This window comes from Balaenoptera ricei, chromosome 7 (assembly GCF_028023285.1).
Source record: "Balaenoptera ricei isolate mBalRic1 chromosome 7, mBalRic1.hap2, whole genome shotgun sequence".
In the NCBI taxonomy this organism is placed as follows: domain Eukaryota; kingdom Metazoa; phylum Chordata; class Mammalia; order Artiodactyla; family Balaenopteridae; genus Balaenoptera; species Balaenoptera ricei.
The window spans coordinates 81567679-81639767 of record NC_082645.1 but is presented as its reverse complement, the minus strand read 5'-3'; the positions used below and the strand labels follow the sequence as shown (position 1 = coordinate 81639767).

At 37.1% G+C, this 72089-nt stretch overlaps 1 protein-coding gene across 1 annotated transcript; it reads right to left on the bottom strand.

Moving 5' to 3' along the window:
• Positions 1-30211: 30211 nt before the first annotated feature.
• On the bottom strand, positions 30212-49954 carry LOC132368796 (endogenous retrovirus group K member 13-1 Env polyprotein-like). Its single transcript, XM_059927530.1, has 3 exons — positions 49805-49954; positions 48022-49353; positions 30212-30334 (listed from the first exon to the last, which is right to left on the bottom strand). The coding sequence occupies exons 2-3, from the start codon at positions 49285-49287 to the stop codon at positions 30212-30214; spliced, it is 1389 nt and encodes a 462-aa protein (XP_059783513.1). The 5' UTR covers positions 49288-49353; positions 49805-49954.
• Positions 49955-72089: the final 22135 nt, after the last annotated feature.

Sequence of the window (72089 nt, the reverse complement as noted above, 5' to 3'; positions counted from 1 at the left end):
TTCCATTGTGTGTATATACCACCTTTTGTTTATACATTCATCCACTGATGGACAGTTGGGTTACCTCCACCTTTTGGCTATTGTGAATAATGCTGTTATAAACAAGAATGTACAAACATCTCTTTGTGATCTCTTGTAATTCTTTGGGATAAATACCCAGAAGTGGGATTGCTGGATCATATGATAATTCTATTTTTAATTTTGAGGGGCTGCCATGCTGTTTTCCATAGAGGCTGAACCATTTTACATTCCCACCAACAGAGTACAAGGGTTGCAATTTCTCTATATCCTTGTCAACATTTGTTATTTTCTGTCTTTCTGATAGTAGCTGTCTTAATGGATGTGAGGTTATAGTTAGGTTTTATGTCTACAGATTGAGATTGGGGCATGTGCCATTTATTGGTTGGTTTCAGAGTTTGTAAAAATATTTTCAGTTAGACTACTTTCCAAGGTAGTCTCATAAGCTTCCTTCCATGCTTCTCTTTCTAATGCATTTTTCTTATTGTCTAAACAGCTGTAATGTTATAAAATTGTTGAAAAGTCCCCACTTCTAATGTTTTCTTTCTCTCTTCTCCCCAACCATGAATCTACCAGGAAACTCAACTCAAACTTACCATAACAAAATTAAAATCATTATATCTGTCTATCTATCTATCACCCCCTCCCCACAAGCACACATAAACATACTACATAGATTAATAGTGGGCACAAGGATGGTTCCCTCAAAGCAAAAATAAGTTGGTATTATCATAGGGAGGGGCAGATGTTTAATGGGATACAAAATCAACTGAAGTCTACCGTACAACATCTCCTGTTTAGAGAGATTTTCTTTATTCTCCACTGTCTTAATCACTTACCCTTTTTAAATATTTGAAGATGAAAATGAATGACATTTTCCATAGGTAAAAAGATTTAAAAATTGATATTGCATTACAGGCTTTCTAGAAATCTACTCCTGAGAACAGGGATGTAGAATGGCTTGTGGAAGAATTGTCTACTCATTCTCCTTTGTTATCTGACAATGGAAAGGATACAAGATGACCTTTATACCAAATTCCACTTAATAGAGAATGATGCCATAGTAAAAGTATGATATAGAGTATAAAGGCTTGGAAGTTTTTCAGTGGACCAATCTAACTCTGAAGGGTGTTAAAAATGGATATCTTTTTTATTTCTTTCAACAAAATACTGAAAGTAATTTTCCACTTTCACATGCCTAGTTAAGGAGAGAGTAAAGCAAATTAAAGTCTCAAAGCTTCAGTTACCCTTCTCTATAGGAACTACTGAAGAAGGGCACAAGTGGAATTTTTAAGGGACATCTCTTTTCCCAGTGTTGAATTCTGTGAAATGAAGCAATTAAGTGATGTGGTTAATTCTATTTCCTTAAAAAATTGTCCCATTGGTTTGCTCCCATTTCCTAATATAAAAAATACCCCAGAAATAAGGCGCTACAGAGCCTGTTCTTTACTTAAGAGAAGTGCTGTTTGTCAACAAAAAACTCGACTTTTTCTTTGGGGAGTTTTCAAACATCAGAAACTTTGGTTATAGGGTACCGCTTCACACCAAAATTTTTTGATGGTTTAAAATTCTTGAGAACAGGTTTAGGAATTTTGACCTTACTAGTTATTTCAAAGTGGATACAGAAGAGAGATAAGCTATTATAAAATTGTATTTTCTACTCAAAGTATCTGAAAAGCAGTATTTAAAACTTTTCTGCAATTTGAAATAAGCGAGGTGGCTAATGTTTCAGATACATGAGGGACTGTCACATGTGTGGGCATATTTCCAGCACATTTCTGGAGGACAAGCTGTAGAGCATTAAAGAGTCCGGTGGATAACATGGAAGTGAAACAGAAGATGTAAAGATGGAATGGTGCACAAACTTCTATTTTTACCCTACATGAAAACTGCACATCTGTAAGCCAATTTTCTAGAGATTAATAGAATATAGCTCCTAACCTTGAGCTGTCCAAGGAGGGACAGGATAAGATTATTACTGAATGGTTGGAAAAAAACAAATTCATAAACACCAGATTAAATGTAATTGGAAACAAGGTGAAAAGTTCAATACTTTTTTCTTAAAGGGTTTTCTCAGGAAAGATCTGGGAAATTCTGAAAAAAAGTCTTTCCCAAAATTTTGTAAGGTTGAAGAGAGAAATGCAGACAGTGGTGAAAGCAGTTGGGCTTGGGGAGAGGGGAGAAAAAACAGGCCTGACAGCCCCGTGCACCCAAGATTTAGATAACAGGGAATTATTTTTTATGAGGTTTCCTTTGAAGGAACAAGTACATGAAGGACCAGTGAACATTCTTTCACAATTTGCTTTTGACTCTCTTAGAAAAGAAATGGAAAGGCAGATTAGGAGTTTTGATATAGCTTTTTTTTTTTTAATAAATGTCATAACTTTCCACAACTTTACATGTTTTTTGGCTTAATTGGTCTCTCATTTTATTTCCACGATTCAAAGAAAATAAAAATGACCAGCACAAAAACAGATTGATATTTTTCCATTTAGAGGTTATTCATTCGGGGCTTCCCTGGTGGCACAGTGGTTAAGAATCCACCTGCCAATGCAGGGGACACGGGTTCGAGCCCTGGTCTGGGAAGATCCCACATGCCGCGGAGCAACTAAACCCGTGCGCCACAACAACTGAGCCTGCGCTCTAGAGCCCGTGAGCCACAACTACTGAGCCTGCGACCCACAACTACTGAAGCCTGCGTGCCTAGAGCCCGTGCTCTGCAACAAGAGAAGCCACCGCAATGAGAAGCCTGTGCACTGCAACAAAGAGTAGCCTCCACTCGCAACTAGAGAAAGCCCCCGTGCAGCAACGAAGACCCAACGTAGCCAAAAATAAATAAATAAATTTATTTTTTTTAAAAAGAAGTTATTCATTCACAGAAAAAGAGAGAGAAAAAAGCCTCTTTAAAAAGTCTCCAATGAAGTATTCAGATGATGCTGTTCAAGAAAATGTCATATCTTACCGTTACCCACACATCATAATGATTTCCTCACAGGATGATCCTAGTATTTAACACTAACAATTACATCGCTTTCACTCAACCCGTAAATTTATTTTGTGGACTGCCTGAGGTAGTAAGAACTGTGTGGAAGGTCATTTTTGAGCTCTATCTAGGGCTGTCCGTTGAATTATTTTTACTTCATTTCCTAAAATTTCAGAATGTGGATGAAGTGGTCAAGTCATTCAAATTCACTGAGGAGTAAGTTGGCATTGATACGTTATTTATATAAGTCAAATGAAGTCTTGCAGCTCCTTACTGAAAAACTGTTCATCAGGGGTAGAACTTAAGAAGCTCTAGTAAATCCACTTTACCACAGTAATCTCTTCTGAAAACCAGCCTTATGCTAAAAGACTACATAGTTGTGTGGAATTTAAGAAGCCCCAGTTCCTTCACTGAACACAGAATCTCTCTTCTGAAACTGAGGAGAGTGCTTCATACTGGAAAGGAGCTCAGTTTTGATTCTAGGAACTTGTATTTGAATAAACAAGTTAAAATTATTTATAATCAGTCTGCTCAGTCTAGTGTTACACAAAGTGGCTTTAGCTTTTTTTTTTTTTCGTTTCTGATGTAGTTGTACATTTTGGCATACATTATATAAAATGCAAAACAATAAAACCATGTATCTTCTGATTTCTCTGCTCTTTTTTTTTTTTTAGTAGTTATAGCTTCCTAAGGTTAAATGACAATTAGGGATTAAAGGTGATAGAATTAATGTAGGCAAGTTTTATTTTCCACCTGGGTTTAGCAGAGATCAAAGAAGATGAATGTCCAGCCATTAGAAAGCAATTAAAAAGCATTGCATCACACGGGGAGTTTTTGCTCTTGTTTCTCCATGTGTAACTCCAAGAACTCTTCACCCTTTTCCTCCCTCTTGTTCCTATCTTATCTCAACCTCTTCTCAAAAGCTCAGTGTAAAGAGTTTTTTATTTAGTTCTTCATTTTGGCTTGGAAACTCTTTTTGGTGGACAGTTCTGTTGCCTCCTAAGGGAGAGGTGAGAGGAAGAACTGAGGAATGGTCAGGAGCAACTCATTTTTTGGTCTTCACTAGATGATTGACAGTGGTCTACTGTTTGTCTGGTTACCTTGTCTACTTGAACTAATCAGAGTTCCATTGGTGGTTATTTTGTTATCTGGAGTCTTAACCTCCCTGTTTCTTTAACCAGCTTTTAATACTAAAACAAACAACAAATTTTAAGTGTAAAAACTTAGAGAGGCTCTAATGATTTTTTTCCTAACTAATATCCTAGTATATACTATCTATCCAGCCCCCTAATATATAGTTGTTTTTGTTTTCAAGAGTTAATTGAGAATCATCAAAATTGATTGGCATCTAGTCTATTAATGGTTAAGATCAATCTTAGGGAATATAGGTATAATTGATCTCTGGTGCCTCTCCATCCAGTTTTGATTCTGAGTCGTCCTTTTATTTCTCTTAGCACTCCTTCTAGGTGCTCAGTACAGTCTTCAGCCTTTTCAAAGGCCATACCCCAGTTCCTACCCTTTCTCAGACACTGGTATTTTTCTTTTTTTAACATCTTTACAATGGTGTGTTAGTTTCTGCTTTGTAACAAAGTGAATCAGCTATACATATACATATATCCCCATATCTCCTCCCTCTTGCGCCTCCCTCCCTCCCACCCTCCCTATCCCACCCCTCTAGGTGGTCACAAAGCACCGAGCTGATCTCCCTGTGCTATGCGGCTGCTTCCCACTAGCTCTCTATTTTACGTTTGGTAGTGTATATAAGTCCATGCCACTCTCTCACTTCGTCCCAGCTTACGCTTCCCCCTCCTCGTGTCCTCAAGTCCATTCTCTACGTCTGCGCCTTTATTCCTGTCCTACCCCTAGGTTCCTCAAAACCAATTTTTTTTTTTTAGATTCCATATATATGTGTTAGCATACGATATTTGTTTTTCTCTTTCTGACTTACTTCACTCTGTATGACAGACTCTAGGTCCATCCACCTCACTACACATAACTCAATTTCATTTCTTTTTATGGCTGAATAATATTCCATTGTATATATGTGCCACATCTTCTTTATCCATTCATCTGTCTATGGACACTTAGGTTGCTTCCATGTCCTGGCTATTGCAAACAGAGCTGCAATGAACATTGTGGTGCATGACTCTTTTTGAATTATGGTTTTCTCGGGGTATATGCCCAGTAGTAGTGATTGCTGGGTCGTATGGTAGTTCTATTTTTAGTTTTGTGAGGAACCTCCATACTGTTCTCCATAGTGGCTGTATCAATTTACATTCCCACCAACAGTGCAAGAGTGTTCCCTCTTCTCCACACCCTCTCCAGCATTTATTGTTTGTAGATTTTTTGATGATGGCCATTCTGACTGGTGTGAGGTGATACCTCATTGTGACACTGGTATTTTTCTTCAACAGTATTTCTTCCTTCCTTCCTTCCTTTCTTTCTCTCTCTCTCTCTTCCTTCCTTCCTTCTTTCTTTCTTTCTTCCTTTTTTTTTTTTTCCTGTGCCAAGCCGCATGTGGGATCTTAGTACCCTGCCAGGGATTGAACCCGTGCCCTCTACAGTGAGAGGGTAGACTCTTAACCACTGGACCACCAGGGAAGTCCCTCAACAGTATTTCTGAAAGTTCTTTATATCTTTCCAGACTTTCTCCTTTGTCATCAAAGTTTTGTTCATAAAATACCTTTATCTTAGTATGTTAGAGTCCTATCAAGTTACTGGTAAATCTAATCAACAAATTTAAACCAAAATGCTAAAGGCTGATATAATAAAATAGTTTATCTTTATATTTTGATATAAAGGAGTTAGCATTTTGTGAATTTCAGGCCTCTGCCAGAGCTAAAGAGAAAAATATTTTTAGATGAGATTTCTTCTATTAGAGCTAATTAGCTCATCTCCATCTTCAAGAGAACAACAGAGAGGGGAAAATGCCCTGGGAACAGCCCAAAGTGTACCTGACAGACTTTACCCTCAGTGACTTCTACATATTTCACAGGTAATTCTCTCTCACCACTGCCTTCCCTCTCCCATCTCCTTGGAGGCTTCAAAACCTTCTGCATATCATGATTAGGACATTATGGGTGGCATTCCATGGGGAATATTCCTCTTCTATTTTGAATGTTTTTATGCTATGTCAATGACTATGGCCAAGTCCTTGGAAGGGCTGGAATGTAGTATTTCATATATGGAATTTTCTTTTGTAAATATACCAGATCAGGATGACATAGATTAACTGGTAGTCTTAATAAACAGTTTTCAGTTCTTCACTTACAATTTTAGATGAAAGTCTTCTTCTTAAAACTGTGAATAGGCCAGGAACTTAATCTGTTTAACTTGTCCATATAGCAGTCCCCATTATGACTAAGTTTCAGAAAGTGTTTAAAATATACTACTTGAGGGAGAGACTAAGAAATCATTATTTTTGTACCTGATTTTGTATTTTATACTTTAAAGAACTGTGATCTTTGTGTTGTGAGCACTGGTAACTTAAATATTGCTTCATTATTATTTTTGACCTTATTATAAAATCTAGGTTTACACTAGAGCAACAATTGAATAATCTTCACCTTTGGGAACACAGACATAAATAAAACAATTTCTGTTAACGTAAAATTCATGTTGTATTAATTTGCCACATGGTTTTTGATAATAAACAAAGGCTGACTAGTTCCTGATCTCAAAGTAGTAGTTACCATGCTCCTCAAAAAAAGTAAACTGAACACTGTTATTTGCATGTTTTATAACTTAAAATTTTTATTTTTCCATAACGCAGTGAATGAAATTCAGCCATCACTTACCCAAGTCTATTGCCTGGGGGCTTAGAACATTCTTGATATTTAGCAAGCAAGATAACTAAACTAAAACTCTGGCTTATGAATAATGAAACAGACAAATCTACTCCCTCTGGTGAAATGGAAATATATACTGTACACCTTTCCAAATATTTATTTGTCCATTTTACTCACTCACCCATAGGATTAAGTTTCCCCTCTCCTCCTCTCTTTTTAAATGGAAATGACTAGGCAGTGGTCCCAGTTGAAAAACATATTTTCAGAAGCACTAAGGTTTTTATTCCATTTGTAAGCATTATTGACTGTTTGCAATTATATATGTTTTTTAATTAAAAAGTGAAAAATATATGGTAATGATGGTGGCCAGGCATCTATAATGGGGGAATATTCCCAAATTAAAGCTTCCTTTCCGGGGCTTCCCTGGTGGCGCAGTGGTTGAGAATCTGCCTGCCAATGCAGGGGACACGGGTTCTAGCCCTGGTCTGGGAGGATCCCACATGCCGCGGAGCAACTAGGCCCGTGAGCCATAACTACTGAGCCTGCGCGTCTGGAGCCTGTGCTCCGCAACAAGAGAGGCCGCGACAGTGAGAGGCCTGCGCACCGCGATGAAGAGTGGCCCCCACTCGCCGCGACTAGAGAAAGCCCTTGCACAGAAACTAAGACCCAACACAGCTAAAAATAAAATAAATAAATAAATTTTAGATTAAAAAAAAAAAAAAGCTTCCTTTCCTATTCAGAAAGTGACCTAGAAACTAGGATATCTGGACTCACCAGCCTCAGGGAGGGTCACAAGATACAAGTTATCTCTGAAGTTTGAAGTTTGTCTTTATGTTCTATGAACAAGTCCCAGCCTGGAGGCTATGTCTGATTTATGGGCTTGGCTTGGTTCCACCTGTCACAGAGGTATCCTGGGGAAGCTAAGGCAGCAGCTAAGCCATGAGTCCCCCAAAGGCTCACTGTAACCAGCTGATTTGGAATCCCTTTTCTTGCTTGCGTTTCCTGTTGCATTCATTATTATTGAGAGTCATGATTCTGGCAGCCACTTTATCTGAAAAGGCAGCCTTTCAGATCTTTTTATTATTTCTTATCAGTTTGTACCTCTTCTGGCTGCGGTAGTTACACTTCATAGCATTTAAGTTCAGCTCATTTTGAAATACTGTGATTATGATTGTATGACTATATTATGAATACACTTCCTTTTGTATAGTCTTCTTAATATTTGAATATCTGAAGTAAAGGGATGAATTCAGAAACTGAATTTCTCTTTCAGGTTTATTTTTTCTACTTGACAAATTGGTAGCTACTCTAGAATGGCTTTAAGCTAGAGCACTTAATTCTTTTTCTGCCTTGGTCAAGGTGGGGTCCAAGGCCTTTAATAGGGTTAGCTGAAAGAGTGATGCTGCATAGTCCATCACTGGCGAGGGGAGAAAAGAGGTTTTTTTAAAGCTATTCCTGATCTTAATAGCATAGCATCATTATTTTATTTAGAAGAATTCCCAGAGCTTAGCCATATTCAAATATAATAGTATTGTTGGCTATATGCTAAGTGTGTTAAGTATATTATTTCATTTAGTATTACCTAAGTAGTAGTTTATAATTGTTACCATTTTTACAGATGGGGTTTTTGAAACACAGAAAGGTTTACTAACCTGCCTAAAGGTCACATAGCTTATAAGACGTAGAGCCAATAATTGACCTCAGAACTCCGACCCTATATCACATTCTCTTAACCACTGTGGCAATTACTGATAGCACCCAAAGACAAAAGAAAATGAATTAAACCGTTGTACCATTCTTTCCTCCATGATTTGTCCTAGCTTCATTATACAATAACTAGTTTAGAAACAGCAAGAAATATGCACCTCAGTGATTCTAAAATGCACCCCCCTGACACACACATATTTTAACACATCTCTTAAATTGGAGTGTATATAATAATCATTGAGATTTTACAATTACTAACCACCAGGTGGTTGTCATTACCTTAACCAATTTATTTTGCTTATATTATCCTTTTTTACTTTTGCTTATATTTTCCTATTTATGCAACAGAGTGATATATTAAAGAAAATCAATGTCAAAATAAGACTAAAAGAGATCTTTCTCTAAATGTAAAATAAAATTTTTAAATGATGGGAAAGCAACTTGACAATTGTCAGTGCAGTGTTTTCTTTCTTACTGGGACATAAAAAGGTGTTTAACAACATCTTAGATTCAGTAAAGTATAGTATGTGTTATGTCTATACAAGGGCCATGCAGCCTATTAGTATTAAGAAAAAAAAGCGCCAGTACTACATTTTTTATTGTGCCTGTTAAGTTGTAAATTTCTTGCCAGTTGTATCATTTCTATAACTCTATATCATTCAGTGTAGTGCCAGGCAAGTGATAGATACTGAATAAATCTATGTTGAGTTGAGTGAGACTGGTTTTCTTGTGTCCCCTCTAAGGGAAATTCGAAACAAGAATTCCCGAAATATTTTAAGCAGTGTCAGCATCATTGTAATTATTGTAGAACCTCCTATGATGATGAGCTTCTTGAAATATCATGCTAATTTTAATGTATTCATTATAAAGAGTGGTGGCCTCCTAGAAAGGGCACAGTTTAGGAAGTTGGGAGGTTTTAATTTTAATCCTGCCACAACCTTCCAATGACATCTTAGGTAAATCATTTAACCACATCCTGAGCCATATATAAGAATAATAATTAACAGTTATCACAGCTATGGTACACAGTCAAAGTCACTGTGATTCTAAGTGAAATTATAAATGCAAAATCATTCTAAAAGCTTTAGAAAATGCTCACAATATATAAAATGCATCTTTGTAAAATAAGATTGTCTTAATTTAGTGTGCTTGAAGTTTTCAAGAGAGTTCCAATCAGAACCAGGAGCCCCAGCTTGCTATGAACATCAACAGGACAGAGACTGTCCTACTCATTTTCTTCTAGACAATGTTCTTGGCATGGTAGGCATTCAGGATTTAATGAAGGACTAAGTGAACACAGAGGCAGAACAAATACCTACAGTAGATTTAACGGAATATCCATAGATTTTATTCTCATACAACAGCATAATCCTTTGAAAAGGAATGTGGAACAAAGTTAGAGGTCGACATTGTTAAGGATTACATGCTACTTCAAAAAGTCTTGCCCCTGTATCCTCAATCTAATATACTTGAAATCTCTGGACAGAAATGATAATATCTTTGTATAACAAGAAAATTTTCTTCTGGAAATTATGCAGATTTCCATACCAATAGTCACTATATAGCCAATAAGTTTTGGAAACTGGATTCTTATTAACATTTTTTTTTTTTTTACAAATACCAATAACTGCAGATAGAATTTTCATGTTTAAAAATTTTATCATAGCAGATTTGCTCATCAACCCAGAAAGATATGCTTTTCTCCTGAAATATGACTTGGACACTTGAAACACATGTTTTAAATCATGCATACAAGCCCATTTCTCTTAAGGGTGTGAGCACAATTAACAAAGGTAAAGTATATCTTTTTTTAAAAAAAAGGAAAACAGACTTGAGTTAGGCATATGACACAGTGCCACTTGGTGGCACTCTTTACTTGTTTAAGGAAGCTTTGATACTAAGAAAAAATGTGTTTATAATAAAGGAAAGTGACATCCAGGGAGAATTTCAAGTCTAATTTTAGACACAGCATTCAGGTGTTTTGGTATTCTGATAGCCTGGATTAGCCGGTTTCTGGAGCTTGCCAGTGTACTGGTAGGTCTAAGGAATGCCACTCAGGTTATGAAATGCATCAGGTTTGCATATAATGATGTTTTTCCTCTGTAAAATTTAGCATATTAGATTTACCTCTTTGATTTTCTTTTGTCTCCTTTCTGGAAGACATGGTTTTAAAAGCCTGACCAATATATAGATAGTGAATACACATAATGAATGATTTTCCAAAAGAAGATCCTTCTTTTAAGAAGAAATACTAACTTGGATCAGTTAAAATTCAGCAAGGTAATGGATGACAACCTTTTGGTTACTGGATAGCTAAGCCTTATTTATAAATAAGATTTAGAAAAAAGGTAGTCAAGCAACAGCTGTCATAAGCCAGTTTATTCATTAAAGAACATTTTTTAGGTATGCAAATTGGGGTAAATGTACACACATAATACTGAATGGTATGGGATTGTCATTAAGTCAGTCAGAATGCAAACTGGCCAACTGTCACACTTTCACATAATCAGCCACCATTCCAAAGGTTTAATTTGACATCAATCATTTTAATAGAACATTAAGAAGAAATTATATTAGAATATTGTCACTGGGATACATGGGAATAGAAATTTCTGACTCAGTCTGTCTTACTTTTGCTATGTATAAAAATACTCAATGCTAACCATTTTTCAACATTTGGGGTAGGGGGTGGAAATCATTAAAGACCCACCTCTATCTTCATTACAGGCACAGTGCCTGGGCAACAGTCCCAGCCTCCAGCATAAAGAACCTCCCAGAGCGTAGCGCATTAGTGAGTACAGTTCAGCTTTTTCAGCTGGGGCATCAATCACATTCAGAATAGTTTTATCAGGTCCCCACTCAAGCCCCTCAATTATGAAAATCTGTCCAATGCAGAACTAGCATGCCATTGCATTAGAAATACATTTAGACAAGCTCATTGACACTAAGATACTCTGTCTCTACTTTAATAGATGAAGTTCATTGAGAAGCAGCCACACATTTTAGGACATAGTTTCTCCAAGTGTAGCCTGAGAATGAATGTGCTTCCAAATTCCAGATAATTGCTAAAATGCACATTTCTAGGCCCTCCTGAAGGAATGGGGGTTAGCAGGGATATCACTATTTTAAACAAGCTTTCTGGGTGATTCTTACGCTTACTAAAGTTTGAGAACCACCATTTGGTGAGGGACGACTATTGTGACTATTTAAACATCCCAAACATAATTTCTTTTTTCAGTGTTTGCCACTGTTCATCTTAACAGTGGGAAGGTTTTTACTTTTGATCACTCTAGGGTTCTTTGGAAGCAGGGATTGGGATTTAGAAATTTAGAGTATATCAACTATCACAGAAGCAGATAAGCTTAGAACTTAAACTACAGAGGAGTATTCTGCTTGAATTTTTGTTTTTTCAGAAATATACCATTTCCACAAATATTACTTGTCTCCTATATAAATATTCAAGGATAATACTTAGGGATGGTATTTTTCCACAGGAACTAACATTTGTTGATCTACTCTGCAATAGATTCTTTATATTTTAATATCCTAATTAATCTAAAATTGTCTTCTTCAATCTCTTATTCATCTATTACAAAATAATGTCAACAGATCATCATTTAAGCCTGTGAAGGTAGTGATAGGGCTGTTTTGCTCACTGTTAATCAGGTTTCCTCAGAGACATTTGACTTACTATTGTTGAAATGCACTTTGGAGACTTCAGAGAATCTCTGCAAACATCTTTAACTGTGTCTTTTTCTGTTTTGAAAATCTTGTATCATATGGGGTATTTTTAGATACTTCCACAGGCTGTGCTCTTATATTCCATTCTTTGAGCTCACTATAATAAACTATGTCCTTGAGCCAAAAGTCCAGTCATGTACTTCACCTTTAGGTTTTTCCACCATAATATTTCTTCAACTAGTGTAGAAAGTTTACATAACTGAATAGGTATGCTTTGTATGCTAAATATGCTAAAATAGTCAAAAGGGACACATAATTGTGAATAACAGAATCCAATTTTAAGTCTTATTTTTTAATTCTATATTTTTAGGAGGATATTCTATTGCAATGTGAAACTTAACAAGAATAATTATCACTTGACCTTCTTAAGCACCATGAGGGTCCATGATAATGCTTCTGGTTCCCCAGAAAGGCAGCCAGGAAATCACGCAAATCAGACTTAAAAGCTCCTTTTTGATTCCTACAAGAAATTAATTCCATGAGGACCATTATGTGATGTAAGTGGATGAGAGAGCTTTTCTAGGTTCATCAACATTCTATTCTGTACCCACAACTTATTGATATGAAAACCATGCTTCTAATAATTGAGACTGTTTGCTTCTATCATTTTTCTTTAAGGCTTGCCTACTGATGGTAGTAGGGAAATAGCTTCCGTTATTTCAACTTTTGCTGGCTGATGGGTGTCAAAAGTGGTTTGAGAGTAATGTGAACAAGATCTCTCAAACATATAGCCACTTTTGAGGTTATAGTAAATAGTAAATATCATCTATTAATTGTTGAATTTTAGAACTGAAATGGGCTATAGAGATAGTGCTGCTCAAACCCCTTATTTTACAGGAAAGGAAATATGTTTAAAGAAACAAATTTTATTTTCACTGTAAAATCAAATTTACAGCTTTGCATAATAAAATGCTAATATGAACTGCACAGGAGCGAGTAAAACTTGATCATTCAGGCTTACACTTCATGGTTGAAAAGTCGTAAGCTGCTTTTCATTTTGTTTTATTGTCTTTTGACTTCTTTCTATCATCATTTATACTTAATCCACATTTTTCTAAATGAGATATATATAAAAACCCTAGCTTTCTCCAGTTGTTTCTGTATTAGGAATATTTTTTTCTGGACAACATGCATTTAGTCTGACGATCATAAAGGGAATTGCTTAATAATACTCATCATAATTCACAATAATATTTCTCACAGGTTTTCCTTCAGTATATTCTGCTCTTCCCTGTCTTGGACTGAGAGACTTGACTTTGAAGAGTTGATTGCTTATGAATTTTATCTGTTGATGGTACTCTGGCTGTGCTCTTGATGCCTCTGACAGTCTCTGAAAGAAGCGGGTGTGGAGAGGTGAAGGCAGAGGAATGAACTCATTAATAGAGAGCCTATGTTGATTCCTTGGTGGCACTGCATTGGGCTGAGCTCTACAAAGGGCTGAGCTGGGTGGACTGCAATGGATAAGGATAGACACGATGTGTGATGGTGAAATCACAGGTTAGAATTCCTTCTGTTTTAGCCTTCGATGTGTGGCATGCAGCATACATGCTGATTCTCATTTATCTATGTTGCCTTCTCACATCTAGTCACTCACCTTTAGGTTTTTCCACCATTGCCATTTTCTTCTTCACTGGCTCTTTTGCATTTGTTTCTCCTCAATAAACGATTTTACTTTGAGACAATATTAGAGATCATCCTGTTTAACTACATATCCACTACAAGAATCACTTCCACAGCATTGTTGACAGATGATCTTTCAACTTGCACTTGACTATTTCTAGTACAAAATAAATCACTACTTTTCCAGGAATTTTATTTTATTATTGGACAACTCTAATTGTTAGAAATTCTTTCACTCATGTTTTAGTGAAAATCATTTCCTCTGCAGTGTTTAACCTTTGGTCTTAATTGTTTTCATACATTATTCAAAATAGGTATAATCCTAGTTTTACATGGTAAATTCATCATCAAGCGTTAAGAGTCAGCTGTTATTCCACCCTCCCCCCTCCCGCCCCACACACCAATACACACATAAATATACACATTCCCCTTCTTCAGGCCAAACATCCTCAAATAATTCATGTGACATTGTGGTTTACAGACCATTTGTCAACCAGGTTACTTCTTGTGCCTTTATCACATTATATTAGCCTCTTTCTAAATATAATGCATGCAAATTGAACACAGTAATTTTCCTTGATCTGGAGATTATATTTCAACAAAATTCCAAGTCTGAGATTGCACTAGTTTGTTTGCTTGTTTTAGTAGCAGTGGCACATTCATTTTGGTCTTGGAGTCAACCACTCACCCTTCTTTTCCTTCATATGAACTCTTGAATCCACGTTTCCTCATCGTGTACCTTTGCAATTCATTTAGTGAATGTTACATTCATAATTGTTTAATTGCACTGTTTTCAGTCTTCTACTCTTTGAAAAAAAAATTAACTTAATTCTTTCAATCAGCATAGTAATTTGTCCCAGCTTTGTGCAATGTGAAAATTCGAAAAGCATTGCTTCATCCAGATGTAACAGGGACACTTAAAGGACAGCACCTGTGGCTCCACCTCAGAGAACTCACTCTGTAGGTTGATCAACCACGAATCCACATAGCTGTATTGCCATCAAACTCACATCTAATGTTACAAAGACTTGTCAAATTTCTTGTCTATGACAAGATTCTCTACTTCTTATACTGTTCTCATCATTTACAGCTGTTTTCTATCTCTGGTCCCTCATTTTATTCACAATTTGCTATAACATTCATATATAGTCTTTCTGGGCTTAGGCACTTTCTCATCTCTGTTTTCTATATATTGGAATTGTTTTCCTAAATACTATTCTTTAGCATTGAACCAGAGCAGCAACATGACATTCATGGGACCTAGGGGTTTTTGCTTTTGTGGGCTCCTCGCTCCACAGAAATATTTAAAATTATATTTTACAATTGTGTTGGCATAAATTTAGTTTTTTGACCTAGAAGTTATATCTTCTTTGCATCTGAAAAGAAATTAAAACATTGTGGGCCTTGGCATGGTGCCAACTGCACCTAATACATAAACCAGCCTTGCATTAAAGTCTAACATCAAGTTTGTGCTTTCAAATCTACCATGATAGTTCCTCCACTACTGTTCCTACTTTAGTCCATTTATCTAATGTTTCTCCTGATTGTACTTAAATCTGGCCTCTGTATTTCAGATGGCCTACATCTTGACTTCTCTGATCATTAATCAGTTCTACTTCTTTTACATGCCATACTGGTAATATTATATAACAGCTGTGTATTGAGTAGCTGTTCAACATATACTTATTGGACAATTTGTTTCTTTTTGTTAAATAGAGTAAAAATTTCACTTTGATATTTAGTTTAGAATAAATTATTAATTAATTAATTATTTATTATCATCATTGGCAGTTAATACTGATTTCACTATGATGCTATTCTCAACTGGTAAGTGCCTAAGTCTGCCTCATTAATTTAAAAATAGTTAATGTTTTTTTTTTCTGATTCATGCATGTAGTACAAATTCAATGGAAAAATTTGAAAAATATTGAAAGTTATATAGCAGAAAATGTGTCACCCAGAATTCTATCACAGATAGAAAAAAATGTAATTATTTTGCTCTATTTCTTTCTAGATATTTTATACATAAACTTATTTATACTTTTAGTAAAGTTAAATTCATACTGTTATACTCCTTTGCACCCTAATTTTTTCTCTTAGCAATGTACTGAAAACATTAGCCCAAGTCATTAATTATTCTGTCAAGCTATGATTGAATTACTGAACTTTCTTTTCTGAATAGTTTATTTAACCTATCATCTATTTTGACAACATTTAGTTTGTTTCCAATTTTCAGGAGTTTATAATTGGTCTATTGAGGTTTTTTTTTTTTTTTTAAATTTATTTATTTATTTATTTTTGGCTGTGTTAGGTCTTCGTTTCTGTGTGAGGGCTTTCTCCAGTTCTGGCAAACGGGGCCACTCTTCATTGCGGCGTGCGGGCCTCTCACTGCCGCGGCCTCTCCCATTGCGGAGCACAGGCTGCAGACGCGCAGGCTCAGTAGTTGTGGCTCACGGGCCCAGCTGCTCTGCGGCATGTGGGATCTTCCCAGACCAGGGCTCGAACCCATGTGCCCGGCATTGGCAGGCAGATTCTCAACCACTGCGCCACTAGGGAAGCCCCGAGTTTATTTTTTGTTATTCTTTAATTGCTGTTGAAAAATTCAGAATCTTGATAGGTGGTGGTAAATGGGAAGTTTGATAAATACAGTAAGTATCATCAAAATTTCTGGGTGTTTTATATTCCTAAATGTAGACTTTAAAAATTATATTGTTTTACCTTGAGTTAAAGAAATATGATGTGAAGGCAAATGAAAATTAGGAGCAATTGTTTCAAAAAGTAAAATTTTCATAAGTTTAAATCTTTAAAAAATATTACAGTAGTAATATTTTGTCAGTGAAAGTCTAATCTGCTTTTAATGAACAAAGTGGCTTACCAAAATGATCCCAGATTTTCTTTTGGTTTCAACATTGGAGAAGCTATTTATTGCTTCGGGTGCTTTATCTAATAAATATTGCTGAAGAAACTAAAAAAAAACCCCTGCAAAATTACAAGATATATCATGGTCTGGAAGCGCAGTGTGAGGAATCTCTTCTATTAGGTTTTGTCTATCATTTTAAGAAGAAAGATGGATTGATAAAAGCTATTAAAAAACTGGAATTAATGCATATTTTATGAACTCTACAACATTAAGGGAAAGATTAAACTTAAAGGTGGCCATTTCAGGCTGTACACAGCAGTTTATAATTTTATTTTCATCTCTTCGAATAATGTGGGTGTAATGCCAGCAGACCAATTATGTTCTAGAGATGAAATAACCATCTTCAGTAGCTTGGCAATCAAGGATCTATTGTCTAAAAATCTTCCTAGTGTTTATCACGTAAAATTGCCCAGGCATCTGCTTTCTTACCAGGCTGAATTCAGATGGTTCCCAATGTCCATAGGCCCACATATCATCTCTGACCTTCCACCATAGTGCTCAAAAGACATTTTTAAAAAAATTTATTTTTGGCTGTGTTGGGTCTTCGTTGCTGCGCACGGGCTTTCTCTAGTTGCGGCGAGTGAGGGCTACTCTTCATTGCAGTATGTGGGCTTCTTTTCGCGGTGGCTTCTCTTGTTGTGGAGCACGGACTCTAGGCGCTCAGGCTTCAGTAGTTGTGGCACGTGGGCTCAGTGGTTGTGGCACATGGGGGGCTTAGTTGCTCCACAGCATGTGGGATCTTCCCGGACCAGGGATCGAACCCGTGTCCCCTGCATTGGCAGGAGGATTCTTAAGCACTGCGCCACCAGGGAAGTCCCTCAAAAGACATTTTATACTGACCTGCCAAATGCTTTCTCATCAAGTTATAGCCCTGACTAAAGGTAAAGGAGCTGTGAATGTAATTATGTGAAAGAATTAGTCCATACACTGATTCACACTATAGGAAAATAAAAACAGCAATGTTTTCCCACATAATGTGAACATAATTTTGTTTCATTTTAATGCATTCAGACACCAATCACATCCCTCAGCATTTACAAAATGCAACTCTTGTTAAATAACCTCTTCCTCTTATAAATCACTCTTGTGAACTTTTCTTTGAGGATATAACCTCTAAAGAAATTGTTGGAAGGAATGCAGAATTGGAGATATAAGAACAAAGGTAAATAGGGTCATTTGACTACAAAGAATAATAAAGTTGTAGATTTTGGATTTAGCTTCTAGACCCAGTTCAAGAAGTTGTTTCAGCAAAGTGGTACAATCACATTCCCAAAACATGCACAGTAGTACAATATGGGAATGAAGTGGGCAGACACTTTGGGTGTAGGTTGGGTTTGGTTTTAGGAAACAGCAATTTGAATATAAATCAATGATGCCCTGTCGATATGAAAACATTCCATTCAACACAAAACTAGGTGCTAGCCAATTTAAAAAGATATTAATACTAGGAGTTGTTACTCATCAAAAGTCTATATAGCCCAGATAGATCATTTATGTACATATCAAATCCTTACAGAAAACATACCAAGTGCTATTATTACTTAAAAAATTAAAATAAGTTAAAAACTAAGGCTGCAGGAGGTGGAGGTGGGGAGGCTAAATGACTGCTGGCAGAGCTGATATCTGAACTGACGTCTGCCTAATTGCAGACCACATTCTTCCCAAACACACTATGTAATAATTGAGCAACCATATTTCTGCTGTGGTTAGTACCGAATAGACTCTGAAGGCTGCAGTCTATATCTGATCAATTCTATGATTTTTTGGATTTGTTTCCCAACTGTAAATTCTTAGCCACCTACAACATAATCTATTCTTCCATGAATGAGTTGGCATGTTTGATTATGACAGGTTCTTGTTAGTGAAAAGTTTTGGCATTGCTCAGTGGGCTGTCAAACCTCTGGCAATGACAATGTACCCCCAGAGTATACTCCTTGAGTTTGTGGAATGCCCTGTAGCCAAAATTCTGCAGCCCAAATAATTGATAAAATAATTGTTTAGGTGGGTTATTTATATATAATATATCCTAGGCTGCCATCTGGAGGGTTATTAACCATCATTAAATATGTAATTTTCTACTACCAGGGCACACTGTTTTGGAGTTGCCCCTATAAGAAGCAGCTTCGTCAGAAATCAATGCTCACAAATCTACATATGATGCTATGAATGTGTGTGTGAGAGACATCAGATTTGTGGATCATATTTTCAATCACTGTTTGCCTGTCCCTTCTGAATGGCAATGATGCCAGCATTTTAAGCCCCAGGTAGACTCTCTCTGGAAGATTTCAGCCTGCTGTTTTGAAGGGCTTCTCTGAGATCTTCCAAAGTGATTTTTATATACGATCCAGTGCCTATATTTTAATCCATTCTAAGCGTTTTCCCAATTTGCTGATATTTCTCTGAGCTATATTTATATAGTGGACAAAAATATTGAAATTTGATTTTCACTTAAACAGATTGTGACTTTTGACAAGTTGCTTACTTCTTACCCTCATTTTCCTAATCTAAAAAATGGGGAAAATAATAGAATCCACCTCTGTAGATTATTTTGAGGATTCAAGTAAATAGCATGAAGAATGCATATGCTTGCTATGTGCTTAGTCATATGAAACACTCAATAAATGTTAGTCATTATTAGTCTATAGAATATGAATTCCCTTGACATTCTCTTGTTTCATCATTTAATTGGTATAGACTATGCTAATGAGAGAAAGAGGAGACCTGAGAGTAAAGCTATACTAGAAAGGGAAGAAAAAGAATGGAAGGAGAAAAGGAGAGAGAGGGAGGAAAAGAGGGAGAGGAAAGAGAAGAGGAGAAGAGAGGAGGAGCAGGAATAGGAGAAAAAGGAGAAGGAAGCAAAGAAGGAGGAGGAGAGGAGGAAGAGGATGAGGGAGGGAGGAAGGGATAGACAGAGAGAGTGCTCGAGCAAGCGCTTTGGGTGCAGAGAGGGAAGGTGCAGGGTGCAGGCAAGTGTGAGATGGGGGAGAGAGGCTATGAGTTTTTATTACCTTCTATTTTCAAAAGTTAGTTTATTATAAACTGTTTTTAAATGCTTTATCCACATTTTATTTTTTTCTCAAGGTGAAGTTTTCTTGTGGTTTGTACACAACTAAAATGGAAAGGGGGAGAGAAAAGAGTGAGAATGTGGGCAGGGTAGCTGTCCCTCCCCAGGCCTGAGCTTATCTTCTCTTCTTCATGCTTGAACTACCAGCTTTGTAGTGGAGGGGAATGGAAAGGGAAGGGAATGGTTCTCTTTCATTTCCAGTCCCTGCTGGTCAAAGATGCACTGAAGACTGTGAAGAGGAGTTTCATGTATACAACTTTTTCCCTGATTCAGTCTTACCTAGCCCTATCCCATCACTTCTCCACTCCAAGGTTGTAGGTTTGTCTGTTTGTTTTTGGTGTATGTGGTATGTGTGTGTGGTGGTGGTGGGAGGGTTTCTGCTATTTGGTTTTTAGAAAAGTTGCAAGACTTATACTGGACCAGAAAAACAGAGAAATCATTGACTTGTAATTTAGCAAGTAAGAAGAGTTCTGAAAAAGGAAAACATTTGATTGCTTTTTACTAAAGATAGTGACTGTTTCATGGATAGGGCTTAAAGAAAATATTTACTGTGCTGACTTCTTCATAGAAAAATTGGTTGCAACCAAACCATAAAAGCCCTGTAATTATAGGCTACCTACCAGTACCGACAGATCTTCAACATGCAAAACTTTATCTCTCTTGATCTATTGCTTGGAGGATTTGATATTTTTACAACTTGTACTGATCCATCTTAATATAACTGATTACACTGGACTACTTCAGTCCCAGAGGATTACATCCTCATGAAATGATATATAATCAGTTTGATGAAGCATAACTGGCATGTCACTGTAGAATAGGTTACCCCTTACATATCGAAAGCTGGACCACTAAAAATAAATTTCACTCTTGCAAGCTTATATAGTCATTTTCTTTTTGAGAGTCAACAAGCTGCAAAAATTCCTATGTACTTTGTTGAAACCTTATGTAACTTCTGTGTCACTATAGTTAGATTTTTACTATTTTAGTAAATATTTAATCTGTATTTTAAAAATAAAATTGCTTATTAGAAGGTTAATCAGTTAAGAGGATTGTCTGCTTTATCTTTTATTTTTCATTTAAGAATTTAAAGTTATATTTGTAATTTCATCAAATCAAATACAGGATGTCTCAGAGTTCATCTAATCTCCTGATCCAAGGCTGATTCCTGGTAACCTTGTTAACATGAGCTTTCTTTTTGAATCCAGATTTTGTTCTTTGTTTCTAGGATCTTTGAGAAATGACATTTCCATGCAATTAAGTCTCATCATCTGCAAAATGTTGTCACAGTAGCTCCAGTTGAGGCTGACTAGAACAAACTGTTTTACAATATTACATGTGATACTATGCCAGCAAGCCAGCTTAGAACATGACGCATAACGCTGCTCTCAGCAAAATTTTATTGCCAGTTCCACTAATAATTTGTATACGTGAAGATACAAAATTAGTTACTGTTCAATTTGAACTTTTACAAACTCTTGCAAAAGTAGCTTATAAATGTACAAAAAATGGAGAATTTTACCCATTAGCTTATGAGACAAAAAGAACAGCAAGAGACCAACTAATGTCTGCAGCAGGCAAGGCCAGATTATGTTTAAGCTTAAAGAGTCACAAATTTGTCAACAGCTCATAAGATAACTTTATTGTATTCTGTACTTGTATACGTAATTTTCCCCAGGATTTTTAGAATAAGCCCACCCAAGGTAGAATACATACGTAATGCAATTAACAAATTCCACCTGCATATTGAACATTTGTCAAAATTATGATTTTATTAATTTCATCCTCATAAAGTGGTTTCATGTACAGTATGATCTTACTGAATTTTTATTGTTACCTCAGAAGTCTCATTAAAGTCAATGAGAGTTGTGATCTCATGCCAATGTCTTAAATGCACCATTTGTGCTTGGGACTGAGGAGACAGGGAAAAACAGTGGAATAACAGGAGCAAAACATAGTATCGTGAGTCTTATAAATAATATTATTCCAATGACACTAAAAGTGTATATTTCATGTTTGATTTTTCCTCCTGTTGGAAAATAAAAAAAATTTTTTAAATGGATTTGAATCTTGAATTTGGCTCATTATTTTGCTTATTTAAATCTAGTTTGATTTACTTTTGCTTACGTGCCAGTATGTCAATTTTTTCTACATTGCATTATTGAATTTCCCAAAATAGTGGCTGTGCAGATGGTATTTTCACATTTTCTTTCTGTATTATAATGCCTTAAAAAGCCATAAGCCAAAATACAGATTTGGTAAACTATAGAATATTCCTGTTAAAATTCCATTTCATGGAGTTTACTCTTGTGATCTATTATTTTAACCAGCTGGTGGTTTCAGCTTTCTTGCTACAAACAGGCAACTCCTGTCGTCTGACCAATAACATAGGAATACCTGAGACTACTTCCGATATCGATCCCTTGAGATCCTTTCAACCAGCTTTCTGAAATGAGGTGTCATCGGAGGTTAAAATGCTGCTTCTATTCCTACCACAAATCAAGCCTTCAGAAGCTGAAGCCTGAACCAGAAACCAGATTCCGTTTTTTTTCTTGATGTCTTTGAGAGAAAGACAGAACAAAGGGCAAGAAAAGACAAGCGAGGGCTCTGAGTCAGCAAAAGGCAGACAGGGATCACTATGCAATACCAACATGCTTCAGAAGTGTTAATAAGTGCCTTCATACCAACAATTAAAGTGCAGAGAGGCAAAAGGAATTGGATTAAATCCATGAGTAATGGTAGACATATGACGTTGTCATTTTGATTTCCTAGTGGTTTCTTGATGAAACTAAGCTACTTGAACTACTGTGAAAATCCCTGTGAAAATAATTTCTGTGTGGATGTGATTAGAGTTAAAAAGTCAATGGTAATAATATTCGTAGTTGAAATTGTTTATAGGCTTATTATTTTCCATGTGTTTCCTAATTAAATGTGCATAATAATTCCAAGTGGTAGTTACTGTTGTGATAGTTTTACAGAGGAGGAAACTGAGGCACAGGAAGGGTAAATAATTTAACCAATGTCAAGCAAGTGCTTCAGGTCAGAGGCTTAGTTTTAATCCCGGCAAGTCTGACTACAAAGCCCAAGAGATCAACTTTGTACTTGCATGTCTCTGTGCCTGAAGGACTGGAAGAAGAGCAGAATGTCTCATCATTTCAAACATCCTAAAGGTTAATTCCAGCCCAGTTTGCCAAGACCAGGGCTTTGCCAAATGGCTGCATCAGAGACAATCCATGCTGGAGTCGCTCTTATAGACCCTGCTGCTCATACTGCTCTGTATAATCTCCACATTTCCGTCCTTTTCTATTTCAATTTCTGATATTCTTCTACCTAAAACAATTATTTTCTAACCGTAATTTGTTATTCTGATTGCTTGGTCAAAATAGAGTCTGGGGTATCAAAAGGCAGAAATAAGTAAAACATTTTCTGGCACTATATAACATCTTATATGCTACTTAATGTCCTTCCTTGTACACTGATATTGGATAACTATAGCCAAAGAGAAGTAGAGAATTGTGACAATGCTCCGAAGTTTTTCAAGGGGAAAATGCCAAGGAGGATTAGATTATCCAAGTGACTGTTAAAATTTTATGTTTTACTTATTTCTGGTTGAAGTGAACTGGTTTTTGACTTTTATTTTGTATATGCAGTAGTTAGGTCTCTGAAAAAAAAAAAAAGAATTGGTGACTTGGATAACTATTCATACAACCAAGCCAATTGCTCTCCTCCTGCTGCTCTTGAAATGTCCTGAAGGCACTTGCCTCATTTATCACTACTGTTTTCTCATTTCTTTCACACTTTTTTCACTGCATAGAATTACTTCACTGATCGTACTTGAGATTTATTTCTGAATACATGTATATAAAATAAATACTTACCTATTCAATCCTATTGAAAATCATATACATGTACTGTTTTACTTATGAGAGGGCTCATTGGTAATTATAGCCACATTGGTGTGTGCATATACACACACACATATTTAACAACACCTACATTTTGGAAAACTATGAAGAAAAAATTGTTGATTTATTAAATACATAGGGTAGAGTGCATTAAAGCTGGGACTATTAAAAGCAGAATGTTAGGGTTTAATTAAGGCTCAAAAGAGTGGAGATACTTTTATCTTTATAATCTTTAAAGGTATAGTTATTACGTAACACTTTTTTTAGAGATACGGACCACTTGAAATGTTAAGATAAAGAACATTTGAAAATTTCAGGAGTACAAAGGAGAAAGTAAACCTACCTATATCCCCTCAATTTTGACACTGAAAGAAAACCACTGATACATTTTTTATGTATGGTAAAAGGTTTTCCAGCCTTTTTCATATATATACACAGACATATATAGATACACAGAAGTGAAAAAATATGCATAAGAAAAGCAATATTATAAAATAACCACAGTTTTTAGAATGTATTAAAATATTTTTTATGTTGAATATTCTTCCATGGTAGCATTCTACCCTCTCATTACTGGGGCTGCTCTGGCAGTCTGCTGCAGCCTATTATCATGGACTGATTTGTGTCCCACCCCCCAGCAAAAGACATGTGGAAGGCCCAACCCCCTGTACCTCAGAATGTGACCTTGTTGGAGATAGGGTCTTTCTGGAGATAATCAAGTTAAAATGATGTCATTAGGGTTAAGCATAAACCGATATGACTGGTGTCCTTATAAAAAGGGGAAATTTGGTGACAGACACACATAGGGAGAATGCCATGTGAAGATGAAGGCAGAGGTTGGGGTGATGCTTCTACAAGCGAAAGAACGTCAAAGATGGACAGCAAACCACACGAAGCTAGGGGAGAGGCATGTAAATGATTTTTCTTCACAGCACTCAGATGAAACCGATCTGGCGAGACCTTGATCTCAGATTTCTAGCCTCCAGAATTATGAACCAGGAAATTTCTGCTGTCTAAACCACTCGGTTTGCAGTACTTTTTCTGGCATCTCAAACGTTCTAATAATACACTATGCACCCCCTTCTCAGAATAATGTTTTTAAACTTATAAAAATTCCTAGGATTAAAAAAGAAACTAATATATTGACAAATAGTTATGAAAATGTTAGAAACATTTTGTGATATAACAACACATTGACTATGTATTGACTATAGACTATGTTTCCCAGTAGGTCTAATAATTTAACAGGCCATAATTTAACAATAGTGAGGGTTGTATGAGTTACCTGTGACAACTACAATGTGATAGGAAAACACCTGGGATTTCTATTGCTGACAGTATAACAAGTACCGTTAATACTACTGTGGTTTGTTTTCTCTGTCTATAATTGACACATCAGTTAGGGGTTAGTGAAAATAAGGTTGTTGGTTTTTCCTTTTTCATCCAAGTTCATGGATCCCAGATGAAAAACCTTCATACAACATGACACTTTCTGAATGGCTCCATACCGTAAGATCATTGATTGCAGGATTCACGCTAGCATATAGTAGACACTCGATGAAAAATATAGCACATTTGTCAATTTTTAATTTAAAATAATGCGTCAAGGGAATCAAATCATGCATACTACAATACTTCCCACTGTAAAATGCCTCATCCTCAGTCCAGATACCCCTTTAGATTCCTGTATCTATTTATTTGCTGGATATTTTCACTTGGATGTCCTACAGGAGCCTCAAACTCAACATATACAAATCTCATTACAGTCCAGTATTAAACCACGTTTCCTGGAAAAGAGAGCCTGAGGCAAAAGTTACCTATTAGCACTCTCCCTACCGCGGGTGCAATCCCAGGGGAGCCCGAGGATATAAAAGGACATGGATATAAAAGGACATCTTCTGGGAGGCACTGAAACGACTGCACCTGGAACAGTCTACTGTGGCGGGAGAGGAGAAAAGAATTCAGCTTCTTATCCTCTAGACTTTCTCATCTCCTGTCTCTCATTGATCTGTTTGCACAATGGGCTCTTCACTCACCAGCCCTTCTAGGTTGTATTATCCAACTTTTTTTTTTTTTTTTTCTTTTAAGTTTAGGCGGCAGCGCAGGCGCAGGGCTGGGCAGAGCGAGCGGGCGAGCGGGCTGCCTCGGGGCGGACCCAGGCGAGTGGGAGAGCAGCCGACGGTCGACTGTCAGGCCGCCTCCGCCTCTTCCTACTCCAGCTCGCGCAACACTCCTCGGCAGGGGCCGTGGGGCCTCGCCGACGCTCTCCTCACGATCGCCTCAGGGCCGGCGGCGCGCGGCGCCTTTATGTCCGCCATCTTGGGGCGGCCTTTCCCGCCCTCTTCCGGCAGCGGCGTGGGAAGCCGGATTCCGCAACGGCGGCAGCAGGGTTCGTGGCAGGATTCGCGGCTTGCAGGCCGCCGCAGGCGCTCTCATCTTCCTGCAGCGTGTAGACCCTCAGGCTTAGGTGAGTGAACCTGTGCACATGCGTGGGCACGCGCTGGGTGCCCACTTGCGGCCCCGAAGTGGGAAGGAATCCCCAGGCTGGGAGGCAGGGGACGCGTGTGGTGAGGCCTGAGGCAGGGTGCCCTCAGGGCATTTGGGAGACAGGTAACATTGCTGAAGTCAACCCAAGTGGCCGAGCACGGGAACACACAAGGCTCTATCTAGCCGTGGTCATAAAGGCGGAGACGCAGCCCAATGAGCCTTCATCCAGTGAAGACTGAAATCTCCCTTCTGGGCTTACCTAAACGTGGTTGGGCCAGGTGGTCCTCCTGGAGGGTCATGGTGACATCCGGCAGGAACCAGGGCTGAGGACATCTGGGGAGGTGTTGTAGATGAACTCTCAGAGAGCCAGAGGGTTAGACACAGCCTTTAAAAATATTCCTTAACTGTGTTAGATGATTTGATCGAATCAAGTACTCAACATTACTTTTAAAAAGGTCAAAGCGCAGTGGATGACAAAAGATGTGGCTTCAGTTCTCCCTTATCTTTTTTCTCTCATCTCTGGTCCAGGGAAGGACAACCTCATGGACCAGGCATCTTGCTCTTGGGATGGTTGAATTGGTGCTTTCTAGAACCCACTTTGGTTGCATGGGGCATCCTTTTGAAGAGAGTGTCAGAAAAGTTGTGATGGGTCATGCTAAGTAGCTACAGTGCAGTAACTTGAGTAACCCATTTTCAACGGCTCGAATCTCCTTGTTAGAGGGCTGTTGGCATGACTGTCTTTGTTAGGAAACAGGATCAGAAAGAAACCTGGGACAGATCCAACCACTGTCCAGTGCATCACAGGACAGAACTTTTGAGATTACTGGCTTTAACTCAGTGAATAGGATAGTTGGCTTTATATTACTTGGAGATGTAGGCGGGTTGGCATTTGGAGGCCCTATTTGATATGCATGGATCTCAAACTCAGGTTATATAGGCAATATCTTGTTTTGGGGCAGCCTCCCTGTTTTCCTTTCCTACAGGCCCCCTTCCAGTCTCCCATGAAATATGTAAAGGCTGGGGATTAGAGTTTAGAGTTTACTTTGGCTTGATTACCACAGACATATCTTGAATATATTGATATTTATCTTTTTCTCTACTCTGAATTATTTAAAGCGTCTGCCCTTGCTTTCCTCACCTTTGCCAGGTGTTTTCAAACAGACGGGCTGTTGCATTCTCATTCTGAACACTTCTTCTGAGCCATGCTGTGGGACTCAATTGACATTAAGATTAGGACTTCACCTAATGCTGACACGACTATTAGTACATTATAGCACAAGAGTTTTAGTTATTTGCCGGCATGGATGTGTAAGTTCCTTTGCTAATCCCATTGCTGTTGCAAGATCTCCCAGGGATATTGTCTTCAAAGAAAGCAGCAGATCTAAATTTTTTTTTTTTTTTTTTGGTGGCCGTGGTGGTGGTGGAGTAACCTTCTTACACAAAAGCATCCTAAGCAAGCACTGTGTTTCTTCTCACACAGAGCTCCACTTTTTAACCCTCTTCCAATCTGAATTAATAAATAATAACTTGTTACAACTTTAGCAGCATAAGTTTGCCTGAATAATCCATGCACTGTCATAGGCTACTCTCCTTTTCTTCTTTCTTGTTTGTAGATAGGATAGAAATCAAGGAGTAGGCCCTGAATTCAGTGCTATGTAGCATCTTTGGTAGTCCCCAAGGAATTATGGGTGAGTGCTTACCCTACCGAATCTAGGGATCATTCTAGGTGAAATCTAGAGTAATTTCATGTACATGTAATTTCATGTGAAATCTAGCTTGTTTCATGTACGACCCTTACATGTACCAGAGACAGGCATGTTACTTATATTTCACAAAGAGTTGTATTAGTTCAAGGCAAACTAGCAAGTTACTACCCAGCAAGAGCTCAATTGTAAGTTCATATATCTTGGAATAGTTTTGCTTCAGCTATTACTTCTTTGCTTGCCCAGTTCCATTTGAGCTGTCTCCTGCCTCATTGTATTTGGCAAAAATCTAACAGTAGGGTAGGAGATTTTGTGAGCATGTCTCCACTAGGGTATACATTGTACAAATTACCTAGAAAACAACTAAATAATAAAAGGCACTGCTACATCTTTTCTAATATTATTTAAAATTTTTCTGAAATATCTCATTCCCCACAATATATTTGATAGGAAGGATTAAATATAAATAGTTTGAATCATATTCTTGAAATTAAACCTCTCTTCTTGACATCTAGTAGATTCTTGGAATACTCCTAGCAAGACTCCCCAAGAAGCAGCTTTCAAAATCAATAGGGAGTCCTTTTAACACAGAGAAATCTGCCCAGGATGGAAGTGGAATTGGGGCAAAAGGAGAGATATATTTAGCAAAACCTTCAAAAGCTATTTTTTGAAATAGATTTGCCTATAGTCTGTTAGATGCTGCAGACTTCAAAATATTAAAGAATCCAAGTGTGATATTCTATAGTTCTTATAACTTAACTTGATTTCTAGAACATTTATTTCCCAGTAGACAAACTCAGAACATGTATACGAAAGAGACATCAATGGGGCAATTATTGCTGGTACTGATCTCCCCTGAACAAATGTGGAGATTTGTTTGAAGAAAAAAAGGTGAAGATTTATATGTATTTTATTTTTAACAAATTCTGTCATGTTGGAATTATTTAATCTATCTTGCATACAATTTATGGATTGAGGAGAGAATCTGTTAATATAGAACATATTACCTGACTTTATTGCTGGGCTATATATCTTTTTGTCCACATACTGTAGGCAACCTTAGTCATTTTTATGTGCTTTCTTGAGAAAAATCTTCAACAAACATAAATGAGTGACTCAGTTTTATATTTTTGTTCTCAAGATTGTACATATTCTCTTATCTGGTCTAACGTCTATATGGTTAATGTCTACACGGTACTAAAACATAAATTTTATAATCTCTTGGACAATTGAGTGCTTTATCTTCTGATATACCAGGTTTAAACTCTAGGTATTATCTTACCCAGTCAAAAGCCCTCTTGCTATTCTGTGATGCAAACATGAAGCAAGTATATTGATCTTACCTGGCAAGTCTAGATGTTGGTTCAGGTACGAATGGATGTGAATACAATCATTTTCTAGAAGTGTTTATTCTTTTTTCCTGTGAAACAATGTAATTGTTAGAGTATTATGGAGGAGCAGTTTATTTCTTAAAACAGTGCTCTGACTACATTATAATTATCTGTGCAGTCTATCTAGGTTTGCTAACCAGGAATAAAAATTTGTGTTTGAATATCTTTATTTATGGAGTTTTGAGTCATCGATTTACTATATTGTAGTTGGAATAAAACCATTTTTTGGAGGAGAAATCATAAAATGATATCTAGGGTTGATTAAAATAATTCTACATCATCATACTGTTTAATCTACTGCTCTGTTTCCAGAGTAAGAGTGGTGGGATGTATCGCAGGAACAATTTTAATTGCATTAGGGGTTTACAGGGAGCACAAACAGTGTTTGTTGTGTATGGCTGAAGGGAGTCATATAGCATCTGTGGCCAAATGGAGTAACGTTGCTTTTGGTTTAATGTTTTGGAACATCATAACTTCATAGAAGTTTATGAAGAGGTCCAGGCAGGACTCACTGTGTGGCATCATGTGGGCACAGAGAGAGGATATGTGCATGCGTGAATGGTGAGATTCTCACATTAAGAAGACACTTCATCCACAGCCAAAATGCTGTCACCTTGGGAGTAGGATGATGTGGAGAGTGATTTCCCAGCTCCAGTAACACTGCACAGCAGTCTGCAGCAGGAACCAAGGGGTGTAATAAGCAAATAATACAAATTGCTGCAAACCAAATAAATTCTACCATTGCCCATGATTAGTAAAGGATTCAGCTCATTTTGCAGAAGGCTCTGTAGATTAAATTCCAACTCAGAAATGTACAGCTTGATCAGTAAAGTTTGTAAATGGTTTTATAGATGAGGGATGCCATTCAATAGTGAAGATGCACTTCAATTGCCAAAGCATTTAACAAAGTCTGCAGCTGAGATGTGCTGCAGCCCAGAAGCAGGTGCCCGGATCTGTAACAAGTTAAATGGAATCAGCAGAGTATTCATATTCACTAAGAGTACAGTCTAAAAGGACACAAATGATATATAGTGAGTGTCTTATTTATTAAATTCTCCAAGTCAGTTACAAAGGAGGCAACCATCTGACAGGTACAATCTGAGACTAAATGAAGAAATGGAGCTTTCTCAGAAATAATGATGACATTGTGGCATTTCGGTATCTAAAATTTACCCTAGACTGCAGTCACCCTTCCCTAGAAGGGTACATCACAAGAAAAAATGGCATATAGGTGGGAAGTACCACATTGTTGTTGGCTGGGCTTGGGTCTTCAACCACAGCATAGAGAACTCTATAGTAAGCTGATCTGTGGCCATGGTTTTCCTAAAACAAGTTAGGTTTCATAGCTTCATATCGAAAAAGCTATTGGTGGGTAAAGCCCCCTCACTTGAAAATTCCCCAAAAACCAATTTTCAGATTTTAATTCTGAACTGTGTATAGAAAGAAATCAAACAGATGGAGGTGGGCAAGAGGGAAATTGGGAGAGAGAGAGAGAAAGAGAGATTGGTACAGCTTCAGGTCTTTGCCATTTCAGATGGGCTTCACATTTACTGCTTTAGTTCTATTGAATAGAGAGAGACAGAAGGAAGTGGCTGGAATAACCAGCATATCACTTCACTTGCAAAATATGTCACCCGCAAGTGCTAATACATAGCCTCCGTACCCTTTTGCAGATGTGTCCAATGTGTGTCCGGAGATAGGATCAAACAGATTTTGACTCCCAGCCCTAGCCTCTTCTCTGAGCTACTGACTGGCCTATCACACTATCTACCAGCAGCCATGCTTGGAGCTTTCACCAATTCTCAAACATAACATCTTTTGAAGACTTGATTATTTTTTCCCACTAAGTACATTCTTATCTTTTTTTACGCTCCCCATCTTAACAGTTTTTCTCCTTTTAATAAGGTACTCCCATCATCCTCTCAGTTGCCCAAGGCTGAAATATAAGTGCCATCCTTTTTTTTTTTTTTTTTTTTTTTTTAACATCTTGATTGGAGTATAATTGCTTTACAATGTTGTGTTAGCTTCTCCTGTATAACAAAGTGAATCAGCTATATATATATACATATATCCCCATATCCCCTCCCTCTTGCGTCTCCCTCCCACCCTCCCTATCCCACCCTTCTAGGTGGTTACATAGCACCGAGCTGATCTCCCTGTGTGATGCAGCTGCTTCCCACTAGCTATCTATTTTATATTTGGTATTGTATACATTTCAGTGCTTCTCTCTCACTTCCTCCCAGCTTACCATTCCCCCTCCCCATGTCCTCAAGTCCATTCTGTACGTCTGTGTCTTTATTCCTGTCCTGCCCCTAGGTTCTTCAGAACCAATTTTGTTTTTTTTTTAGATTCTATATATACGTGTTAGCATACGATATTTGTTTTTCTCTTTCTGACTTACTTCACTCTGTATGACAGACTCTAGGTCCATCCACCTCACTACACATAACTCAATTTCATTTCTTTTTATGGCTGAATAATATTCCATTGTATATATGTGCCACATCTTCTTTATCCATTCATCTGTCGATGGACACTTAGGTTGCTTCCATGTCCTGGCTATTGTAAATAGTGCTGCAGTGAACATTGTGGTACATGACTCTTATTGAATTATGGTTTTCTCAGGGTGTATGCCCAGTAGTGGGATTGCTGGGTCATATGGTAGTTCTATTTTTAGTTTTTTGAGGAACCTCCATACTGTTCTCCATATTGGCTGTATCAATTTACATTCCCACCAACAGTGCAAGAGTGTTCCCTTTCCTCCACACCCTCTCCAGCATTTATTGTTTCTAGATTTTTTGATGATGGCCATTCTGACTGGTGTGAGGTGATAACCTCATTGTAGTTTTGATTTGCATTTCTCTAATGATTAGTGATGTTGAGCATCCTGTCATGTGACTGTTGGCAATCTGTATATCTTCTTTGGAGAAATGTCTGTTTAGGTCTTCTGCCCATTTTTGGATTGGGTTGTTTGTTTTTTTGTTATTGAGCCGCATGAGCTGCTTGTATATTTTGGAGATTAGTCCTTTGTCAGTTGCTTCATTTGCAAATATTTTCTCCCATTCTGAGGGTTGTTTTTTCGTCTTGTTTATGGTTTCCTTTGCTGTGCAAAAGCTTTTAAGTTTCATTAGGTCCCATTTGTTTATTTGTGTTTTTATTTCCATTTCTCTTGGAGGTGGGTCAAAAAGGATCTTGCTGTGATGCATGTCATACAGTGTTCTGCCTATGTTTTCCTCTAAGAATTTTAGAGTGTCTGGCCTTACATTTAGGTCTTTAATCCATTTTGAGTTTATCTTTGTGTATGGTGTTAGGGAGTTTTGTAATTTCATTCTTTTACATGTAGCTGTCCTGTTTTCCTAGCACCACTTATTGAAGAGGCTGTCTTTTCTCCATTGTATATGCTTGCCTTCTTTATCAAAGATAAGGTGACCATATGTGCCTGGGTTTATCTCTGGGCTTTGTATCCTGTTCCATTGATCTATATTTCTGTTTTTGTGCCAGTACCACGCTGTCTTGATTACTGTAGCTTTGTAGTATAGTGTGAAGTCAGGGAGCCTGATTCCTCTAGCTCCATTTTTCTTTCTCAAGATTGCTTTGGCTATTCAGGGTCTTTTGTGTTTCCATACAAATTGTGAAGTTTTTTGTTCTACTTCTGTGAAAAATGCCATTGGTGGTTTGATAGGGATTGCATTGAATCTGTAGATTGCTTTGGGTAGTATAGTCATTTTCACAATGTTGATTCTTCCAATCCAAGAACATGGTATATCTCTCCATCTGTTTGCATCGTCTTTAATTTCTTTAATCAGTGGCTTATAGTTTTCTGCATACAGGCCTTTTGTCTCCTTAGGTCGGTTTATTCTTAGGTATTTTAGTCTTTTTGTTGCAGTGGTAATGGGAGTGTTTCCTTAATTTCTCTTTCAGATTTTTCATCATTAGTGTATAGGAATGCAAGAGATTTCTGTGCATTAATTTTGTATCCTGCTACTTAACCAAATTCATTGATTAGCTATAGTAGTTTTCTGGTAGCATCTTTAGGATTCTGTATGTATAGTATCATGTTATCTGCAAACAGTGACAGTTTTACCTCTTCTCTTACAATTTGGATTCCTTTTTCTTCTCTGATTGCTGTGGCTAAAACTTCCAAAACTATGTTGAATAACAACAGAGAGAGTTGGCAACCTTGTCTTGATCCTGACCTTAGAGGAAATGGTTTCAGTTTTTCACCATTGAGAATGATGTTGGCTGTGGTTTGTCATATATGGCCTCTATTATGTTGAGGTAGGTTCTCTCTAAGCCTACTTTCTGGAGAGTTTTTATCATAAATGGGTGTTGAATTTTGTCAAAAGCTTTTTCTGCATCTATTGAGAGGATCATATGGCTTTTCTCCTTCAATTTGTTAATATGGTGTTTCACATTGACTGATTTGCATATATTGAAGAATCCTTGCATTCCTGGGATAAACCCCAGTTGATCATGGTGTATGACCCTTTTAATGTGCTACTGCATTCTCTTTGCTAGTATTCTGTTGAGGATTTTTGCATCTATGTTCATCAGTGATATTGGCCTGTAGTTTTCTTTTTGTGTGACATCTTTGTCTGGTTTTGGCATCAGGGTGATGGTGGCCTTGTAGAATGAGTTTGGGAGTGTTCCTCCTTCTGCTATATTTTGGAAGAGTTTGAGAAGGATAGGTGTTAGCTCTTCTCAAATGTTTGATAGAATTCGCCTGTGAAGCCATCTGGTCCTGGGCTTTTGTTTGTTGGAAGATTTTAAACCACAGTTTCAATTTCAGTGCTTGTGATTGGTCTGTTTATGTTTTCTATTTCTTCCTCGTTCAGTCTCGGAAGTTTGTGATTTTCTAAGAATTTGTCCATTTCTTCCAGGTTGTCCATTTTATTGGCATATTGTTGCTTGTAGTAATCTCTTATGATCCTTTGTATTTCTGCAGTGTCAGTTGTTACTTCTCCTTTTTCTATTTCTATTGATTTGAGTCTTCTCCCTTTTATTTCTTGATGAGTCTGGCTAATGGTTTATCAATTTTGTTTATTTTCTCAAAGAGCCAGCTTTTAGTTTTATTGATCTTCGCTATCGTTTCCTTCATTTCTTGTTCATTTATTTCTGATCTGATCTTTATGATTTCTTTCCTTCTGCTAACTTTCGTTTTTTTTGTTCTTCTTTCTCTAATTGCTTTAGGTATAAGTTTAGGTTGTTTATTTGAGATGTTTCTTGTTTCTTGAGATAGGATTGTATTGCTATAAACCTCCCTCTTAGAACTGCTTTTGCTGCATCCCGTAGGTTTTGGGTCATCGTGTTTTCATTATCATTTGTTTCTAGGTAATTTTTGATTTCCTCTTTGATTTCTTCAGTGATCTCTTGGTTATTTAGAAGCATATTGTTTAGCCTCTATGTGTTTGTATTTTTTACAGTTTTCTTCCTGTAGTTCATATGTAGTCGCATAGCGTTCTGGTTGGAAAAGATACTTGATACAATTTCAGTTTTCTTGAATTTACCAAGGCTTGATTTGTGACCCAAGATATGATCTCTCCTGGAGAATGTTCCTTGAGCACTTGAGAAGAAAATGTATTCTTGTTTTTGGATGGAATGTCCTATAAATATCGATTAAGTCCATCTTGTTTAATGTGTCATTTAAAGCTTTTGTTTCCTTATTTATTTTCATTTTGGATGATCTGTCCATTGGTGAAAGTGGGATGTTAAAGTCCCCTGCTAGGATTGTGTTACTGTCGATTTCCTCTTTTATGGCTGTTAGCATTTGCCTTATGTATTGAGGTGCTCCTGTGTTGGGTGCATAAATATTTACAATTGTTATATCTTCCTCTTGGATTGATCCCTTGATCATTATGTTGTGTCCGTCTTTGTCTCTTGTAGTAGTTTTTATGTTAAAGTCTATTTTGTCTGATATGAGAATTGCTACTCCGGCTTTCTTTTGATTTCCATTTTCATGGAATATCTTTTTCCATCCCCTCACTTTCAGTGTGTATGTGTCGCTAGGTCTGAAGTGGTCTCTTGTAGACAGCATATATACGGGTCTTGTTTCTGTATCCATTCAGCCAGTCTGTGTCTTTTGATTGGAGCATTTAATCCATTTTCATTTAAGGTAATTATCAATATGTATATTTCTGTTACCATTTTCTTAATTGTTTTGGGTTTGTTTTTGTAGGTCTTTTCCTTCTCTTGTGTTTCCTGCCTAGAGAAGTTCCTTTAGCATTTGTTGTAAAGCTGGTTTGGTGGTGCTGATTTCTCTAAACTTTTGCTTGTCTGTAAAGGTTTTAATTCTCCTTCGAATCTGAATGAGATCCTTGCTGAGTAATCTTGGTTGTAGGCTTTTCCCTTTCATCATTTTAGATATGTCCAGCTGCTCCCTCTGGCTTGCAGAGTTTCTGCTGAAAGATCAGCTGTTAACCTTATGGGATTCCCTTGTATGTTATTTGTTGCTTTCCCCTTGCTGCTTTTAATATTTTTTCTTTGTATTTAATTTTTGATAGTTTGATTAATGTGTCTTAGCACATTTCTCCTTCTGTTTATCCTGTATGGGACTCTCTGAGCTTCCTGGGCTTGATTGACTATTTCCTTTCCCATGTTAGGGAAGTTTTCAACTATAATCTCTTCAAATATTTTCTCAGACCCTTTCTTTTTCTCTTCTTCTTCTGGGACCCCTATAATGCGAATGTTGGTGCATTTAATGTTGTCCCAGAGGTCTCTGAGACTGTCCTCAGTTCTTTTCATTCTTTTTTCTTTATTCTGCTCTGTGGTAGTTATTTCCACTGTTTTATCTTCCAGGTCACTTTTCCATTCTTCTGCCTCAGTTATTCTGCTATTGATTCCTTCTAGAGAATTTTTAATTTCATTTATTGTGTTGTTCATCATTGTTTGTTTGCTCTTAAATTCGTCTTGGTCCTTGTTAAACGTTTCTTGTATTTTCTCCATTCTGTTTCCAAGATTTTGGAACATCTTTACTATCATTCCTCTGAATTCTTTTTCAGGTAGACTGCCTATTTCCTCTTCATTTGTTTGTTTTGGTGGGTTTTTACCTTTTTCCTTCGTCTGCTGCATATTTTTCTGTCTTCTCATTTTGTTTAACTTACTGTGTTTGGGGTCTCCTTTTCGCAGGCTGCAGGTTCATTGTTCCCATTGTTTTTGGCGTCTGCCCCCAGTGGGTGAGGTTGTAAATTCAGTGGCTTGTGTATACTTTCTGGTGGAGTGGAGTGGTGCCTGTGTTCTGGTGGGTGGGGCTGGATCTTGTCTTTCTGGTGGGCAGGGCTATGTCCGGTGGTGTGTTTTGGGGTTTCTGTGAACTCAGTATGATTTTAGCAGCCTCTCTGCTAATGGGTGGGGTTGTGTTCCTGTCTTGCTTGGCATGGGGCATCCAGCACTGGAGCTTGCTGGCCGTTGGATGGAGCTGGGTCTTAGCGTTGAGATGGAGATCTCTGGGAGATCTCTCATTGGTTGGTATTACGTGGGGCCGGGAGGTCTCTGGTGGTCCAGTGCCCTGAACTTGGCTCTCCCACCTCAGAGGCTCATGCCTGACACCAGGCCGGAGCACCAAGACCTTGTCAGCCACACAGCTTCTGCCACCTTTTGTCATGGGTCCCAGGATCTCTTAATTGCAGCAGCTTTGGGGCAGAGTAGTGTCCAGCCAGTAAAGTAGCATCCCATTCTTTTCACCAGCTTGAGGGAGGAAGAAATTTTCTTTTACTCTTCTAGGTTCTTCTGGCTTGTCAAAATGGCTGAAGTCCTTACTTTAAAAAAATATAAATGCCATTCTTGATTTCTCTCTCTCTCTCTCATACCACACATCCAGTCTACCAATTCAGCCTATCAATTCTTCCTTCCAGATGTATCTCCAATGTAGTAGCCATCTTTCTTAATCTTTGGTAACATCCCTTCATCCAGTCCAACACCTCCTCTCCATGGGACTACTGCAGAAGCCTCCCTTCATCTACTCTTGGTCCTCTCCAGTCTGTTCTCCATACAGCAGCCAGAGTGACACTATTAAAACTATAAATCTGTTTATGGCCTTCTGCTGCTTATAACAGCTCATGGTGTTCTGTTGAACTCAGAATAACACTGTATGACAAATATGTACCTGGCTTGCCCTCTCTTCCTCTTCCTCACTGTGTTCCTTATATTCTGGGCTGCTTTTACTTCTTTATATATGCCAAGTTCTTCCCAGGCTTGGGGATTTTGCCCATATTTTTTCTCTGCATGGAGCACTCTTCCCCCTGCATCTCATAACTGACTCCATTTAATCCTTCTGGTCTCATGCTACATGTTACCTTTTCAGAGAGGCTATCCCTGACCACTCTATCTGAAATAGGTCCTCAACTTATATTTTCACTTTACTTATTTTCTCAGCAACTTGTTTTTTTGCTCTTTTTCATAGTCCTTATCACAACTGACAATTGTCCACTTGCTACTCTATTAAATCATGTGCCTTATTTTCTGGCAATAATAAACCATATTGCGATATTTAGTGATTTGGGTCCAAACACATGTAATGTTTTCCTCTAATACCCACTCTTGCCTTATTGACTATCTAGATACCACATAGTATGTCTATTTTTTGATTATCAGTTTTGGTTATACCATCCTGCATCAGTCCCTTCCTATTCTACCTACCACTACAGACTCTCAGATGTTCACTGGAAGATAAACTAAGGTGTTAAAGCTTTGTCATGTAATATAACATCAGGTGCTAAAGTTTTGTTATTCAACAGACTATTAGGAAAGTACAGTTTGCAAAGAATGTGATTAGAGAATGGGTCTCAATTAGATTTCATTTTATCACACATGGGAGTGACATGTGCTCTCCATTGGGAGTACTGGAACAGATGAGTAAAAAATCAAATGACTAAGAAAACTATTAGAAATTAAACTATATTTTGTGCATGTTGAAGAGTAATATTTTTTATGCAAGATTGCATTCCAGGGGAGGAATTTATTATTGTGTTCAGTCATTGCAAAGTGGTTGGATTTCCTATAACTAGTCATTACTGCCTTTATTTATAATGATCACATACTGAAAGACTACATATTCAGTGAATTGCCTTTTGAGTGCTTCTACATAAAGAATCTAAGATTAAATGATGCAAACTAGAGACAATAGATACAACAAGGGATCCAAAAAATGTTAACCTTAATGTGACAGGCCTAGTTTAAAAAGTTCATGTAATTTTCTTTCCTTCCTCTTTCCCTTCCTTCCTCTTTCCTTTTTTCCTTCTTCTCTGTTATGGTTTTGGAGGGGAGTGGTCACTGGGGGAAGCAACTATAGTCTATGAAATAGTTTTCAATTTGTTTTCTTGTTGTTTTCATCAATGCATTGATATTTAAATTAGTTTACTATGGGTGTGGTGTTTTCCAGAATTTGGTATTTATTTATTACCTTATTAAAGTTATAAGAATAAAAATTATTGTAGAAAAGAAATTACCTTATTAAAGTTATAAGAATAAAAACTGTTGTAGAAAAGAAATAGTTATAGGTGGGTTGAAAAGTTTTATGACAAAACAATCAGAATTTTAATGCTGAAGCACCAAGCATGAAAAACAATATTAGTGTTTGATTTAAAAAATTGATTTCAGTCATTTGTTCATTCATTTATTTATCCAAAAATTATTATTTAACAGCTGCTGAGCGCCAGGCACTACATCAGGATTGGGAATACAACAATTAATAAAATAAAATTTCTCCCTAATCAAATATACTTCATTTGGGTAGAAGAAATAAAATAGAGATACAAACATATCAGGGGAATTATGAGTGCTATAAAAACAAGCAACAAAGGTGGGATACAGAAAATAGACCAGAGGAGTGTGTGCATGGGCGTGCATGTGTAAAATGGTATTTTTAGAGAAAATGATGAACTCGAAACAGGGATTTAAAGGAAGTAAGAGAATAAGCTATGTGACTCTGTTGGTTAAAAACATACCAAGAAGAGGGGAAAGAATGAGCAAAGTCTCTGGAGCACAACAAGGAAGCCAGAATTGGGAAAAAGGAGCTGAACAGAGATAATTGGTGTCACGAGGTAGATGAGGTTGAAGTGATAGTAGAGGCCTAGACCATGTAGGATTTAAAAATATTCTGATTACTAGATGAATTTATTTGTTGATAACAAGAATATAAAAATATTTATTTTGTTATTTTTGTTATAAATATGTACATGTATTTAATATGTATACAAAAGCTACATCTATTAAGATATTGGTGGTGAAAGTACATGTTAGATCAAAGTCAGAATGGTTTTTTTAATAAAGGGCATCTTTATGGACCTGTTTGGTATTTGGCATAATTCTCAAAATTGTTTATTTCATACATTTAAAACCATCATTTTTAAGACTTGTTAAACCCATATACATTTATGTCACCTAGTTAAATGATTCCTTATTCTGCAAGGATTCTTTTTTATTATTAATTGATGCATTATTTCCTCTCCAAAAATAATTTATCTACAAGAAAGAAGTCTACTTTAGATGTGACTTTATGTTAACATATAACTGATTCAACAGTGGGAGAAAAGAAAAAGGGAAACCAAATCAATTTTGATGGCTTTGCCTTTGAAATACTATAATAAATTCAAGATTGAGGATCGAGAGTGGCCATCAGAAATTGTGTGAACTTTAAGGAGAATTATATTTCACTGACACAATCCAACAGGCTGGGTAATGGAGAAAATTCATGATAACAAATTGCTGCTATATCAGTTTTAATATCCACCCTCATTTTGAGAACTCGATATATCCCAACTCTCAAGGGTATGCCTATAATTATGCTTTTGAGGTGTTCAAGTGCTTTATCACAGAGAGACACTTGAACTCCACTGTGAGAAGGTTAATTATTTACAATATCCTTGAAAACATTCTCTGGTATGAGTGGATTACATGAAGACACCTTGAAGTGACAACAGAAGCCCCAAGAAAGTTAAATGTAAAAATCAATGATTTGTCTATGCTGAGTCTCAGAGGGCTGCTTTATAATATTAATGATATTAGCTACTAACCCTGTTTTCAGAAACTGTTTAAAAATGTTATTTCTGCCTCTAGCAATGCATACCTCTGGAGGATTGTGCTTAAATTTCGCTAAGGTTTTCAATTTCCTGACTTCTATTATGGGATTAATCCATATAAATCATTTGGTGATGAATAAACATGGCTTGCCTGCTGTGTGTGTGTGTCTGTGGTTTTCAGTGTATGATTTCATGATTATAAGGTCTTTAAATAATTAAAACAAGGGATTGTCATTATTCTGAACTACTAATTAGAATACTTTTGGGTTTAGATTATCCTCTATGTTTAAAAGTCTCATGAGGGAAAAAATTTTTATAACTTTATAAAATGGGAGGAAATTTGAAGTTTCAATAGTCTACTGCCTTGCCCACACATTAAACGTCCAAGAAATATTTATGGGCTCAATGTCCTGAGTTAAAGAAATGCATTGTTAAATCCTATTTACATTTCCCCCTTTTTAAATGTAAGCCTACTTTCTTCATTAAAAATGAGAAATTTCCCTTAAAAATAAAAATTTTAAAATTCTATGTAATGACATTGAAGCATATTATTTCCCTCCTAGGTTTTAATTCCTCTGTCTCTTCAGTGTTTTATCAGTGGCCCAAACAAAAATCTTACCTCGAGGACCCCTTCTGCATGGAGTTGTGGTTCTCCCCAGGGTCACCAACTGAACTTGGCTCAGTGTAGGTAGCAGGTTGCATCATATAACAGACAATATCTTACATACTGTATTTAAAGAATCTTTCTTTTGGAAGCTCCCTTAGCTTAAGCATAAAGGGCAATTTATTAGGTGGGTGCTGACTTATCTTACAGTGGCCTAAGAAGATTTGAATAACCAGGGAGGGACTGGGGATCTCTGAAGCAGCATTTGTGGATCTTCCCTTTACTACACTGGTATTAATATGGTCTTGCTCCATTGACACCTAGTTTCTATGACTGTTAGTAAAAAGTACAAATTCCTGGGAGAGAGAATTTGATTGGTTAGCTTGGGGTCTGGTGATCATCCCTGGTCAATTATCTGAAGCTATACACGTGGTCTCATAATAGATGCATTAGAGACCCACCCCTGTGAGAAGAGGGGATGACAGTGAGTCAGGCAGTCAGCCTGAATGCCAAATACACTCTCTTATAGGACGTTCTGCTCTTGTTAAAGAACCTGGAATACTTCAGTCCTGAACTCCTCACCCATAGTGAGGAGTAATAGTAGCACATACTACATCTCATTATGAGTGCTTTCACACTTTCCATGCTTTGCTATTCTATAGTCATTGATATAGTTAAAGAAGGGTTTCCTGGAACCTGAGCATACTCCACAAGGTGCCTTCTTCTCTCCCAGTGATGTTCCAGTCTTAGATTTTTCGTTGTTACTAATATATAATCACTTTAAATTCTTCTGTTCAGTTAATTAACTAATTAGTTACACAGATATTCATTGAACATACGCTGAATATTGGGCTAGGAGCCGGGGAGATCCATTTTGGAACTACTAATGATGTCCAGTACAAAGTACCTTTCTACTTTGTTGGTTTAATCCTTTAAAAAAAATCTTTACATAAGATACCAAACGTTAATTAAATTCAAACAGTGCATTACATTTTGCTCAGATTTCATGTAAATCATCTTATTTATACTTCTAAGATAAGTAGACCAGATGTTGTTATTTTCATGGAGAAAAGCCAAGTTAAGTGCTTTATTCAGGTTTTCCTAGCTACTAAGTGGCAGATCTAGGATTCAAGTGAGTGTCTTCAGTGGACCCAGTAATAATTTCATATCATAGATTGTGATTTTATTGTTGTCTCCTTCCATTGTTGAAAGATCCACTAGCAATAGTACTTTCAAGATATAGGAGAGTCTAGTGAAGAATGACAATACATTTTTGCTAAGTGTATTCTACAAGTCTAAAAAACTGTCCTGGAACTGTTTAGAAAATCGATAATATGTAATCAGTAATTGGGTTGTGTGACAAAATACTGTGTTAATCTAACAAAAATCCATAGGTGTACCTTAGTTAAATAATTTTAAGAAAAAATATTGAATAAATGTTAACCTCAGTCTAAGTTTTATGATGAGTAGGTGGTCTCTAGTCTTGATTAGAGATGAAGTAATAGATGTAAAACCATTATCCAATGTCACCAAAAAAAGGTTTTTATAATGCAGATTTGCTGGTGATGATCATTACTTATATCAATTATCAATTATCAAATTCTTAAATCATTGTATTCCACTAAATACTTAGAATGCAAGCAAGATTGCTGAATCAAATACTGTTTAGTTGAAGGAAGGCTGTCATGGTGAAAAGTGACAGAAATTTTTTTGAACAAAAACATCTGATCAGTATCTTGAGTAAATGTTAGCAAATGACATTTGAATTGCAACATTTATTAAATATCTGCTATTTGACTGACATGATATTACATAAACAGAAAGCCAAAAATGAATAAATAAAATAAATAGGAATAAAATGTCAGAAAAAATTTCCCATAAGAGGTTTGGTTTGGTAACTTGATTAGGTAAATTGAAAAGCGTATTTATAGTTTTTACTACTTTCCTACAAAGTTCCACTTATGATTTGGGACATCTCAGCCACTTTTACAATTTGAAAATACTTTTTGAAAACTTAATTTTGGGGTATATTAAAAAAAGAAACCCTTATTTCTGCACTGTGAAAATATAGAAGACTTTCTAAAAATAATACAACATGAGAACATTCCCATCACCATTTCATATACCTCATACTCCTTTCCTGCTTTTCCCATGCACCTCTACCCACTTTTCCATCTTGGTCCTGTACCTCAACACTTTTGACATTAACAATTTGAGACATTCAGAATTTATTCATTCATTTATTCAAACTAGTATTTTAAAGAATCCATTATGTATCAGACACCGTCGGTGGTGAGGCTGGGGTGGTAGTCAAAGACAGAGAAGATGGAGAGATTTTATTAAGTTATTGGCAGTGAGAATGGAAAGAAGTGGATGGAACTGAGTTATTTGGGAAGTACCCTTTTTTGGTAATTGATGGATGTTGGGAGGTATCTCTCTCCCATGGCTTGGTCAGTAAGTTGAATATATTGAATACAGTTGCTCAAGTAATTTTTGTTCCACAAGTCTGAATTAATTTCTAATAAAAGCATTTTTAAAAATTTTATTACTGCTCATGTTCCAAGCAGCCTTATGAAAGTGAACATATTTTGAAGATGCATTCAGCTTTCCTGATGTTTGTTTTTGCATCATTGAGATTTATACAAAATATGTTCAACATAAATCTTTAAAATACACTAACAAGAAAGCAAAATAGACTTGTCAACAACTAAATAGGTTGTCAAAATAAATCTGTATAATGTCAGATAAAAGTTATAAACATTGAATAAAAAAATTAAATTTGTGTTTTAAGGTTCCATTTTTAAACAACCTGAAACAAATGTCTTTTCAAAGCTTTCTCTTGCCAGTAGATGTTATTACTAAGGAGGGATAATTTCACTAGTAGGTGCATTACTGCCACCTAAATTAGGAGAGTCCACATCACAACAGATGTTCCTCAGACAAGCAGATGGGGACTTCATGGACGATTTGCCCTTCTTCCCAGGAGCAAGTGTCATTATAGAGGAGATTTGAAAACCTGCCATTTAGTACGAGGTCAAACACTCACTTAAATCTGCATCTTTGTTCCAGTGGTTATCAAAATGTAGGAATTTTTATCTTGAGTTTACCATGTAAACAAAACACTAACCATGAGACAAGATGGTGGCCTCACAGTACTTTGGATTTAAGTATGTATACTTTCTCTCATTTTCTTCCTTTCCACAAAAGGTTGGTTTTTTAATGAAATATTTCAGATATCCAATATGCCTAAAGAATAAGACAATCAATACTTAGGAATGCACCATCCAGCTTGAAAATAAAACTTGAAAAGAACAGAAGAACTCTGTATACCCCTTTCAGATCCCATTTCTCTCTATATCCATCAGAGGTAGTCTCTATTTTGAATTTTGTGTATTTTGTTCCCATGCATTTCTTTATACATTTACTACATATATATTAAATATAAATATTGTTTGGCAGGTTTTAAACATTAAATAGTGTATCAGTTATTCAATGATTGTCTCTCAGCTTCATGCCCATCCTTTTAACACTCTGCTGTATGATGCGGGGACCAGGACTGTGCAGACCACATTTCTGCTTCACCATCTGGTTCCCTGTTGGGCTGTGCCGATAGAGGTACTAGAGGGAGACTGGAAGGTTGGAGAAAATAGAGATTTGCTTCTTCTTGTTTGCTCCCTGTTCCTGTGACCCTTAGATTGACAACTGCTTTTCATGCCATAGCAGCAATTCCTTCCATAGGCAGCGTCTGAATCCAGTTTGCAGTTTTGACACTCCCAGAAACAGCCTTGTTGCTGCCGCCTCAAAGGCTAGGCACCAGCCATAGATGCCCCTCACCGTAAGGGTTTGGATCCCAGCTTCATGGGGTCCTTCTTGATTTGCAAACAATAGCATCAATTAATTAGGCCCCCTTCTCCAAGGTCTGAGTTTCAGTTTTGTTCCCACAGCCCTAGGGAACGTAGCTACTTCCTACACTTACTACTCTGTGATTCCAGCAGTCCCCTTTTTGCTTTCTAATAACTTCATTAACTAGCGATAAGGTTGTTGCTGTTAACAATTCATTTTGTTAAATTCTCTATGTCTCCTGATTCTAACTAATTTAAATACGATCATTAATGTAAGTAATATTCTTGAATGTACAATTTTCAGCCAGAATTTTGTTTCTGAGGTCCATCGATGGTATTTGTGTAGGTCTACTGAAATAGTTTTCACTGCTGTATTTATCATGTAGATAAGTCACAATTTATTCATTCTTCTTGGAATGGGTTGTTTAAAAAAAATGCTGCTCTAAATATTTTTGTAAGGACTTAGTGCAAATGCTGGTCTGAATTTTTTACATATGTGCTAGAGATTCTCAGAGAAGTTACCAAGAAGTGGATTTATTGATCCATAGAATTTGTGCATTTTTAACTTTATAAAATATTGCCAACTTGCTTTCCAGTGTAGTTGTATCAACTTACACTCACAAAAAGAATTGCATGAAAATTCTTATTGTTCCTCTAGGTATTGTCAGATTTCTTAATTCCTTAATTCTTAATATGAGTGGTATTTTACTGTGATTTTAATTTACATTTCTCTAAGGTTGAACATTTTTCCCTATGTTTATTTGTCATTTTTTTCCTTTAATTATTTGTTTACATATTTTGTCCATTCCTCTCATGGGTTGTTGGTCTTTTATTGATTTAGTAATATTCTTTATATGTGATAGACTCTAATCTTATGCCATTTAAAAATGCTTTTCAAGTATTTTCTCCCATTCTGAGGTGTCTTTTCATTTTTAATTGTATCTTTTGATGAACAGACATTTCTATTTTGAATGTACTCAAATTTACACCTATTTTTCTTTTTATGAGTAATCTTTCAGATGTCTTTAACTTGCTATTTCTCCATATTCATAGCATTTTTATTTCAATTTTTATATTATCTGTTTCACTTTAAAATTTGTCGGCTTCTTTCAGACTATTATTTTCTGAATTTTTAGATTGAATCTTTTATTCTTTCAAAAATGCAAAACGTATTTATGTTATGTTCTAGGTTTTATAATTCCAGTATCTGAAGGCATTGGGAATGTAATTTGCTCTTTTATCAGATGGCCTTTTTTTCATAGTGGCTTGTTTCCTCATATATTGTAGTTGTATAATTTTGACTTGAGGGCACATGTTTGGGGTGTTTTTTCAGTATTTACCTTGTTAGTCCTATTTTGATGATATACCCATGAAGTGCTATCAGCTAGGGACCACTCTGTGGTAATATCTCAGCATTGTTCTCTGAATGCTGATAACATAAATTTGATTCCTAAGCCCTTATGAGGATAGTCCTGTGGTTGAGAATTTTCAGGATACATGCTTCCTTTTTGCTTATCCAGAGCCCCATCCATTTTTTTTTTAGTTGGTTTAGGCTAGACTTTTCTGTGGTAACATACCTTGAAATCTCATTGACTTAGTACAACAAATTTTATTGATCGCTTATGTCAAATCCAATGTGGGTCAGTTTGAGGGCTCTTCTACACCTGATGACTTACAGATACAGGTTCCTTCTATCTTGTGGCACCACCATCTTAGTACAAGGCTTCTAAAGTTATGTGTCAGGGAAGATATTTGGACCATCGTATTGCTAATATAGAAATCATGTATATATCTTCAACTAATGTAATTCATTATTTGTGGTCAGTTAATGGAATTTGAAACTCAAGAAAAATGTTGTTTTTTATTCTCATTTGGCCAAGGAGATATTATTTGTGAAATATAATACATATATAAATGTACATATGTGTAAATATTTGTATATACAAAAATATACATCTAAATATATATGTATATACATTTATATATGTGTATATATAAAATTATATTTTTTTGTGTGTATGTTATATATATATATGTATATACATATACATACATTAATATACAAAAGGCCCCCAATTCCCTGAAATCAAATGCAGAAATATACAAACTGTCTAAGAGCAGCTCCCCCTAGCCGTGCAACCAGCCACCCATTACCAGGCCCCACCCACCAGCAGGCCGGGACTAGCCCTGGGCCTCTCTGAGCCCCACAGCCAACCAACTCCAGACCCAAATCCCCGCACACCTGCAAGCCTACATCAGCCCCAGATCCCCTTGGCCTCACAGCCAGCCATGCCAGGACCCAGCCCCGCCAACCAGTAAGGTGGCAGCCACCACATGAGACAGGGCCTGACAGCCAACAAGGCCAGAAACCAGCCCTGCCTACCAGTGTGCCCACAATAGACAGCCACACCACAACAGAAGGGCCCACACAACCCATAAGAGGGCACCCTTAGAGCATATAGTTCTGGTGACCAGAGGGGAGTGGGCCTTTTTTTTTTTTCTTTTTGGTTATGTCTCAGGCAAGAGAAACAAAAGCAAAAATAAACCAGTGGAACTACATCAAACTAAAAAGCTTTTGCACAGCAAAGGAAACTGTCAACTGCCGCAGACCGGCTGCAGAAAGCTAGAAGTTCCTGGTGGTGAGGGGTAAGGAACTGAAAAGCACCAGTATGGGGTCAGAAGGGCCAAGACAACTGATGGTTGCAAGGCTAGTTTATTCAAAGAGCATGAATGTATATATAGGTTTAGTACGGAATGAATACCAGACAACAAATCAGCAAACCTTGTATTTCCACATAATTCTGTCGCCACTATCTATGTGCCATTATCTATGCGCCATTATCTATGCGCCACTATCTATGCATCACTATCTATGCATCACTATCTATGCATCACTATCTATGCATCACTATCTATGCATCACTATCTATGCGTCAGCATGCCTTATGGGCCGTTCTTTGGAGATACAGACTTCCCCCTCAGGGCAGCACGTCCTTCTTCTGGGGAACAACCAGGGGCTCTTAGATCCAGAGCAGGCACCTGGAACGAAACTGGCCGCAAGCCATTTTCCTTTTTTACGCTCAGTACCGCAGCGTCAGGAGTGCATACCAAGAAAGAGACAAGCAGTTCTCCGCAAAGCAGAAAGCTGAATAAGCTTACAGCTTGGGGGCCACCACATTTCCCCCTTTTTTATTATTTTTTAAAGCTTGATAATGTAGTTTTAAGCCATGAACATCCTGACGCAAGACAGCGAAGCGCCCCATTACAAATCTAACAATACAAGGTAATAAACCGATCACCAATAAAAGTAGTACACCAATTGATATCAGGCCTGAGAGCCCTCCATGAATCCATTGTATCGGATTTAGCCCTTGTAGTTGATCTAATAATCCTTGAATCAAATTCTGGGGTCCATCTTCGTCCACGTGGGCCTCTTGAATAGCTTGTATTTCGGCATTTAACTTTTGAATATCAAGGCTAATGTGTCCATCAGTCCATACACTTAATATATGCATTTTTACTTTTTCCCAATCCCATTGTGAATCATTATATAAATGTTGAGTTACACAAATCCAGGTATATTTGGCATGACAAATCAAACGCATTTTTAATTTTAAAGCCATAACTTGATCCCCTATTCCTATTAGAACATTTTTTAATTCATCTACTTCCGTTTTTAGTTGGGTATCAATATGACTTTGTAGGGCTAATGCTACACTAGTATTTTTAGATAACTGATTAACATAATGAGCCTGGTGAATAGTTTGTGAAAGAGCAATCCCAGCAGTGGCCGCAGTAGCAGTTAAAGCTGCTAAGGCTAGGATTGCACATATTAGAACACCTATAAATCTCTTTGGTCGTTTTAATGCTTCAGTCAATTCCAGCCAGGCTTGCATGCCAGTGTTATGATACCATGGTTCAGACAAATTAACAGGTAACATTACATAAGAAGGTTGCTTCATAATCATAACAGATGTAGATCCTTTAACGGGCAAAACACAACTACTAAAGATACAATTAACACAAGTAATATTATAACCTATAGGATTCATAGTGTTTTCTACAATTAAATCTCCAATCAATAAAGCATAAGGAGGAGCGACGCAAGTAATCACCGGTCTATAAGAAAAGGATAAGGCAAGTTTCCAGAATTCCCATTGCTTGTAAAAAACAAGGCTGTTATTATTAACGGGGACAGAAGAAACTAGTATGGTGCCATTATCATAATCTAAAGTACACCAGACAGAGGCTTTAGTCCATGTATCATTACAAACAGGAAAATCAAACTGCGGGAATTCAGAAGCCATAAAAGCAGGAAATTGTAGTCCTGTGACAGTCTTTACGACCGTAATTTGATGTCCAGCTAATAACGTCCCTTGATTACCTATGGTAGTTTCAATACACAAATAATGTCCAGTATCTTCAATCCTCAAGCGATATATGCATAGAGAATGATCCAACGAAGTATTAGAAGCAAGCTTAGTTACTCTAGCATTCATGTGAATGGGAACGTTATCCTTATACCAAAATACAAAGGTGGATAAATCTTCTCGTCTAGGAACAGTCTGTTTGCAAGGAAGACAAATATTAGATCCCACAGCTTTATAATTTTTACGTAAATGAGTAAAAAATTGAGAATTTACAGTGGTTTGGTAAGAAATAGCATGTTCTAAAGCAACAGCCTTAACACAACCAGAATTGGTACTCATAGGACTTAAACAAACAGGGGGAGTATTAAACCAATTAGAGTAATTAACAGAAGTATTAGTAATAGGCAAATTTCCTAGCACTCTTTCAAAAGTAGAATCATTATAGAAAATTGGAAGGTCAGCTTCAGACCATGTAACAGGTTGTAATAAAGGAGGATCGGGTACATAAGCCCAATAAGATTTAGCCTCTATAGGTGGGGCTGCCAATACAGCTATCATGGCTAAAAAAAAGGTAAGAGGAGAGCGAGGATGAGCACTCTCCTCCATAATCCTACGTGCTTGAAATACTAAACATTGCAATTGATACCAAGTAATTTGATTTCGATCTCCCCTCGCCTCCCTGACAAGTTGTCTCCTACTCCGTCGCCGCATTCTTCTCGTCCGCCGGGGGAACCGGTTGGGGTGTGCTGTGGTCGATTGCGAGAGCCTCAGGCGACGCATTCTTCGAGTCAGGGTGTTTATTGGTGATGGCATGATAATGTCGAACCAGGCGCTCCGGGAGCCACCGCGGAGAGTCTGCCTCCCTAGGGAAAACACAAACATGGCCTCGGCCCCATACTAAAACAGGGTCTGGTCCATGCCAAAGGTTAGTCATGGGATCTTTCCATTTAACAAGCGCTTTTTCAGGAGGGGTTCCAGAAAGACCGGTAAACAATCGTTCATAAGGCGTGTGACTAAATGCATCTAAAGTTAAAAAATTTAAAATAAATAAAGCATGATTAAGCATAATCTGAGGAGATCTATCATATTCCCCCTTTTTTATTTTTTGTAATGTAATTTTTAATTGTTGGTTGGCACGTTCTACAATACCTTGACCCTGAGGATTGTAGGGAATGCCTGTTTTATGTGAAATATGGAAAGTTGCACAAAAATTGGCAAAAGCTTTACTCGTATATCCTGGAGCATTATCTGTTTTTAAAGCTTTAGGAATTCCCATAGATGCAAAACAATGAAATAAATGAGTAATTACATATTTAGTAGATTCCCCAGCCAAAGGCGTAGCACATATAAAATTAGAGTAAGTATCAACAGTTACATGAACAAATTGTAATTTACCAAAAGAGGGAATATGAGTAACATCCATTTGCCAAAGATGATGAGGGAGTAAACCCCGAGGATTGACTCCAAATTGTGGAACAGGAAGGTGGGGTAAACATTTAGAGCAGGACTTAACAATGTATCGGGCTGTTTCTCTAGAAATAGAGAATTGTTTTTGAAGCATAGCAGCAGATTGATGATGTAAATTATGTGATTGAGTAGCAAGATCCTGAGGTTGAGATAAACTTAAGCCTATAATCTTTGTATTTTCGTCAGCCAATTGATTTCCCAAAGACAATGGGCCAGGGAGACCTGAATGGGCTCGAATATGTAATATGGCTACAGGAAACTCATGCTGACGAATAATCTTTTGTAGTTGAAAGAAAGTCTGAAACAATTGAGAATCAACAGTATTGCCAATTATAGCAGTTTCTATGTTACACAAAATAGTAACCAAATAATGGCTATCTGTATAGAGATTAAAAGAACAATGTGAAAAGATTTGAAAAGCCAAGGAAATCGCATGTAATTCAACTCGTTGGGCAGAGGTATGATCTGTTTGTTCTTTATGAAGTAAGTCATCAGAAATAACCACAGCGATGCCATTGGCAGAACCATCAGTAAAAACATTTGGGGCATTGAGAATAGGAGTTGAACAGATAGTTTTAGGAAAAATAAATAGATGTTGAGTAGCAAAATGAAGGAGCTTATTAGAAGGATAATGATTATCAATAATTCCTGAATATCCAGCAAAAGCAAGAGCCCAAAAATCAGAGACAAATAATAGCCAAGAATATTGATAAGTAGTATAAGGTATAATAATAGAATTTGGTTCATATCCTACCAACTGAATATTTCTTCTACGACCCAATTGAACAAGGGTTGCTATTAACTCATAATAAGGTGTAATGACTTTATTAGGCGTATTTTTCATATGAATCCATTCAAGAATTCCTGTTTCTTGCCATAATAAGGCGGTAGGGGTATGTGACGTAGCACAGATTATTAATAGTATAGGTAAAGAAGGCTCAATTCTAGTTAGCTGAGCAGATTGTATTGCTTTGTTTACAAGCTTGAGTGCTTGTTGAGCTTCAGAAGTTAAAATACGAGGGGAAGAAGGATCAGGACTTCCCTTTAGGATATTAAAAAGAGGCTGTAACTGACCCGTAGTTAATTTTAAAGAAGGTCGCAGCCAATTAATATCTCCTAATAACTTTTGAAAATCATTTAAAGTTTTAAGAACGTCAGTCCGTATCTCTATCTTCTGAGGTGTAATATTATAATTTGTGATATACTTACCAAGATATGAGAAAGGTGGGTTCATCTGTACTTTGTCAGCAGCAATGACTAGTCCTGATCGTGACAAATGACTTTGAAGGGAATTATAAGCCTTAAGTAAAATATGTTTATCAGAATAAGCAAGTAATAAGTCATCCATATAATGAATAAAATATATCTGAGGGAACTGTTTACGAACAGGGGCAATAACTTGAGCTACAAACTGTTGACATAAAGTAGGACTATTAGCCATACCCTGAGGCAGCATTTTCCATTGATAACGTTGCATAGGTTCTGTAAAATTTAAAGAGGGTAAGCTAAAAGCAAATCGCAACTTATCAGCCGGAAATAGAGGAACAGTAAAAAAGCAATCCTTAAGATCAATAATAATAATCATATAATTTTTAGGTATGGCTGCAGGAGAAGGCAAACCTGGTTGCAGAGCTCCCATAATTACCATAGTTTGATTAACAGCACGTAAATCTTGCAATAAACGATATTTTCCCGATTTTTTCTTTATAACAAATATAGGAGTATTCCAAGGGCTATTAGACTTTTCTAGTCTGCCCAGAGCAAGCTGTTCATTAATTATATTATGAGCCGCCATTAATTTCTCCTTAGAAAGGGGCCATTGGTCCACCCAGACAGGATTATCAGAAATCCAAGTTATAGGGTCAGCATGTGGTGGAGGAGAATCCAAGGCCCCTAGAAAAAACCCAAGCCTGTTTTATCCCGTTTATTATCAGTCTGTAAGGGTACTTTATTTCCCTGTTGATTTTTTCCCAAACCATTCCTAGGATCATAACCTTGATTTAACAATATATTAGTTACAGTAGGGTTGGGACTAAGCAATAGGATTCCCATTTGTTGCAATATATCTCTTCCCCAAAGGTTAACTGGCAATCCGGGCAATACGTAGGGTTTGAATATTCCTTGATTACCTTCAGCATCCTGCCAATGTAGGTATTGCGAACTTTGTTGTGGAGAATTAGATTGGCCAATACCTTGCAACTGTGTAATGGTTTGGTGCACGGGCCAATTTTTTGGCCAATGTATAAACGAAATAACAGAAACATCAGCACCAGTATCTAATAACCCAGAAAAAGGCCTTCCATTTATTTTTAATACCAATTGTGGTCTTTCCCTACCAATTTGTTGAATCCAATAAACTGCATCAGAGGAACCGAAAGCCCCAGTTCCTCTTTTGTTATGTTGTAAAATTTTTCCTTCTGGTATGAATGGAATTAATAGAAGCTGAGCTATTCGCATACCGGGTGTGATAAGAAAAGATCCTTTTGATGTTTGAACCATAACCTTTAATTCCCCTTCATAATCAGCATCAATCACCCCAGGAATAATAGTTAAGCCTTTCATAGACATACTACTTCTTCCAAGGATTATACCAACCGTTCCCTGGGGTAAAGGCCCAAAAGTTCCCGTAGGAAGGGCTTGGGGTCCCATATCCGAGGTTAATAAGAATTGGGTGGAGGCACAGAGGTCCAGTCCTGCACTATTTGGCGTGGCCCTTTGAAGGGAGGAGATTCCATTCCCTGAGGAACAAAGGTCTGAGCTGGAGGTGGTGGAGCAGGTTGTGAGGGGATTATTGACATTGCTCCAATTGTTTGATGGGGCCGGAGCAGGCCCCTCCGGAAGTTTCCCGACAAGGGAGTTCCATCTTTATGAGTCACTGATCGACATTCTTTAGCCCAATGCCGTCCTCTTTTGCATCGGGGACAAATTGTGGGAGGAGGAGATTTACCTTGAGGCACAGAACTTACGATAGGCATATTAGGAGTATCAACAGTACAATTTTTTGTAAAATGACCTGGCTTCCCACATTTAAAATAGTTTTTACTTTTACTTTTAGCATTTGGCCCAAATCCTGCCTTAGTTAGGGCTGCAGCTATAGCTGCTCCCTGTAAGTAAGATGATCCAATATCAGAACAAACTCGAATATAATCCTCTAAATTTCCTTTCCTTTTCCATGGACGTATAGCTGCTTGACAAATATTATTAGCATTTTCGAAAGCCAATTGTTTGACGATAATTGCTCCAGAAGGACCATCAGAAATAATTCTATTAACAGCCTGTAATAATCTATCCACAAAATCAGCATAAGGTTCATCTGCCCCTTGCCTTATTTTAGCAAGGTCTTCAGTCCTAGTGGAGGCAGGTAAATGTTTCCATGCATGTAGAGCTATATGATTGATCTGAGCATAAGCCACAAAAGGGAAAGCTAATTGATCCTGTAATAACTGATGTTGTCCTTCACCAATCAACATCTCATAATTTACTAGCACATTATGTGCAGTATTTCTTTCAGCTTGTTCAGCAGCCTTTTCATAATATTCTGATTTCCAAAGTAAATAGTCGCCACCAGTGAGACAAGCACGAGCAATAGATTTCCAGTCTGCTGGAGGCAATGCTTCTGTTGCAATAGTATCCAACATAGTAATAGTGAAAGGGGCTGTAGGCCCATATTGTGCACAGGCTGCTTTTAAATCTTTTAAAACCTTAAAGGAGAGAGGCTGATATTCCCGATTATTTTGTTGTGGATTTTGAGGATTGGGTCGTTCCACCACCGGGCAGCAGAATAAAGGATCCTCCCCTCTATTAAGAGCTCCCTGTACTGCTTGTTGTAAAGGACTAAGCTTAGGAGGGATAGGGACAGAGACATGTAATTGCTGTAACCGCGGAAGAATATTTTCATCAGGATATTTTTCAGCCTCATATTTGGCTTCTTCACCCGCTAAATCAAAAGAAAAGTCATCATCATCAAGTGAATTAACACTCTTTATCCTCGGTGGCAACGGAGGAGCAGTATCTACTGCAGCAATATGTTCTACAGATTTAGCTGTTAATTTTGGAACTGAATCATAAATTGGATTAAAACAATCTCTTATTAAATTCCACAAGCTAAAAATGGAAACTGAAACAGAAGATGGTCCATGAGCTTCATGATATTTAGATAATTCATCTCCTACACGAGTCCAAATTGCTAAGTCCACTGATCCTCCTTCAGGGAACCAAGGACAAGCATCATATACTAATTGCAAAAATTCCAGAAGTTGTGAGGTAGTTACCTTAGTTCCACGGGCTTTTAACATTGAAAGCAAAACCTGAGCAAATAAATCACGCTCCTTAGAGCCCTTTTGTCCCATATTATTTTACTTCTGACTCTTTCTCGAGTTACCGTCCTAAAAACGAAATTATTTCTTGTGGCCACACTATCTCACTCGAGAGTTCTACTTACCTGAAATCTTCCGAAATGCCTCACGCACTCAGGTCCCTGTGCGGGCGCCACTTGCCGCAGACCGGCTGCAGAAAGCTAGAAGTTCCTGGTGGTGAGGGGTAAGGAACTGAAAAGCACCAGTATGGGGTCAGAAGGGCCAAGACAACTGATGGTTGCAAGGCTAGTTTATTCAAAGAGCATGAATGTATATATAGGTTTAGTACGGAATGAATACCAGACAACAAATCAGCAAACCTTGTATTTCCACATAATTCTGTCGCCACTATCTATGTGCCATTATCTATGCGCCATTATCTATGCGCCACTATCTATGCATCACTATCTATGCATCACTATCTATGCATCACTATCTATGCATCACTATCTATGCATCACTATCTATGCGTCAGCATGCCTTATGGGCCGTTCTTTGGAGATACAGACTTCCCCCTCAGGGCAGCACGTCCTTCTTCTGGGGAACAACCAGGGGCTCTTAGATCCAGAGCAGGCACCTGGAACGAAACTGGCCGCAAGCCATTTTCCTTTTTTACGCTCAGTACCGCAGCGTCAGGAGTGCATACCAAGAAAGAGACAAGCAGTTCTCCGCAAAGCAGAAAGCTGAATAAGCTTACAGCTTGGGGGCCACCACAGTCAACAAAATGAAAAAGCAGGCTATTGAATGGAAGAAGATATTTGCAAATGATATATCCAATAAGGGGTTAATATCCAAAATATACAAAGAACTCATACAACTCAACATCGAAAAACAAACAACCTGATTAAAAACTGGGCAGAAGGCCTGAATAGACATATTTCTGAAGAAGATACACAGATGAACAACAGGCATAATAAAAGTTGTTCAACATCACTAATCATCAGGGAAATGCATATCAAATCCACAATGAGATACCACCTCACACCTATCAGAATGGCTATCATCAAAAAGACAAATAACAAGTGTTGGCAAGGATGTAGAGAAAAGGGAACTCTTGTGCACTGTTGATGGGAATGTAAATTGGTACACACAGTATGGAAAACAGTATGGAAGTTCCTCAGAAAATTAAAAATAGAACTGCCATATGATCCAGCAGTTGCATTTCTGGGTATTTTTCTGAAGAAAAGAAAAAGACTAATTCAAAAAGATATATGTACCTCAATGGTCATTGCAACATTATTTACAATAGCTAAGATATGGAAGCAACGTAAGAGTCCATCAATAACAGATGAATGGATATAGGAGATGTGATATACACATATAATGGTATATTAATCAGCCTTAAAAAACCAAAATCTTGCCATTGAGACAACATGGATGGACCTAGAGGGTATTATGTTGTGAAATAAGTCTCAGAGAATGACAGGCAAGAGAAAGACTAATACTGTATGAGCTCACTTATATGTGGAGTCTAAAACAAAACAAACAACAAATAAAAACAGACTCATAGAGAACAAATGGGTGGTTGCCAGAGGTTGGTGTGGGGGCCCATGGAATAGGTGAAGGGAATTAAGAGGTATATACCTCCATTTATATAATAAGTAAGTCATGGGGTATAATATACAGCATAAGGAATATGGTCCATAATAGTGTAATAACTTTATTTGGTGACAGTTACGAGACTTATTACTGTGACCGTTTCATAATATATGGTCTAATCATTATGTAGTACACCTGATACTAATATAGTATTGTAAGTTAACTATATTTCAGTTAAAAAAAACTCTGAGGGTAGAATTGGTATAGAAGTATAATACTTTATTTCTTTCACTGATTATCGATTTTCAAACAATGTTTTAATTAAAGCATCAGATTGATCATAAAGTTGGTTCTTTGTATTGGCAGCCAATTATGTCAAAATACTGTCATATATATCTTATAATCCTACTTCTCGGATTACTTTTGTCTCATTATCCAGTTTATTGCTGAGCCCTAATGCTTCTACTTCGTAATGACTATCAGCACTGCCACATTCTTTCCTCTTCCTACTGTTATAATGTTAACTGACTATCCTCCTCTCTGGCTTGGGCAATCCATAGCTATCCATAACTATCCTCCTCTTCTCCAGCAATCTATAGCTTTCCATTTCTTTTCACTGGTTCCAAACTACCTTCTCAGTCCATTGCTTTGATCTTCATAGTTCCCATGTTTAATCCTGGCACCCTAAACTATATCAATTCTCTAGTCTAGATTTTGTTTGTCACTCAAAATAAAAAAAAAATGTTTTCTGACTAAGATTGAAATAAGAATTAGGTATAGTTAATTTGAGTTTTAAATTATCAGCTAAAGTAACTATGTTCCTCTCCCTTGCAACTGAAAAAAAGATTCTCAAGGGAAAAAGGATTCTGAATCTCTTCAATTGAAGCTTGACTTGAAGCTTGACTACAGTTGGGTTAAGTTAAAAGATCTGTGAAACTCCTCTGTGCTTTCAATAAGTGAGTAAGTGGTCCTAAAAATAGGCCCAGTGTGACTTAATAGAATAGGAGTCAAGGGACCTGTTTTGGCTTGTTGAAAAATTGTCATTCTTAATTCCATAGATGTTTTAGAAGAATTAGTTTTTCAATAAATAGTGAGAAAGAGGAAATATGATTTGGAAAGATAGATTTAGCATTTGGTGAATATTAAAAGCAACAGAAAATACTAGTAGGCTAAATTAAAAATGACTTCTGACTTTTCATTGCAATATTCCTCAAAAGATAAGTTGATATGCTATGCCATAATTATTGGCCATCCACTCACTCTGTATCTTCTGGAAGCTTTGTTTCTCTTTCCAGTTACTCCAGTGAAGTCTCTCTGTTTTCAAAAATGAACTAATCATCACATTTAATTTTTTTCTTTCCGTCCATATCTGATTTGACTTCTTTGAAACATGATGCTGTTGAACATGCTAACAATCCTTTGCTTCACTATCCCAGCTCTGCAATCACCTTTCTAAACACACACACACACACACACACGTAATCAAAAAGGTGAATATATGTTGGACTTTCTTACTCTTCTCCTTCTTTTATTTATTTATTTATTTATTTATTTAATTTATTTATTTTTGGCTGCACTGGGTCTTTGTTGCTGTGCGCGGGCTTTCTCTAGTTGCGGCGAGCGGGGGCTACTCTTCGTTGCGGTGCGCGGGCTTCTCACTGCAGTGGCTTCTCTTGTTGCGGAGCACCGGCTCTAGGTGCGTGGGCTTCAGTAGTTGTGGCACGTGGGCTCAGTAGTTGTGGCTCGCAGGCTCTAGAGCGCAGGCTCAGTAGTTGTGGCGCATGGGCTTAGTGGCTCCGCGGCATGTGAGATCTTCCCGGACCAGGACTCGAACCCGTGTGCCCTGCATTGGCAGGCGGATTCTTAGCCACTGCGCCACCAAGGAAGCCCCTCTTCTCATTCTTAAAATGTGAGCATTAATCAAGATTTAGTTCTTAGCCCACTGATCTTCTCTTTATATATTCTTTTTTAAAAGGGTTTCTTTTGCTGCATTCCCTAGATTTTGTACTGTTGTGTTTTCATTGTCATTTGTCTCAAGATATTTTTGTAACTGCCTCTTTGATTTCACCATTGACATGTTGGTTTTTTAGTAGCATGTTGTTCAGTCTCCATGTAATAATTTTTTTAAAAAATTTATTTATTTTTTTTATACAGCAGGTTCTCATTAGTTATCCATTTTTATACATATTAGTGTATATATATGTCAATCCCAATCTCCCAATTTGTCACACCACCACCACCACCACCCCACCACTTCCCCCCTTGGTGTCCATACGTTTGTTCTCTACATCTGTGTCTCTACTTCTGCCCTTCAAACTGGTTCATCTGTACCATTTTTCTAAGTTCCACGTATATGTGTTAATATACGATATTTGTTTTCTCTTTCTGACTTACTTCACTCTGTATGACAGTCTCTAGATCCATCCACGTCTCTACAAGTGACCCAGTTTCGTTCCTTTTTATGGCTGAGTAATATTCCATTGTGTATATGTACCACATCTTCTTTATCCATTTGTCTGTCGATGGGCATTTAGGTTGTTTCCATGACCTGGCTACTGTAAATAGTGCTGCAGTGAACACTGGGGTGCATGTGCCTTTTTGAATTATGGTTTTCTCTGGGTATATGCCCAGTAGTGGGATTGCTGGGTCATATGGTAATTGTATTTTTGGTTTTATAAGGAACCTCCATACTGTTCTCCATAGTGGCTGTATCAATTTACATTCCCACCAGCAGTGCAAGAGGGTTCCCTTTTCTCCACACCCTCTCCAGCATTTGTTGTTTGTAGATTTTCTGATGATACCCATTCTAACTTGTGTGAGATGATACCTCATTGTAGTTTTGATTTGCATTTCTCTAATAATTACTGAAGTTGAGCAGGTTTTCATGTGCTTCTTGACCATCTGTATGTCTTCTTTGGAGAAATGTCTATTTAGTTCTTCTGCCCATTTTTTAATTGGGTTGTTTGTTTTTTTAATATTGAGCTGCATGTGCTATTTATATATTTTGGAGATTAATCCTTTGTCCGATGATTCGTTTGCAAATATTTTCTCCCATTCTGAGGGTTGTCTTTTCATCTTGTTTGTAGTTTCCTTTGCCTTGCCAAAGCTTTTAAGTTTCATTAGGTCCCATTTGTTTATTTTTGTTTTTATTTCCATTACCCTAGGAGGTGGATCATAAAAGATCTTGCTGTGATTTATGTCAAAGAGTGTTCATCCTGTGTTTTCCTCTGAGAGTTTTATAGTGTCCAGTCTTACATTTAGGTTTCTAATGCATTTTGAGTTTATTTTTGTGAATGGTGTTAGGGGGTGTTCTAATTTCGTTCTTTTACATGTAGCTGTCCAGTTTTTCCAGCACAACTTATTGAAGAGACTGTCTTTTCTCCATTGTATATCCTTGCCTCCTTTGTGATAGATTAGTTGTCCATAAGTGCATGGGTTTATCTCTGGGCTTTCTATCCTGTCCCATTGATCTATATTTCTGTTTTTGTGCCAGTACCATATTGTCTTGATTACTGTAGCTTTGTAGTATAGTCTGAAGTCAGGGAGTCTGATTCCTCCAGCTCTGTCTTTTTTCCCTCAAGACTGCTTTGGCTGTTTGGGGTCTTTTGTGTCTCCATACACATTTTAAGACTTTTTGTTCTAGTTCTGTAAAAAAATGCCATTGGTAATTTGATAGGGATTTCATTGAATCTGTAGGTTGCTTTGGGTAGTATAGTTATTTTCACAATATTGATTCTTCCAGTCCAAGAACATGGTATATCTCTCTATCTGTTTGTATCATCTTTAATTTCTTTCATCAGTGTCTTATACTTTTCTGCATACAGCTCTTTTGTCTCCTGAGGTAGGTTACTCCTAGGTATTTTATTCTTTTTGTTGCAATGGTAAATGGGAGTGTTTCCTTAATTTCTCTTTCAGGTTTTATATCATTAGTGTATAGGAATGCAAGGGATTTCTGTGCATTAATTTTGTATCCTGCAACTCTACCAAATTCATTGATTAGCTCTAGTAGTTTTCTGGTGGCATATTTAGGATTCTCTGTGTATAGTATCATGTCATCTGCAAACAGTGACAGTTTTACTTCTTCTTTTCCAATTTGTATTCCTTTTATTTCTTTTTCTTGTCTCTAGGTATTTTTTGGTTTCCTCTTTGATTTCTTCAGTGATCTCTTGGTTATTTAGTAACATATTGTTTAGCCTCCATCTGTTTGTGTTTTTTACGTTTTTTCCCCTATAATTGATTTCTAATCTCATAGCGTTGTGGTCAGAAAAGATGCTTGATATGATTTCAGTTTTCTTAAATTTACTGAGGGTTGATTTGTGACCCAAGATGTGATCTATCCTGGAGAATGTTCTGTGCGCCCTTGAGAAGAAAGTTTAATCTGCTGTTTTTGGATGGAGAATCGTATAAATATTAATTAAATCTATCTGGTCTATTGTGTCATTTAAAGCTTGTGTTTCCTTATTAATTTTTTGTTTGGATGATCTGTCCATTGGTGTAAGTGAGGGGTTAAATCTCCCACTATTATTGTTTTACTGTTGATTTCCTCTTTTATAGCTGTTAGCAGTTGTCTTATGTATTGAGGTGCTCCTATGTTGGGTGCATATATATTTATAATTGTTTTATGTTTTTCTTGGATTGATCCCTTGATCATTATGTAGTGTCCTTCCTTGTCTCTTGTAACATTCTTTATTTTAAAGGGTATTTTATCTGATATGAGTATTGCTACTCCAGTTTTCTTTTGATTTCCATTTGCAATGGAATGTCTCTTTCAGTCCCCTCACTTTCAGAAAGTCTGTATGTGTCCCTAGGTCTGAATGTTGTTGTGTTTAATGTTGTCCCAGAGGTCTCTTAGGCTGTCTTTTCTTTTCATCCTTTCTTCTTTATTCTGTTCCGCAACAGTGAATTCCACTATTCTGTCTTCCAGATCACTTATCTGTTCTTCTGCCTCAGTTATTCTGCTATTGATTCCTTCTAGTGTAGTTTTCATTTCAGTTATTGTACTGTTCATCTCTGTTTGTTTGTTCTTTAATTCTTCCAGGTCTTTGTTAAACATTTTTTGCACGTTCCTGATCTTTGCCTCCATTCTTTTTCCGAGGTTCTGGATCATCTTTACTATCAGTATTCTGAATTCTTTTTCTGGAAGGTTGCCTATCTCCCCTTTGCTTAGTTGTTTTTCTGGGGTTTTATCTTGTTCCTTCATCTGGTACATAGCCCTCTGCCTTTTCATCTTGTCTATCTTTCCATAAATGTGGTTTTTGTTCCACAGCCTGCAGGATTGTAGTTCTTCTTGCTTCTGCTATCTGCCCTCTGGTGGATGAGGCTATCTAAGCAGCTATGCAAATTTCGTGATGGGAGGGACAGGTGGTGGGTAGAGCTGGGTGTTGGTTTGGTGGGCAGAGCTCAGTAAAACTTTAATTCGCTTGTCTGCTGATAGGTGGGGCTGGGTTCCTTCCCTTTTGGTTGTTTGGCCTGAGGCAACCCAACATGAGCCTACCCAGCTCTTTGGTGGGTAATGGCGGACTCTGGGAGGGGCCACGCCAAGGAGTATTTCCCAGAACTTTTGCTGCCAGTGTCCTTTTCCTCATGGTGAGCCACAGCCACCCCCTGCCTCTGCAGGAGACCCTCCAACACTAGCAGGTAGGTCTGGTTCAGTCTCCTATGGGGTCACTGCTCCTTCCCCTGTGTCCTGATGCTACTTTGTGTGTGCCCTCCAAGAGTGGAGTCTCTGTTTGCCCCCAGTCCTATCGAAGTCCTGCAATCAAATCCCACTAGCCTTTAAAGTCTGATTCTCTAGGAATTCCTCCTTCCGTTGCCGGACCCCCAGGTTGGGAAGCCTGACGTGGGGCTCAGAACCTTCACTGCCGTGTGTGAACTTCTATGGTATAAGTGTTCTCCAGTTTGTGAGTCACCCACCCAGCAGTTATGGGGTTTCATTTTAATGTGATTATGCCCCTCCTACTGTCTCATTGTGTTTTCTTCTTTGTCTTTAGATGTGGGGTGTCTTTTTTGGTGAGTTCCAGTGTTTTCCTGTCAATGATTGTTCAGCAGTTAGTTGTGATTCTACTGCTCTTGCAAGAGGGAGTGAGCACATGTCCGTCTAGTCTGCCATCTTGAACCAATCCATTTTTATCTCATTTCTCTTCCTGTCGATGATTTCTAGCTTCATGCCCTTGTGGTCAGAAAAGATGTTTGAAATAATGACTGTCCTCTTAAATGTATTGAGGCTTGTTTTGTGTACTAGTATGTGGTCTATCCTACAGAATGATCTATGTGCACTTGCAAAGAATGTGTATTCTGGTTGTTTTGAGGTATTGTCCTAAAAATATCAATTAAGCCTAACTGTTCTATTGTATCATTTAGGATCTCTGTTGCCCTATTGATTTTCTGTCTGGAAGATTTGTCCCTTGATGTCAGTGGGGTGTTAAATTCTCCTACTATTATTGTATTCCTGTCAATTTCTCCCTTTATGTCTGTTAGTATTTGTTTTATGTATTTCGTGCTCCTATATTGGGATGCAGCAAAAACAGTCCGTAGAGGGAAGTTCATCGTGATATAAGACTTCCTCAAAAAAACCAGAAAAATCTCAAACAACCTAATCTATCATCTAAAAGAGTTAGAAAAAAAGTTAGCAGAAAGACGGAAGGAATAAAGATCAGAGAACTAATAAAAGAGATTTAAAAAAATAGAAAAAAATCAATAAAACCAAGAGCTGGTTCTTTTAAAGGGTAAACAAAATCGACAAATCTCTGACCAGGGTCACCACGAAGAGAAGAGAGAGGACCCAAATAAGCAAAATAAAAAATGAAATAGGAGAAATGATAACTAATACCACAGAAATACAAAAAAAATGAAACAAAGAAAAAGACATAAAAATACTGTGAGTAATTATATGTCAACAAATTGGACAACCTAGAAGAAATGGACAAGTTTCTAGAAACATACAGCCCACCAAAACTGAATCAAGAAGAAATAGATAGTTTGAGCAGACTGGTCAATAGAGGTAAAATAGAATCTGTGGTAAAAAAAGCTCCGTGCAAACAAGAGTCCAGGACTTAGTGGCTTCACTGGGGAATTCTACCAAACATGCAACGAACTTTTATCAATGCTTCTCAAATTCTTCTAAAAGATTGAAGAGGAGAGAACACTCCCAAAGTCATTATATGAAGCCACTATCACCCTGATATCAAAACCAGACAAAGACACTACCAAAAAAAGAAAATTACAGGCCAGTTTCTTTGATGAATATAGATGAAAAGATTCTCAACAATATATTAGCAAACTGAATCCAACAACACATAAAAGAGATCATACACCACGATCAAGTTGGATTCATCCCAGTGTCATAAGGATGGTTCAGCGTATGCAAATGAATCAGTGTGATATACTTCATCAACAAAAGAAAAGACAAAAACCACATGATCATCTCAATAGATGCAGAACAACATTTGACAAAATTCAACCTCCATTCATGATAAAAACTCTTAAGGTGGGAATAGAAGGAACATATCTCAACATAATAAAAGCTATTTACTTATGACAAACCCACAGCCAACATAATACTCAATGGTGAAAAGCTGAGAGTCTTCCTATTAAATCTGGAACAAGACAAGGATGCCCAGTCTCACCACTTCTATTCAACATAGTATTGGAAGTCCTAGCCACAGCAATCGACAAGAAAAGGAAATAAAGGTATCCAAACCAGAAGGGAAGAGGTAAAATTGTCATTATATGCAGATGACATGATACTTTATATAGAAAACCCAAACGACTCCTCACAAAAAACTACTAGAACCGATACATGAATTCAGTAAGGTAGCAAGATACAGGATTAACATACAGAAATCTGTTGTATTTCTTTACACTAACAATTAAATATCACAAAGGGAAAGTAAAGAAACAATCCCTCTTAAAATCACATTAAAAAAAATACTTAGGAATCAACCTGACCAAGAAAGTGACAGACTTATATATTGAAAACTATAAAACATTGATAAAGCAAATTGAAGATGATTTAAAGAAATGGAAGGATATCCCATGCTCTTGGATTGGGAGAATTAATATGGTTAAAATAGCCATACTACCCAAAGAAATCTATAGATTTAATGTGATCTCTATCAAATTACCCATGACATTTTTCACAGGACTAGAACAAATAATCCTAAAATTTATATGGAACAAAAAAAGACCCAGAACTGCCAAAACAATCCTGAGGAAAAAGAACAAAGCTGGATGCATAACCCTCCCAGACTTAGACAATACCACAAAGCTACACTAATCAAAACAGCATGGTATTGGCACAAAAAAAGGCATATGGATCAATGGAACAGAATAGAGAGCTCAGAAATAAACCCACACACCTACAGTCAATTGATCTTCTACAAAGAAGGCAAGAATATACAGTGGAGAAATGACAGTCTTTTCAGCAAGTGGTGTTTGGAAAGCTGGACAGCTGCATGTAAATCAATGAAGTTAGAACAATCTGTCATGCCATACACAAAAATAAACTCAAAATGGCACAAAGACTTAAATATAAGACATGACACCATAAAACTTCTAGAAGAGAACATAGGCAAAACATTCTCTGACATAAATCGTAACTTTGTTTTTTTAGGTCAATCTCCCAAGGCAAAAGAAAGTAAAAAATAAACAAATGGGACCTAATCAAACTTATAAGCTTTTGCACAGCAAAGCACGCCATAAAAAAGAAATGAAAAGACAACCTATGGAATGGAAGAAAATATTTGCAAATGATGTGACTGACAAGAGCTTAATCTCCATAATATACAAACAGCACATACAACTCAACACAAAAACTAAACAACTCGATCAAAAAATGGGCAGGAGACCTAAATAGACATTTCTCCAGACATACAGATGGCCAATAAGCACATGAAATGATGCTCAACACCACTAATTATTAGAGGAATAAAAATCAAAACTACAACAAGGTACCACCTCACACCTGTCAGAATGGTCATTTTTAAAAGTCTACACATAACGAGTGCTGGAGAGGGTGTGGAAAAAAGGGAACACTCCTACACTGTTGGTGGTAATGTAAATTGGTGCAACCACTATGGAAAACAGTATGGAGGTTCCTCAAAAAACTAAAAATAGAGTTACCATATGATCCAGCAATCCCACTCCTGGGCATATAGCCAAAGAAAACTAAGTAGAAAAGATACATGTACCCCAGTGTTCATAGCAACACTATTTACAATAGCCAAGACATGGAAGCAACCTAAACGTCCATTGACAGATGAATGGATAAAGAAGATGTGCTATATGTATATATATATATATATATATATATATATATATACACACACACACACACACACACATACCATATACATATTACTCAACCATAAAAAAGAATGAAGTAATGCCATTTGCAGCAACATGGATGGACCTAGAGTTTATCATACTAAGTAAGCTAGAAGAAGAAAGACAAATACCATACGATATCTCTGATATGTGGAATTGAAAATATGATATAAATGAAGTTATTTACAAAACAGAAACAGTCTTGCAGATACAGAAAACAAACTTATGGTTACCAAAGGAGAAAGGGGATGGGGGAGGATAAATTAGGAGCAGATACAAACTACTATATATAAAATAGATAAATAACAAGGTCCTATTATATAGCGCAGGGAACTATATTCAGTATCCTGTGATAAACCATAATGGCAAAGAATAAGGAAAAGAATATGTATATATTTATAACTGAATCACTTTCCTGTACACCAGAAACTAATACAACATTGTAAATCAATTATACTTCAATAAAAAAGAAAAAAGAAAAAAAAAAGTGTTTCTTTATCCTCACAGCTTCAGTAATCGCAATTCCTTTGCCCTTAATTTCAGGATATCTTGGGCTGTGTTATAGCTAGTTGACTGAACACTGCCTACAGCTCTTTAAATTCTTAGATCTGTAGATTTTTAAATGTTCCATTATAGGAAAACCAAAGAAAACCACTAGGTGGAAAATTAATTTTCTGGAATATAACAGCAGTGACTCTCAAAGCTAGATGAAATGAAGCTGTAGACTTCCTGCAGTCTCAGTTCAGAACATCTTAATTCTCTGTAGGTTCTTAAACTCTGCATAATGGCCAATGAAGAAAAGTGATTTCTTTGAGAGTCTGGAGACCTCATCTGATTGAATCTAGATGTACTTAAAAAAAGTTATTTAAAATTTTCTATATCTTTCTCTTTTACCATTGTCATTTTCTCAGTAGTCTTTTCTTTACCTTCCTATCCTGGGTCTCTTCAGATTGCAATTGTGAATAGCTTTGCTTAGACTCATTGCTACAGTAGAATTTTGGGAGAGCTTGACTTTTGTTTTCAAGCTTGTGGATCTGCTCTGAGAAGAATATCATGTTACCATTTTTTCTTCCTCCTTTCTTTCACTCTATCTCTCTATTGAGAAAAATTTTTTTCTTAATTTGGTGGGGATGGATAATTAGCTTATAAATTACCTGTGCCATCTATTTTTGCAAACTTATAATTTTTATTTAGTAAAACAGTTTTTGGAAACATTCATGTTTGTGTGGAAGTTCATAGCTCTGCAGCTAAGTTTATTTAACCATGAATATAAATTGGGACGCAGGAAATTTGGAGGGAAGAAACTAGAATTCTTGATGGGAATGAAATGGTTAACACAGCAAATCTATAATCCATTCTCTTGCAGGGTTGGGTTGAGAGTGTGTGTCTGTGTCACTCTTAGAAAGAAAGAAGGCCATGATCTGGACTAATCTCCTTATAAATATGCTAATGACACCTCCTGGCAAACAAACACATGGTATTTGTTAGCTGGAAGCCCTTATCTGTGGAATGCTTTATCAGGATGTATATAATTGTCTAAGATTGTTTATAGTAAACAAACCTACTGATTTGTGGATGACTCTGCAGATTTTGATGTAAACCTGTAGCTATCTGTTTTCATTTGCCAAGTATAAGCCACTCACTGCTTGGATTCTTGAAATTCAGTAGAAATTGATACTGTGGAAAATTTCTAGTTTGTGTGTGTTTGATTTGACAATTTGATTGTGTTAGGTCAGCTCCAATATGTATAGCAAATACTGGCTTTGGAAAAGAAAGGTCTGTGGATTCTGGTGTTTAGATTTGTGTTACTTAACTTTTACAACCCCAGGTTTTTCTGATGTTTATAAAGCAGGCACAGAATTGTTCTAAGAATTTTCACTACTATTAAAAGACAAACTTGTTTAAATCACCTGCCACAGTAGTTGACATATAACAATCTCAATTAGATGGCAGATTTCTGGAAGTCTAGGACTCTGACATATACTTCTCTGTATCTTACACTTCTTGTACTGAACCAACATGAAGTAGTTGCTCAGTAAGTATTTGTAGACAGAATGAATCTTTTAGGTGACAAAGCAAGATGGTGAGTGGCAAATTTTTTTTAAATAAAAAATCTGGGGCTTCCCTGGTGGCGCAGTGGTTGAGAATCCGCCTGCCAATGCAGGGGACACGGGTTCGAGCCCTGGTCTGGGAAGATCCCACATGCCGCGGAGCAACTGGGCCCGTGAGCCACAATTACTGAGCCTGCGCATCTGGAGCCTGTGCTCCGCAACAAGAGAGGCCGCGACAGTGAGAGGCCCGCGCACCGTGATGAAGAGTGGCCCCCCGCTTGCCACAACTAGAGAAAGCCCTCACACAGAAACGAAGACCCAACACAGCCTTAAATAAATAAAAAAAAAATTAAAAAAAAAAATCTGGTTATATAGAAATTTTTTAAAAAATAAATTTTTTAATTTTTTAATATTATTTTTGGCTGCGTTGGGTCTTTGTTGCTGCTTGCAGTCTTTCTCTAGTTGCTGCAAGCGGGGGCTACTTTTCGTTGTGGTGCGCGGGCTTCTCATTGCGGTGGTTTCTCTTGTTGTGGAGCACAGGCTCTAGGCTCTCAGGCTTCAGTAGTTGTGGCACGCGGACACTAGAGCGCAGGCTCAGTAGTTGTGGCGCATGGGCTTAGTTGCTCTGCGGCATGTGGGATCTTCCCGGACCAGGGCTGGAACCCATGTCCCCTGCATTGGCAGATGGATTCTTAACCACTGCGCCACCAGGGAAGTCCCTAGAAAATTTAAAGCATAATTAAATTCAGTACACGCCAGCTTTATGGGTGAAACTGCTAAATGTGCACTGTGGGTGGGGGTTCAGAACAGACCTCCATGTGCCACTTTGGCATGTGAATTATTTTGGGCTAAAGGCAATGGAGACACTGTGGGTTCAAGAGAAACCACTGCCTATCCCTTAACTACCTAGATGAATTTAAATTGGGGATTTTTCCCAGAAAAAAGTTATCACCATGGATAAATTTTATCTAAGTGGCCCCATCTATACAGCAGGGCAAACATCTAATTAAACATCTAATTACCAAGCATCTACTCTTCTTTTTACCATCTTGTGAATGACCCTCCTCTCCTTGGAAGCCCCAGGCCCTTATCTCCTTTCTTAGCTCATGATGGCATATACATTTTACCTTTCTGTCTTTGAACCTCTCCTGTGTGTGGGGTCTTGATCCTCTCATGTATGTGGTGTTCCTGTATATACAAAATTAAATTGGTTTTCTTCTGTTAATCTAGTTTATGTCATTGTAATTGCTCAACCAGCCAAAAGAACCAGAAAGAAGGGAAGGGGAAAGGAAAATTTCCCCCTTCCCGACAGCACCAAAATCTGCTTTCCCTTTCTTTGGTAGGAAATAAAGTTATAGTAAGGCATATGCGCACCAGCTGAAGACTACACCTCCCAGCCCAGCCTTCCTATAATGTCCTTATATGACAATGTTCTTGCTAATGGAATGGGAACAGATGTGACCTGCATTACTTCTGGGTATAAGCCTTAGAACATTGGAAGTACACAACCACATTTGCCTTCTTGTGAGCTAAATAAGGATGTACCTGAAACCCAGTAAAGGGTAGCAGAATTTTCCACCCCGAAATATGACTCTTTGGCATAAGGTTTGTCTTGAGCCAGTTATTTTTAAGAAACTGCAGACACACGAAAATCTCTAAAAACCTGTAGAAGTTACCCTTCTGCAAGAGAAATTATATTTATAAGGGAAATCTCCATTTGTAAGGGTGTCTCCCTGTCTGTACCAGGAAGAAGAGGAAGATTAAATGTCTAGAAACTTATCAATGGAGTGGACTTAAATGGACTTAAATCTGCATAACAGCCATAACCTTGTTTACTGTGCTTTGCATGATAATCTCTCATAACTGACTCACCCTCCCTCAACATCTTTTATCTTTAGCTGGAGATGGTATGTAAGGTGGTGACTTGGGCCATTTAGGAGAGTTACTCAGTTTTCCCTGGTATCTTCTATGTAAACAGGAAGTATACATGTTATTAAACTTCTGTTTGTTTTTCTCTTATAAATTTGTCTTTTTTACTAGTGAATCTCATCCAAGAACCTAGAAGGGTAGAGGGAAAATTATTCCCACTCCCCCTACATCAGCTTTGACAATGCAGATAAGGACAACACCCTAGGGGATGCCAGACAAACAAGACCTGTAACCTGGGTTGTGAATGACTGAAGAGAGTGGAGCAACTGCCTGTGAACCTGGAATGGTATTTGCAGGAGAAATAAGAAACTTTGCTCCTTAGTCTACCTATTTTTGGGTCTTGTTGCAGCAGCTTAGCTTTCTTCATTTTAGTATAGGCAGGAAAGGGTAAGAGAAAAGAAATTATGATGTTTTTGGTTGGTAAGGAGACCTAATTCATTTTAGCCAGTTTAGAAATGACTTTGAGGAAAGAAGGTTTAAAAGGACATGCTTATAATTTTCTTTCTTTAGTCTCCCTTTAAAGTTACTGAAAGTATCATTTACATTTTAGACATTGTTTTACATTTAACTAATTAACAATCAAATCTCAAAGAGATATAAAGTTTTAAAATCTGTTCATGAAATTTAAGATAGTTTCATGTTTTAAAATGACATTATGTTTATACTAGTGAATTTGTAAGTACTTGATAGATTTTAAATTCCCCAAAGAGTTTAAAAAGAATAGTTTTTATTGCATGAAATTTTCTTACTTTGTCTATTTTTTTAACATTTGAATGTCTTCTCTTTCATATATATGAATTCTGTTGCTTTTGCTTTATAAAGTTCATTGCATTATCATTTCAATGGAAAATTTTCTCTTTTGATCGTGCTCACCTTTACATGTGAATATTTTTGGTTAAACCTTGGGGATGGTAATTCAGTTTCTCCTTCCAAGTTCTCCATGCTACACTTGCACTTAGGTTAAGTTTCTGAAATGTAACATGGCCCACATCATTTCAAAGATGGTTGCTATGGGAAACAAATACGTTTAAAAACATGTAGGTTATAGCTTCAGATAAAAAACAGTTTCTTATCAAATAAAAATATTTATTTCCAGGTCAAATATCATTATTATAAATCTTCATAAGCTTGTGTATCACAGCTTGTAACACTACTCAAAAATATAACTGTACCTTTCATTTGTTTATTTGGTTAATGTTTTTCTCCCTCTTCTAATTGTGTTCAGGAAGGCAGTGTACCTGTTTTTATTATTGCTGTAACTCCAGTTCCTAGTACGAGGTCTGACACTTTATAAGTGTAGAATAAATATTCAAAAGTTAAAGAAGCACAGGAAGTTAAAGACATTTTTAATTCATTCCTGATATAAAAAGTTGATGTTATACTTTTCTCACATCTGGAACTTCTTTTTCCTTTCTTTTTATTTATTTCAAAATATGTAAATCATAGTTAAACACAATAGAAACATTTACCTCTATAATGTGAATAAACTTTTTTTTAGGTATCAGGATGAGTTATTTAATATACAATGTGTAATGATTAAAAATACAAAAGCAAAAACCTGTACAGTAATTCCATATAGAGAAAAAATAGAACATATATTGGTAAAAACATTATTTATATAGGGGAGCAAAATTTGCCACCTGAAAATGTTTCGCTTTAGCATGAGGATTATTTTATCCTGGTTGTTTTTAAGGAACAAATAGTCCTAAGGAAAAGCTTTTACTTCCTCCCCTTAACTGCCTAAAAGAATTTAGATAGGGGGCCTATCACAGGAAGAGAGCTATCATCAGAGCTATCTACAAAGAATATAAGCTAGGCGTGGTAGACTGAGGGAAACTTAGCAAGGCCTGTTTGATCAAAGTCCTCTCAGTGTCCCATTGTCTGCATAGCACGGCAAGCATTTGTTTTCCAAATATTTTTTTCCCCTATCTTCCCCTTTGAGATCCCAAACCTCTACTCCACTCTCCTTCTCTTAGATGACATATACACTTCAATTGCTTAGCTTGTCCAAGGGTCTCATTTTTCTCTGGGGGTCCCCATATGTATATAATTAAATTTGATTTTCTCCTGTGAATATGTTTCATGTCAATTTAATTCTTAAATCAGCCACAAGAACATAGAAGGGTAGAGGAAAACTTTTTTCCTTCCCCAACATTTATGATAGACTAAGATGTCCATATTTTGACAAAACTCTCAATATATTTCTTATTTTATAAAAGTAATATTTAATATAATGAAATATTATATATTGGGTTGGCCAAAAAGT

What these genes read in the sequence shown, in the direction of transcription:
- LOC132368796 (XM_059927530.1), bottom strand. Translation starts at nt 49,287, where the DNA reads ATGAATGCTAGAGTAACTAAGCTTGCTTCTAATACTTCGTTGGATCAT. An exon ending in TCGCTGTCTTGCGTCAGGAT is followed by an intron (nt 30,335 to 48,021) that starts GTTCATGGCTTA and finishes GTGTCCTTTTAG; the next exon opens with ACTGTACTCTTAGTGAATAT.